Source organism: Gallinula chloropus, assembly GCF_964237585.1.
Source record: "Gallinula chloropus genome assembly, chromosome: 2".
Taxonomy (NCBI): domain Eukaryota; kingdom Metazoa; phylum Chordata; class Aves; order Gruiformes; family Rallidae; genus Gallinula; species Gallinula chloropus.
In genome coordinates this window covers 161914669-161983423 of record NC_140086.1, presented here as the reverse complement: position 1 = coordinate 161983423, position 68755 = coordinate 161914669, and the positions used below count along the sequence as shown (strand labels likewise).

Sequence of the window (68755 nt, the reverse complement as noted above, 5' to 3'; positions counted from 1 at the left end):
CCCCCCCAAGACCTTTCTCTATGGGTCAGGAGAGAATTAAAGGTAAAATAAAAGGTAAATTATAGGAAATAAAAGGGAGGTGTCTTGGGAGGGGGTGGCTGAGCATACAGGGGAAGGGAGGAGGCCTGGGGGGGGTTAATGAGGCCACACACCCTGCAGGGATGGGCTTAGAGAGGGGGGACACGGGGAGACCAGCGTGAGGAGGGGGAGAGCGGGCCCGCCTGAGGCAGCTCCCCCCTCACGGAGCTATGGAGGCGGGGGGGTGAGGGGGGCAACCCGGACGCCACAGAGCGTCGGACACCCCATCCCCGCGTCGGGACCACCCGCGCTTCCGCGGCCCGCCGAAACGGAGAGGACACCGGGAGACGGATACTCACCCCCGCCCCACCCGCGGGGCCAGACCCCTGAGCGAGCGGCGGCGGCCAAGGCGGGGGGTACCGGGGGGTGGGATGGGGTGGGGCGGGGACGGGGCACGGACCGACTCGCACAGCCGCTCCCGGAACCTCAAGACTGGGCGAGGGGAACCCGGTGGGGACGAGAAGGGGAGAGCACCGGCGCGGCGGCGCAGCCAATAGAAGTGCGCGGCGGGCGCAGGCGCGGAGCGTCGGTGCGGGAGTCGCCGTCGGGCCGCGCTGCGCTGCGGGAGGTGGGTGTGAGGGGAAGGGGGCGGGAGGGGGGTGTGGGGGGGCCCGGGCCTGTCTGTCTGTGGGGCGGGAGGCTGGGAGCTGGCCTAGGGGAGGGAGTGGGCGCCTGGCATGGAGCTTGGGGGGTTATGGGGTCGGGGATTTGGGAGCCTGGTGGGTAGGGGGAGGGTAGGTGTGAAGGGGGGGTGGGCAGAGGGGAGGGGAAGGGGATGAGGAAGGGGTAGGGGACAGGGAGGGAAAGGGACGGGGAAGGGTAGGGGATGGGGAAGTGAAGAGGAAGGACAGGGAAAAGGGAAGGGTAGGGGAAGAGTAGGTGATGGGGAAGGGAAGAGGAAGGGTAGGGGAAGGGTAGGTGATGGGGAAGGGAAGAGGAAGGGAAGGGAAAGAGGAAGGGAAGGGAAAAAGGAAGGGTAGGGGAAGGGTAGGGAAAAAGGAAGGGTGGGGGAAGGGTGGGTGATGGGGAAGGGAAGAGGAAGGGTAAGGAAAAAGGAAGGGTGGGGGAAGGGTGGGTGATGGGGAAGGGAAGAGGAAGGGTAAGGAAAAAGGAAGGGTGGGGGAAGGGTGGGTGATGGGGAAGGGAAGAGGAAGGGTAGGGAAAAAGGAAGGGTAGGGGAAGGGTGGGTGATGGGGAAGGGAAGAGGAAGGGTAGGGAAAAAGGAAGGGTGGGGGAAGGGTAGCTGATGGGGGAAGGGTAGCTGATGGGGAAAGGGAAGAGGAAGGGTAGCTGATGGGGAAAGGGAAGAGGAAGGGTAGGTGATGGGGAAAGGGAAGAGGAGGGATAGGGAAAAAAGGAAGGGTGGGGAAGGGTAGGCGATGGGGAAGGGAAGAGGAAGGGTAGGTGATGGGGAAAGGGAAGGGTGGTCGATGAGGAGGGGGTAGACAGGCCTGGCCTTGGGGAAGGTGTGGGGGTTTGAACAGGTTTGAGTTACTTCAGTTGCAGTGGATGGGGCCTACAGTGATCATCCAGCCTGACCAATTCAGGGCAGGCCATGTTAAAGGCCTTTATTGAGGGTGTTGTCCAAGTGTCCCTTGAACACTGACAGTGGGATTCAACCACCCTGTAGGTAAAGAAAGGCTTCCTCATGTCCTGGCTGTACTTGTGGTCAGAGACTCTCAGGCAAGGTCCAGATGGAAAGGAAGGCTGATGAGCTTTAACCTGGATGCTCTAGGGGCTGATGTGGGGGTCAGGGAAGAGAATTGAGGCAATCCTACACTTAAATGTGTTTGGGAGAGGTTGGTGGGACTTTGGTCTTGTGTAAAGTTGCTTTGTATCAAAAATTGAATGGGGTCAAAATGTGTTTTCCATGGAAAGATGGTGATGTGGAGAAACCCCTCAGGCTGGACTTGCTCTTTAGTTGGACTTTAGAGGTGAGGGAAGATGAATTTCTCTGTATACCAGAACAGAGAGGTTCTGTGGGTCTTTGCTGTGTCTCTTGGAGGGCCAGCCTGGACTACTCTGTGTTTTGCAGCACAATTTGGAGAAATGTAGAGTTAGAAACCTGATGGAACTGTGTGTCTTAGACCTTTAGTTAAAAACAAGGGGAGAGTCACTCCATAGCCCTTGCCAATGGTTTTATTAGGAGGGTTGTTGGGCTCACAGGGGTGTTAAACTCCTAATGTGCCAGGTGGTAGCTGCAGGAATCAACAACCAAAGGTAACAACCCTACAGAACCCTGGAGAACAGAACAGTAAACCAACACATTAGAACAGTAATCAGGAATGTTCTGTGGATAATCAGACTGGTTTGGGTTGGAAGGGACCTCAAAGCCCATTTAGTTCCAACCCCCTGCTGTGGGCAGGGACACCCTCCACTAGCCCAGGGTGTCCAAAGCCCCATCCAACTGAGCCTTGAACCCTGCCAGGGATCCAGGGGCAGCCCCAGCTTCCCTGAGCACCCTGTGCCAGGGCCTCCCCACCCTCCCAGGGAAGAATTTCTTCCTAATACCTGGAGTAAATCTATGCTTCTTCACCTTTAAAGTCATTACCCCTCATCCTGTCACTACATGTCCCTGTAAAAGCCCCTCTCCAGCTTTCAAATAGCAGGTGAGAGGAATCAGTGAGACAAGTTTCATGGGCTCTGAGGTAGTCACACTGGGAAGGGCTGATGTTTTTGTTCCTGAGCTGACAGCAGCATCTCCCAACGTATTACTCCTGGTGTAATTAGTGTGTACACTTCATTGAATGATCTCAAAGCACCTCCCAGGAGCAGGTGAGTCACTCCCTTTTAATAGAAGCAGCCAGTGAGTTATGTTCCACCTAAAGAATGTGTACAATGCTGTGGTGATGCTGCTGGCAGTGGGATCTGTGTTTCTTTGCTGTGGATCCTCATTCTTGCACTGTGCTGCTGTCAATGGTGTGCTGCACTCAGTTGGGGTGGGGATAAGTGTGTTGAAAAGACAAACTTTGCTTAAAAAAAAAGAGGTGATTTAAAGAATGTGGATAATGTGCTGATGTTGGGGAGCCTGGATTGAGAGAGAACATGGGTGTCATCTGGTCTGTAGACAAATCTGTAGGCAAGCATGTGTTCCTTTAAAAAACCATGAAGGAATTCATTGTCTCATCCTCCATTTACTGGTCTTTTTGTCTTTTGCTGCATACAGTGACTGTGGACTTCAGGTTTATAAACCTATTGATGTGTTTTGTTTGGGGTTTTGTCTTGTTTTGGTGGTTTTTTTCCCTTCCAGTCTAACCCTTTGTGATGGTCTTGGACCTCCTTGTTGTTGGGGTTTTGTGGGGGGGTTTGTTTTTTCTTCTGGGTAGCAAGAGAGGAATGGAATGTTTTATAGCATTATTTTCATTGTGTTTTACAAACTCATTAATGTTTTGGGTCTTCTTACCCATGGGACTTCTGGTCATGTTTTAGAAGGAGTAGAATGGGGATGACCTAATGCTGAACCTCAAGTGGTGGGGTCAGAATAAAGTCATGGGAGGAGGAGAGAGATCCTGACTTTTGAGTAATTGTTCCTGGAGGTAAACCAGTTGTGTGAGGGCCAGAAGACCTCTAGCTCTGCATTTCATGGCTGGGATTGTCAAAACTTTAGGAAATACCATAACATTTTGAATGACAACAGCTGAGTTATTTGGTCTTTAGCATTGAGCTCACAGTTTACATCAGAGATGAAGTTGGTGTAGTTAACAGCTGATGCCTTCCATGGTGCTGTGACCTAACAAGAGAGAAGCAAAGGCAAGGTTCTGTTCTCATAGAATCACAGAATGATTTGGGTTGGAAAAGACCTTAAAGATCATCTAGTTCCTGTTTTATAATAGGCAGAGTGTTGCCAGTAGATGAGACCAAGAAGTTTCTTTAATATCAATTTGAGGAGAGTAGAATTACAAAAGTAACAGAATAATGATGGTTTTTAGCTGCTCAAAAGTCATAATCACAGGTTAATGCCTAATATTACATCACACAATGCATGAATGTCATAGGTGAAGTACATATTTAATGATTTTCAGCTTCAAAGGATTGTGACCATTTCTTCTTTTGTTTGTTTAACTTTGGTGAATTTTCTCCTGTAGTTTAATCCAACTCCTTGAAGTCTTGTGTTAAATTACACTGTGCTGTGGAGTGTCCATAAAGATCTTCTCTGCCACTGATGGCTGTTTCCATTATCAAATAAAAGCAGGCTTGCTTATCCTTATGTACATTTATATTTCTCCAAGGTTTAAATATCTCTTGAGAAGGAATAAAGTTGTGCAGATCAGATGGGAAGGAAAATGTCATTACACTGGGGTAAAATGTCCTGGAATAATGAATAGATTCAGTTACTGAATAGGTTTTTTGCTTGGAAGTTTTGGCCTCAGGCACAGAAAGGAGCTGAGTCTCAGGCAAAGCTTTTAAGCTCTCAGGTGAGTCAAAAATCATATGACCTGAGGCATGGACACACATTATATATACATGCACACAGGTCAAGTGACTGTGCCATTTCTTCTCCTGGACTGAGAGGGCTTGACCTCTCAGCTCCAGGGTTAAATATCCATTCCCTGGTCTTTATATATATATATATATTTATATTCATTTTCTTTTGGTAACTGGCATAGTTGGATTTCTTTTCCATAGCTTCAGGTTTTGGGGTTTATTTTAACCTGATTCTTGGGATTTAAAAGAGGAAAAATACCCAGCAAAAAGAATTCTACCTACAGATGGATAGTTCTATAAAGGCAGCAGCCCCCAAAAGTCTACCTGAGGTTTCTGCATCTACAGACAGAGGTAAGGATCTTGAGATATGGTTGTGGAAGATCTTTATTCTTTTTTTTTATGGCATAGTTGTGAGGCTTCAAGACACACTAATTTCTCACAGGCTTGAAAGAAAATGCCACCCTGATGGGGAGCTGGTGGTGGTTGCATAGAGTTTGTGAGCCTTGGTGTGTGAAAATGGGCTCTGGGCTGAGATTTTGTAAAACTTCAGGAGTCATTGACTTATTTCCAATTCCTCCTTGCCTCCCTGGTGTGGCTGTGCATGGCTGAAGGTGGCTGTTGCTGTCAGCAAGGTCTGGGGGTTGTTTTTCAGATGACACTGTGTTTTGTGGTGCCTGTGCTGGCAGCAAGCATTGAGAAACCTGCATTGGGTTCCAAGTTTTCCTTGTGACCTTCCACAAGGCATATAACCTTTCAATGTCTGATTTCATCATTATTTATTTCCTATTTATAAAACAACAGCAGCAGCTTGTTGTGAGCAGCATGGTGATACTTGTGAGATCTTTCAGGAACTGGTAGAAGTAGCAAAGCCTTGCCCAGGCTGAGGAAGAGGATGTCAGATTTCTTCTGCTTTCCAGAATGTGATTTGGGAGGCTGCTGACTGATTTTATTTTATCCCACTGGGTCTGAGGGGAGCTCTTTCAGTAAACTTCACTTGCCCCTGTGATATGTTTAGGCAAGGAGGAGCTTGAGGGTGTAATACAATGGTGAGCAGACTTTAAATAAGAAACATCTTCTATTTACAAGGGGGAATGGATTAAAACTAAAGGAGGGAAGGGTTAGATGAGATCTTAGGGGGAAGTTCTGTGCAGAGAGAGTGGTGAGGGGCTGGAAGGGGCTGCCCAGAGAGGGGGTGGGTGCCCCATCCCTGGAGGTGTTCAGGGCCAGGTTGGATGGGGCCCTGGGCAACCTTGTGTAGCTCCAGGCCTGGAGGTTGGTGGCCCTGCCTGTGGCAGGGGGTTGGAGCTCTGGGACCCTTGGGGTCCCTTCCAACCCATGCCATTCTATGATTCTATTTACTTCATATCCAGGCAGGGTCACAAAGTTTAACTTGATTTGGATTTGTGGTTTGTAAATCCTGATTAGTAAAGTTAGGACATGATTTAGTTTCCATTGTCAGTGGTTTCAGCACAAACAGAACTTGTGATGATGTGTGAACTGACATAGTTGTCAGTTATAGTAGCAAAAAGTCCACTTTTATTAGGACAAAACTGTGTATTTGTTTTGGAAACATTTTCCACTTCAAGTACCTGGGCTGGGTCAGCCTGGAGAAGAGAAGGCTGTGGGGGGACCTCAGTGCAGCCTCCCCGTCCCTGAAGGGACCCCAGGAACAGGAGGGGAATCAGCTCTTGGGAAGGGCAGAGACTGGCAGGACAAGGGACTGGAGTGAAGCTGGAGGAGGGAAGGGGGAGAGGAGAGACTGGGGGGAAGTTCTGTGCAGAGAGAGTGGTGAGGGGCTGGAAGGGGCTGCCCAGAGAGGGGGTGGGTGCCCCGTCCCTGGGGGTGTTCAGGGCCAGGTTGGCTGGGGCCCTGGGCAACCTTGTGTAGCTCCAGGCCTGGAGGTTGGTGGCCCTGCCTGTGGCAGGGGGTTGGAGCTCTGGGACCCCTGGGGTCCCTCCCAACCCAGACCAGTGTATGATTCTATCCTGTAAAAGCCCCAGTTCTGCTTATGGCTCTTGTGGAATCCCACTGCTGATGTTTGGTTGGTTGAACATTGTTTTTGTTTTCCCCATTTCTTTGTGTATGAAAGAAGGAAAATAACATTTAAATAGAAAACTTAATACTTGCCTGCTCACAGAGCCCAGTGAGGCTGGAAAAAACCCCTTCCCTCAATCAGGTCTGTGGGAACTAAGGTTGCTGTATCAGAGGCACTACCTTCTGTTTCTGGAGGGGGGAGTTGAGGCCAGGGCTTTCAGCTTTCTCTCCAAACTCTGAAATTATATAGCAAACAGTGGAGAAAGTCTTGGTGATCCTGGCTCTGGGGGGGGGTGTTGGACTAGATGCTCTCTCAAGGTCCCTTCCAACTCCTGATGTTCTGTGATTCTGTGAAATAATATTTCTTAGAACTTTGTCATTGTTTTGCTGACTATACCTCTTAATTTAGATTTCTGTGGGCTTTTCTCTGCTCTCCTTGGCCCATAGTACAGCATGAAATTGTCTTTCTATGATTGTGGGTTTATTAGGCCAAAACAGATGAAGAGTTTTGATTTTTAAATTCTGGCTGCTTTATAAACACATGGTATATTATTTCCATTTGCCTCTCTCATATTGATAGTGGCATGGGAACAAGGTTAGGGAAACCAAAGTAGGGAGTTCTGTGGAACAAGTATTCCTTAGTAATACAGAAGTTTTGAATGTATTTAATCATTGGAACTCAGCACAGAGTTAGACCTCTCTGTTAAAGGGATATTAATGATGCAGCAGCTGGAAAAAGCTCTAGGAGATCTTCATTGTGTGCTACAGGGATTCCCACCAGTGCTACCTGAGAAGGGGTTATTGGCTTTTTTGTTTGCATTAGGATTCCTAGAGATTTCTTTCAGAGGAACAGATTGCACTGAAATCAAAGGTGTGATCAGTGTCAGCCCAGCTGGGGATTTGTGGTGGAGATGTGACTCCAGGTGAGCAGCAGAACACCTTGATCTATGTTAAGCTGCTAATCTGTAAACTACCTGCTAAGGTGCATCAAAGGCTCTGAGAAGGTGATGGGTGCATGAGTAATTGAGTCACCATTGCATAATGGGTGTTACCAAAGCAGTCATGGAGCATAATTGGTCTCTGGTGTTCCTGCTGAGAACACTGGAGATGTTACAGGAAACAGTCTGACCCTTGAGTACCAGAAGCCTCTTTGGAAGCCTGGAGAGATGCCACTCCAGATAGGATTTGTTTCATTTACCCTCCTGAATTTGAGGTGGTTTTGATGGAAGCAAGCCAGGCCTTGAGGCATATGCCAGCCTTTTGTTTTCTTGCTGGGATTCCAGGTGCTGGTGAGCAAGTCCTATAGGATTAATATTACGTCATCAAGCAGCATCATGGGCTTCCAGGAAGACATGGCCTGTCACAGAGGTGCAGTGAAGTCACCATTGCCTTGAACATCATTCATCATCATGCTGAGTGGACAGACTCAGTGCTGATTCTGCAGCAGCATGTCCTGCTGTCATGTACCAGCTGAGTGGTGCCTCTCCCAATACCACTGTGGCATCTCTTTCATCTTCACTCCCACTTGGGTCAGGCAGGGTTTTCCCAGCAGTGCTGCTAAGTTGTTTCCAGTTCTTCCCAGACACCTTTGATAGTAACTGAGCAACAACAAATATTTCACACTACAAATACTACAGTTTTGGGGGGTTGTTTTGGTTGTGTTTCTACAAGAAGATCTGTCATCCACTTGAGTTGTAGAAGGTGGGTCTCCTGAGACCAAGAGTGGTGGTCTGTGAGGATTTATGAAGAAGGTTTATCCATCTGTGGCTGGGTGTTTGAGCCCTTTCATGATTGTGAGTTCTGATCAGTGGCAGTTTTGGGTTCTTCTGTGGTGTTGAATACATTGGATAGACATTGTGGGTGTGTTCTTAACATACCTGGGTGCTGAGATAGCTGAGTGGAAGTGGAAGGACCAGTTGTTTTGTTGTGACTGTTGCAGATGTATATCCATGAGCTTGTGTTTTGCTATGTTCTAGATTTTGCTTGGTGTCTGTTGTTCTGTGGGAAGCTGCTTTTGAGAATGAGGTGGGGAATGGAAAGCTTTTTACATGATCTCTTTCCAGAAAAAAAGGGTTTATGGAGGATTCATAAAAGTTACCAGAAGTTTCACATGGTTATGTTTTTAGCAGGTTCCCCCCCACCCAAAAATATGAATGTCTGCATGGGAACATGTAGACTGATCTAATTATAAAGCACCTTCCCTGTCCAGAACAGTGCAGCACATATTAAATATCATGGGCTTTAATGCAATAGTCAGCTGAAGCTTGTGCTCTTGTAAACCATGTGCTGGAACATGGTGAGAATGTTATAAGAATTATAGAATGGTTTGGGTTGGAAGAGACCTTAAAATCTGTCCACTTCTAAGCCCCTGTTATGGGCAGGGACACTCTCCACCAGCCCAGGGTGCCCAAAGCCCCATCCAACCTATCCTTGAACCCTGCCAGGGATCCAGGGGGATCTGAAGCTCTTCTGTGCAGCCAGTTCCAGTGCCTCACCACCCTCATAAGGGGAGGCAGTGCTGTTAGGGAGTGGGCAATAATATTGCTAGCCCTCCTCAGAAAGGGTGAGCCTTTCTGAAGGAATTATTTGGATGGTTAGGGATGGTTTCCAAGTATTTTAACTTATCCATACATATTCCCAGCTCTATCTTGGGTGCACACCTGAAAGGTTACAGTGGAAGTACTGGAAGCTGGCTTTGTGTGGGATTATTGATAAGTGTTTGTAACAGGAGCTTTAATACACTGCTAAGGGTTCTTGCAACCTTTTTCCTCTCTTCTTCTAGTTTCTCCTTCTGGCTTTGGGAACGTTGCTGCTCTGGAAGAGAATCATAACAGCGAGCTGATGAACGAGGACATACGTATCCATAGCTGGCCTGGTTCTTACTACTTGGACACCAGCAAACAATGGGTCTCTGGCAGACTTGTGCTGACTCCTGTTGCAATCAGATTTACAGCTGACAAGACAGGGGAGCTTTTGGTCAACTTCCATCTTTCTAGTATCAGTGAGATCAAGAAGGAATCTTCAAATTTAATCTTCAGCTCCCTTACCATCTTAGAGAAGAACACCAAGCACTGGTTCAGTTCTCTACAACCCAACAGAAATGTGGTATACAACATCCTTGAGCACTTCTGGAGGGAGCAGTTGCTCTCAAGCCAAGGTGCAGGAGCAGAAGCAGCAGCTTTGCAGTCAACCAAAGGGAAGGAACTGACTGGGTTATTGACTGGATCACAGAAGCAACTGGAGGACACAGCAAAAGTGCTGCATTACCAAGGAGAGCAGTTTGATAACATCATGAGAGGACTCAACAAGATCGAAGGGGATATGGATGTAGCAGACAGGTATGGTACTGTAGCATCCTCTGAGCTAAGCAGTGGTTGTGGGATTGTGTTCTTCATGCCTGAAACTTAAGGGGCATATCCACAGGGTTCTTTAGGAAACTAAACTGTTGGCATTCAGTAAAAGTTTGTGTCTCTGGTGGTTTTTTGTGGATCTAGTTCTTGTTATAAGGTGTCTCTGTATTTCTGCCCTCCCTTCTATGTGCCATTTTTTCACCCTGGTGAAGTAGTTTGTGGATCTATAGCTGCCCTTCAAATAATATTTCAAACCATTAGGAGTTTTAGCCACAGCTGGCAGAAGTGTCCATTAATGACCTTTATGTTTTGAGAGCATAGGCAACTAATTAGGGGAAAGAGATGCAAATTAAAGTCCCCACTGAAGGACAAGATATGGAATTTGCATTTTTATGTATAAATGAAAAATACTCAAAATTGGCTTTGGCTAATTTTGCTAGTCCTGGACCAGTCTGTTTTGCTTTTCCACACCAAACACAACCACAGTTCTGCTTTTCTGATTCTTTTAGAAGGAAATCTTGAATATGGCAGGTGAGCTGCTGGCTTGGAGACAGTTTCCTAGAGTTATCAGGAGACATCTGCCAGTTAATCTTTAGTTCAGGTAGATTCTGCTCCTTTGTGTATGAAGTCAGCTCTTGGAGTGGCCTTTTGCACACCAAGTGTGTGTAGTAGAGGGCTTTATACTTGCCCTTTCCTTCAAGAGAACTTACTTCCCAGCTACACACAGCAGCAAGGAATGGTCTGTGGTGCACATGTAGTCAGGGGAATGACTGTAGAAACAGTGCTGTAAAACACCACTGCTTTTAACTGTGCATGGAATACTGCCTGCCTTTAGGTCTAGGGGGAATAAATAAGTTTTCAGGAAAAAAATGAGCAGTGTTGAGCAACACTTGACCACTGAGTTCTGTCTGTGGAGTGTGGTGATGCTAAAACCAGAGAGACAATACTAGGCTATTAGTGGTGATCTCAATCAGGCTCATAATCCAGTGTGTTCATAAAAATTAGCCACTAAGTGATGCCTTCAGACAACTGAAATAGGAGATTTGGAGCAGGACTAGTAAATGGTGTCTTAATCAGACTTTACTATTTAATGATTAGCATTCAAGGTGAATTATTCTCTGGTATTTTGTATGCTGCAGGTTGGATTTGGTAGCAGTCCAAAATAGTAAGGTTAAGAGTAGTATCAGAGTGTCTGAAGATACCTGTGAGTGCCTCTGTAGAAGCTCTGACACCTGCATGAAGAAACAAACACAATAAAGGTCAGACTAGTTGTTCTTGGAAGAAGCATCTGGGTTTTTTAGGTGGATATCATGGCTAAAAGAAAGTGTTGATTTCCCAATGATTCTGTTGATGTCCTCCATCCCCTTTAATGAAGAGCCAAGCCAACTGAAAAGCTTCAGCAGTAGCAATAAACAATGAGGAGAAAAAATAAATACCTGCTCATTGTTTTTGGAAGAGAGTTTTGTTTTGGGGTAAGATGCACTGGGAAGTATTATTTATCCTCCTGAATCTGAAGAGCTAGATGCTTTGATTTAAAAATGGGAAAATAAGGAAAGCATTGACCAAACATTAGCAGAGATTCTGTTTGATATACAGTATGAAGAGTCTGGCCAGATTGCTCACAGGCCAGGTTGCAGCCCAGAATCCATTAGCCAAACTGTATTTTAATTGCACTGTGTGTTTTGGGGAGTTCTAACAGGTTTTTTCACATGGTTTGTGCATGTCTTGTCTCAGAAAGCTGCTTCCCCCTGCTCAAAGATTTCTCTTAAGAGGTCTTCATGTCCCTAACAAGTGTAGAAAATGGTGAAGACTGATTGAAGTCCATTAAGAAACCAAATGAGGTTCAATAAAAGCAAGTGTAGTCTAGCACCTGGGAAGGAATAACTGCTGGAATCAGTACAGGCTGGGGGGGAGCTGCTGGAGAAGAGCCTCTGTGGAGAAGGACCTGGGGGTGTTGGTGGGTGACAGGGTGGCCATGAGCCAGCAGTGTGCCCTGGGGGCTGAGAGAGCCAATTGGATCCTGGGGGCATCAGGAGGAGTGTGGCCAGCAGGTCACAGGAGGGGATCTTCCCCCTCTGCTCTGCCCTGCTCAGGCCCCAGCTGGAGTGTTGTGTCCAGTGCTGGGCTCCCTGGGATCAACCAGCCAGGGATCTCCTGGAGAGAGTCCAGAGGAGGGACAGAGATGCTGAAGGGCCTGGAGCATCTCCCCTGGGAGGAAAGGCTGAGGGAGCTGGGGCTGTTCAGCCTGGAGAGAAGAAGCCTGAGAGGGGATCTGATCACTGGTTCTCAAGAGCTGAAGGGTGGGACCCAGGGGGCCATGGGCAGCCTCTGCTCAGTGTCTGTGGGGACAGGACAAGGGGCGATGGGCTCAAGTTGGAGCCCAGGGAGTTCCCCCCGATGTGGGGAAGAACTTCTTGCTGGTGAGGGTGAGGGAGCCCTGGGACAGGCTGCCCAGGGGGTGTGGAGTCTCCTTCTCTGGAGAGATTCCACACCCATCTGGACACCGACCTGTGTGCCCTGTCCTAGGGACCCTGCTTTGGCAGGGGGGTTGGACCTGATGATCTCTCAAGGTCCCTTCCAACCCCTGTGATTCTGATTCCTTGTTACATATTAATTAATTCAGACAAGTAACATAGATAAATATGCTAATGTCTATTAAGGCTCTTTGACTCTATTTCTCTCGAAACTTGAGAAGTAACTACATGGCTAATATCATGCAGGACTCTTGCATGTGCAGCAGAGCTTGGTCAGAAAGAAACATTGGTTAACAAACCTCTGCCTCTGCTAGTTCAAGGTTGTATGGGTGACACCAGTTTTATAGGGGTGGCTTTCATAAAAAGAACCAGGTGCCTTTATCTGCTTTCATATGTTTAAAATGTTACCTTTATCTTGCCTGCATGTGTGGGCTTTTTTTTTTGGATTATTAATTCTGTTCTTGTGTGTGCCTGGGTATAGACAGCTGCTTTCAGTGGAACCATGTGCAGATAAGCAGAGCTGGAGTCTGACGTAGTAACAGATGTTCAAAAGACCAAAAATAAACAGAAAAAGGCACATTCACTGGGTCCTTTTTAATAGATCACTGTAAGAGGGTGAGGTACTCTGGTTGCAAAGTTTCAGTTGTATATAAGTACCAGTCGTAGAGTTTGTTGATACAGTGGGGTGACTCCTCCGTGGAAGGCTGGAGAAGTTGGCTGGAGCCTTTGTTAGGGGCCTGTGCAGCAGAAAAATCTTTGCCTGTAAATCAGACATTGCACAGCCAGGATGTCAGCCCCCAGGGAAAGAGGGGAGGAGATGAGGGAAAGGATAAAGTGATAAAAATTAAGGCTCAAAGCTCTGCAGAAGAAGTTACCACAGTGTGAACGGGGGTTTAGACTTGGCACGTTGCAGCTGCTTCTCAGCAAGTGAAGGCACATGATTTTCTCATGGTGAATGTGATAACCTACTGCAATATGGGTTCACTTTAAGACACACACATAAGCTGCTGTTGCCCAGAAGTACCTTGTTTTAACTCCTTCCCTACACCAAAAGGACAGGAAAACATGCTTTGTGTTCTTCAGAAATGACATCGGGTCACTTGGTTCTGTTCAGTTACCACAGGGAGGTTAGAGCATGGCTTTTAATTTGGAAGATGGTGTTGTGTGCTAGCAGAACCTAGGGCTTTTTTGGTTGTTCTCTATGCTGAACTTAGGTTGAACCTCATACCTTCAGAATTCAGCCCTAAATCTATGATGCTGTGCCATTTCAAATTCTGTTAGCGTAGAACTTTATAGCATCTCCTTTGGTCTGTCATCTTTTATCCTCCTTGTTTTAAAGGAGTGTCACAGCATTTTCAGAGGTCAGCAGAGAGCTCCAGACCCATTACTCATCTTGCCTGCTATCTACATAATTATCTGCTGTTCATGCTTTACTTGGGAGTAGATTCTTGGAACGATTCATTCTGCCCCTGATGTCCATGAATTCAGTGGTTGACTTCCAAACATGACTTTTTTTTCCCCCTGCTTTTCCTAGCAGAATAATTTCTTGAAGTAGGTCTGTTTTGAAGCTGGTGCAGAACTTTATGGTGCTCAATTAGAGCTTCCTCTTGCAGATTAGACTTTGTCTGCAGCCAAATTAAACAGGATTTTAACATTGCAAAGTCTTCTGTAGACACAGCCAGAGTCTCTCGTGGAAAATAAATCATTACAAAAAGCAATCAGTGCTGGGATACATGTTCTATCAGGCAGTACCTTTCTAGAGTAAACTTTAAAAGCAAATTAAATCAAGCTGGCTTTCCAACATAGCAGTGAAGCAGTAGTACTTTGTATTGGGATCTGATAAGGCTTTTATCTCTGGGATTTAAATTAGTAAATAGCCTTTTGTAGTATTGGTAACATGGCAGGGGTTGAGTAAATACTTTATCACATGTGGTGACATGTGTGGCACACTCCTAATCACTGGGTAGTCTTTTAAGTATTTATGGGGTGAGAGGGGGAACAATTCTGATCTGGGTTAAACTTCCTTAAGGGTTTCTTTTCCTTTGGTTTAAATTTAACCTCTTTCCTCCCATTAGTTAACTGAGAATCCATTTGTGCCCCCAGAGGTGGCTTTCTTGTGACTCAGTGACTGATGGGTGGGCTTGAGAAATCTCCATTTAAGACATCCTGATGAGGCTGGTGTGGTTTGTGGGATGCTTCCATCCACCTCAGTGCTGTTCCCCAGTGGGGATTGGGTAGGGTTGTTTGACCAGGGGATGCATCCCAGAGGGTTCAGTTGCCTCTTCCTATGGCTGCCTGCAACTGGGGACAAGCAGCTTCAGCTCAGATGCAGGGTGGGAACCAGAGGCTGCTGGTGGCTGAGGGAGGAGGTGCTGGTGTTTTGGGGTGGTTTTTTCTGGGAAGAAAGCTGGTGAGGCTTAGACCCAAAGAGATCCATGATCATGATCTCTTTCTTGGGAGAGGACCCCAGAAAAGGGAGATGGGCTCTGCTGACAGAAGATAAAAAAGAAGGATCATGTCCTACATATCACTGATTCTTCTTAACAATGTGTTACAGCTTTCTTGCCTGCAGCTGATAAACTTAGATGCTTCTATCTCTGCATCTTCTTGCTTAGGTATAAGGAGCTTGATTCCCTGTGTTAGTTCTGGCTATTCAGTGGTCTTACTTGGGAGCAGCTGCTTAATTAACTGGACTTTAATGAGTCCAGTTATCTTTAAGCTAAGACACAAGTTTGCCAGCAAGAAGACCTGTCTCCTTTAGGAGCTACACCAATGTTGATGGTGAGGTGGCTGCTGGATGCCAGCAGGCATCTCTGCTGGCTTTTCAGCTTTCACCTTGCACTCTTAGTGTTTTAACTGGCTTGGGGGACTGGTGGAATTTGGGACTGGGGGCAAAGCAAAAGCTGGCATTAGACTATGGGGCTGAGGTAGAAAAAGGCTGTGGTGGTGATGGCCAAGCATGGAAACGTGAGGTAAAAGGCAGTGTTTAGCTGAGGAACAGATGGGTGTAAATTACCCTGAATAAATCCACTTGGAATTTGGGTTTCTGACATGAGAATGGTGAGATTTTTGGGACCATTTTCCAATGTGTTAGCAAATGAAGAAAAGCTGGTGGATCCTGGTGGAGCTGTGAATAGGTTTGAGGAGCGAAACAGGACCTGGCTGGATTCAGTATGAAGAAATCTTTGTGGTAATTTGCTTTGAGCTGGTTGGGTAGCACAACCCTCCTACTGGTCTTCACCCTCCTAACACCCTCTTTTTCTCTTCTAGGTTGTTGACTGAGCTTGAATCTCCTTCTTGGTGGCCCTTTAGCACCAAGCTCTGGAAGGCACCACTGGAGAGCAAGGCAAAGGAAACCGCCCCAGTTCCCGAGTCGAAGAACCAGGAAGGAATCCTAATTAGAATCCCAGTTATTATCACCCACAGAACAGACTCCAATGTCAAGCCAGGAAAACTCACCCTCTTTGCTTCTGGCCTGGAGATCAGTGACTGCAATTCTCAGGTCATACACCGGTTTGAAGCAAAGGATGTGGATGATATCAGGGTTCACACTCCCTATGAAATCAGCGTCCGTCAGCGGTTTATTGGGAAGCCTGATACCTCTTACAGGCTCTTGTCAGCAAAGATGCCAGAAGCCATCCCCATCTTGGAGATGCAGTTTAGCAAGAAGATGCAGTTTTTAGAAGGTGCCCTAGGATTTGTTGGTGCAAGGAAGTCTCCTCAGGTTGATTTGGGAACCTCCATTTGGCAAGCAGGTATGTGACAGACAAAACAATCACCTGTAAGCAGTAACCAAAAGATTCCAAGTTGTTTTCAAACTCAGAAAGTTTGAAAAGGCAAATCCTCTCCCTGCTGCCCCAGTGGTGAGACTGTGATTATGATAAAATGCAAGAAGGAATGACTAGGGGACTTAAGGCCCTCTTGACAAGGGGGAGAAGGTAGAGATGACCAAGTGTGTGGCCCTGTTTTAATCTAGTCAGGTTTACTTTCTCCCAACAACCTTAGGAAAACCTGTGACTGTAGATGCTGAAGCTGAGCATCCCTTAGGACCCTGACAGCTGGAACATGCCAAACCCTCTTTAACATTGTGCTCTCAGCTGGTGTTGTCACTAACTCCACACTGCTTTGTGAAAGGATTAGCTTAATATGAGTTTCAGCTACTGGCTTGTGTTTTAACTGCAGTGTCATTATTTTTCCAGTGGTCACCAAATCAGTGTTGTGCCACTCTGTAGGGGAGGATCATTAGAAATCCATTCTTCTCTCCTGACTTCATGCTGCAGAGTCCTCTGTCACTGCTGTTTTTCCTTTGGTAGTTTGTAGCTGGAAGCATATTTATATTAAACTGGTCCTTCAGTTTCATTGCAGAAACTTTGAAAGACATTTCCAGTTCAGCAAGTCTTTAACTAACACGTGGGATAGAAATCATGTTAATTTTATCTTAAAAATCAGAATTTTGTTCTTTGAGAAGGTCAGGTGCTTGGATTTAGGAGATGTTAGGTCTCCAGATTAGATGAAGGTGTAGTTTAATCATTTTAAGAAAACAGCAGAGACTGAAACACCTTCACAACAGTAAGAATGACATTCCTTATTGCTATTGCTTCTGTTAATTCTGGGGAGGGTTAGCTATTTGGCTTTTGTAATCCAATCCTGGATTGGATACATGTAGATCTGTTGGAGAGGGTTCAGAGGAGGCCATTAAGATGCTCAGAGGGCTGGAGCAGCTCCCCTAGGGAGAGAGGCTGAGGGAGCTGGGCTGGGTCAGCCTGGAGAAGAGAAGGCTGTGGGGGGACCTCACTGCAGCCTCCCCATCCCTGAAGGGACCCCAGGAACAGGAGGGGAATCAGCTCTTGGGAAGGGCAGAGACTGGCAGGACAAGGGGGCTGGAGTGAAGCTGGAGGAGGGAAGGGGGAGAGGAGAGACTGGGGGGAAGTTCTGTGCAGAGAGAGTGGTGAGGGGCTGGAAGGGGCTGCCCAGAGAGGGGGTGGGTGCCCCGTCCCTGGGGGTGTTCAGGGCCAGGTTGGCTGGGGCCCTGGGCAACCTTCTGTAGCTCCAGGCCTGGAGGTTGGTGTCCCTGCCTGTGGCAGGGGATTGGAGCTCTGGGACCCTTGGGGTCTCTCCCAACCCAGACCAGTCTGGGATTCTGTGATAAATCTGGAGAATTTTTGGTTGAATCCTCTATTTGATTTTATTTTTTTCCTAATAGTGACAAAAGAGCAAATTGGTGAATAGATTTTTTGCCAGTGTATTAAAAACAAGTAGAAAAACAATACAAGAAAACAATAGATGAAGTGATTCCTGTGCCCCAAGTTAAAACAGGACTTCAGCAGGGAGTATAATGTCCTCTTGTTGATGAGTCCTCAAGGGCCATAGGCTTGGAAAAGCTTGTTAATTTTTGAAGGAAGTAAGTCTTGGGCATCTGGCACTAAAATGTCAGCACAACAACTTGGAGGAAAAACAACCTGCTGGTTTCTGAAGCACTGAGTTATTCCAGCAAATTGGTGTTCAGTTCCTGATGGTCTTAAGGCTGGTTACATAAAATAATTGGTTATCCAGCCCTACTGTGCTTAATTTCCCACTGCTCTGCTCTGTTTGCATCTGAGTCAGTGAGTCAAGGATATTGCTCTCCTACCCCCACCTGCATTTGCACTGTTTAATTTGGAAGTGGCAATAAAGAAAACTGGAGGTTATGGAAATCCTGACTTCTCCAGCTCCACCAAAACCCCTTGTTTGTTCCTTCCTTCCTTCCCCAGGCACCCTGGCTGTCTGTCTCTCTGTCACAAGGTGGCAGTCACGGACTGTGTTTTAACCTCTGGGGTTTTTCCATGGCTTCTCACAGGGTGGAAATACTGATTTTTTAACCTTTTTTTCTTCACAAGGGGGGAAAAAAACTCTGTTATGCATGCCTGCCTCTGTGTACACATAAAATCTATGTGTCTATTTTCAGATAGTGCATGTTGATTCAGAGACTTGCACCAGAGGTACATCTGTCTTGGTGAACTGGCTCCAAGCTTTCTTTGCCCTCAGTGCTGCAGCTCTGATGTGAACCTTTCCACAACTGTCATAATCTCATCTGGATCCTGTCTTGTTTATACTAGTCCTGCCTTAAAGTTGTGCATATGGCACTTTTATATAAGTAAATACAAAAAAAACCAAAACCCTCATCTTTTCCCAAGAGTTTTGGCTTCATTCCACCTAGAGGAGGAATTTGTGAAGAGTTTTAGAGACACCAGATTATCTGGAAGTATTTGTAGCTGCTTTGCATGTCTTTTCTGACTGTATTTCTAAAAACTTTTGGGGGGACCAAGCCAAATGGGTGTTTAAATGTGCAGGACAGAGTAGTGAGATGTATTTTGTAGCAGAGGATTCTTCTGTGCTGGATCAAGGCAGTACTTTACTAGCCAATACCATCCTCAATAATAATAGAATCCCAGACTGGGCTGAGTTGGAAGGGACCCCAAGGGTCCCAGAGCTCCAACCCCCTGCCACAGGCAGGGCCACCAACCTCCAGGCCTGGAGCTACACAAGGTTGCCCAGGGCCCCAGCCAACCTGGCCTGGGACACCCCCAGGGACGGGGCACCCACCCCCTCTCTGGGCAGCCCCTTCCAGCCCCTCACCACTCTCTCTGCACAGAACTTCCCCCCAGTCTCTCCTCTCCCCCTTCCCTCCTCCAGCTTCACTCCAGCCCCTTGTCCTGCCAGTCTCTGCCCTTCCCAAGAGCTGATTCCCCTCCTGTTCCTGGGGTCCCTTCAGGGACAGGGAGGCTGCAGTGAGGTCCCCCCCCAGCCTTCTCTTCTCCAGGCTGACCCAGCCCAGCTCCCTCAGCCTCTTTCCCTAGGGGAGCTGCTCCAGCCCTCTAATGCACCTTTGTCATATCCCCCTCCTGTTCTTGTCCTCATCGAGTTTAATGGAGTGAAACAGATAAATACCTTGTTCTTAATGAAATAATTACCATATGGTGACACTCAGCTGACAAGAAACACAAAGAATCTTGTCTGATTATTTACTGCTGTAGGAGAGTCTGTCATTCCCTCCCTACTTTGTCCTCTGAGGGAAACCACGACAGTAATTTCCCCTCAGCAGTGTTTTTTCAGTGCCTGGTTCTTAGCCCCTCTGAACACAAGGAGCATTTGCACAGGGTAACACTAGCACAGTGAATAACTCGCTTGTCTTAAATCTTGATGGAGCCTGAGTCCAGTGACTCTCAGGCTGATAACTGAATAATTCCAGGGATTAGGAGTTTGCAGTAATTACTTGAGAAGGATTTAGGGTTTGGTACTTTTTTATTTAGCTTTTGTCTCCCTTTTCATGGGGAAGTAATGTTATCCAAGGAGGTCGGGTGTACGCTGTCAAGTTGGCCAGCCAGCTGGGCACCAGCTCTTCAACCTGGCATCTGACATAGGATCACAGAGCTGTAGGGGTTGAAAGGGACCCCCAGAGCCCATCAGGTCCAACCCCCTGCCAGAGTAGGGTCCCTAAGACAGGGTGCACAGGTCGGGGTTCAGATGGGGCTGGAATCTCTCCAGAGAAGGAGACTCCACACCCCCTGGGCAGCCTGTCCCAGGGCTCCCTCACCCTCAACAAGAAGAAGTTCTTCCCCACATTGGGGGGAACTCTCTGGGCTCCAACTTGAGCCCATCGCCCTTTGTGCTGTCCCCACAGACACTGAGCAGAGGCTGCCCATGGCCCCCTGGGTCCCACCGTTCAGCTCTTGAGACCCATTGATCAGATCCCCTCTCAGGCTTCTTTTCTCCAGTCTGAACATGCTTTCTGCCCTGCTGTACCTAAGAGCTGCTGTTGTTGCTGTGTTGTGGCTCAGGCCCTGTGCTCACAGGTGCCAGAGGTAGCGTTGTAGCTTCCTTCTTGGTACCTCTTTAAGTGGAAGAGCTTGGGAGATGTTTGAAACGCCTCTAGGAGCCAAGATGGGGTGTCTCGGGTGTTTAGCACCCATCTGCATCAGAAATAACAACCTTCCCTTGCAGCAGGGCCCTGCTGGGTGGTATCAGATGCTGCAATAAGAGCTGGTGCTTTAAATAAAGGACAGGTGGCATGGTACACATGGGATTGCATCCACACTGCTGAGCTGGGGGTGGCTGTTAGCGTCAGTGTTGCCCTTCTGTGTCAGGGGTTTGCTGACTTGACTCTTGGGCTCTGTCCCTGATCCATCACTTTTCAACTCTTTAATTAAAAAGATTAAAGGGAGAAGAAGCAGCAGGTGGGGAATCCTCATTTATCTGATTGGGAGTGTGTTTCTGCTCCTTCATTCCCTCTTCAGATGAATCCCCACAGCCCAAAAGGAACCTGTTCTCCAAATGTTGCCTGTGATAAATCAACCTCTTAGCACCTTTAGGTTACACATTGTACAAGATACAGCTCAAATCCTGTCTAGAAGAACATAGTTTAGCAAGCAAGGTTGGATTAAGCTTCCCTGAGTGTGCATGTCACCTCCCAAACTGTTACAAGGCAAAGCAAAGGTCAACCAGTTTGATACTGGCATGCTAGTCCTCCCCGTTGGTACAGGAGATGGCAGTCTGACCATGGGAATTTCTCTTGCAGCCACAGGACTCCTGGGAGGAGTGGTACAGCCTGGCTCTCCACTGGGAGGCAGAGAAGGGATGGACAACGACCAGGTTCAGCTGCAGAAGCAGGAGAAGATCTCCCAGGAAGAAGCAAATGAGCTTAAACAGGTATAAACTGAGATAACTTTGGTAAGAGTTGTTTTCACTCCTTCTCCTTCCTTAATAACATGCATTTTCATCATCAGAAACACAGGCATTTCCTTAAAATACTCTTCTCCCTAAATTTAGATGGGCATATTTGGGAAATTAAACCTGTGATTAAAACAAATACACTCATAACTTTATTTTCAACCACTTTAAACAAACCAGGGATTATCAGACAAGTCTGTTAAGTGATAGGATTGTAACCCAAGGAAGATCCTTAACCATAACCTGTTTTTTCTGTAGATTAAACAGTTTAACAATTAAATAATTTCCAGTTTTTTCTTGTTTTCCCTATGCTATCTTACCCTTTTTAGTGAGGAGTAGCAGTTCTGTTTCAGAAACATCCACAAAGCTGAATGAAGTGTTTTATAATCACACAGAGACAACTTTGAAGTTAGGAAATAAATATGCAGGCCAGCAAATTAATAAAGGGGAAATAGGTTGGAGATTTTACTAGGAATAAAACCATTTATTCAAAGTAATCCAGCCTGATATTCTTTCTCTAAATGACTCTTTAAGGAATTTCTTGCATGGCTGATGTTTGGAACTGTTAGTGAAACTACCTCTTTGTAGGAAGAGGCTGGTCTGAAACAGTGAAGTCACTGGAAAAGCAAAGCAGTATGGTTTTAGAGGTTTTTCCATTCAAATAGATTGACTGCTGATCAGAAGATGTGGTTGAAGATTAAACTTCAGTCTTGATTTTTATTCTCCCCACTAGCATATTATTCTCTTCAATATTCCATCTGTAGCTCAGTGGTAGCATCATGTGAATTTTCTGCTGGTTCTGTTGCCTCGTGGCCAAACCTGCAGCTTTCTAGCCCCATTCTTCTGTTCTGTAGTTGAGAATTAGAATCCCAGAATCACCAGGTTGGAAAAGACCTTTGAGATCATCATGTCCAACTGTTCCTGTCCTGTGCTAAACCATCTCCCCAAGTACCTCATCTCCCCTCTGTTAAACACCCCCAGGGGTGGGGACTCAGCCCCCTCCCTGGGCAGCCTGTGCCACAGCCCCACAAGTCTGCCAGGGAAGAACTTTGCCCTCCCAGCTGAGCTGACCCTGCCCTGGGGCAGCTTGAGCCCATTGCCCCTCCTCCCAGCTCCTGGCCCCTGGCTGCAGAGACCATCGCCCACCTCTCTGCACCCTCCTGGCAGGGCAGGGCAGGGCAGGGCAGGGGGGAGAAGGGCTCCCCTCAGCCTCCTCTGCTCCAGGCTCAGCATCCCCAGCTCCCTCAGCTGCTCCTCAGAGGATTTGCCCTCCAGCCCCTTCCCCAGCCTGGTTGTCCTTCTCTGGACTCACTCCAGGACCTCCATGTCCTTCTTATGGTGAGGAGCCCAGAACTGGACCCAGCACTCCAGCTGCAACCTCCCCAGTGCCCAGTCCAGGGGCACAATCCCCTCCCCAGACCTACTGGCCACACTATTTTTGACACAAGCCAGGATGCCCTTGGCCTTCCTGGCCCCCTGGGCACACTGCTGGCTCATGTTCAGCCTGCAGTCACCCAACACCCCCAGATCCTTCTCTTCCTGACAGCTCTCCAGCCAGTCTCCCCCAGCCTGTAGCACTGCAGGGGGTTGTTCTGTCCCATGTGCAGCACTCTGCACTTGGCCTTGTTAAACTTCATCCCATTGCTCTCAGCCCATCGGTCCAGTCTGTTCAGATCCCTCTGAAGAGCCTCCCTACCCTCAGGTAGAGAATACAGCAACTTCCCTTAGCTTGAGTGCATCTCAAAGTCATAAGCACTGGCTTGTGACTTAAAATCAAATAGTTTTGCAAGAAAAATCTATTTATTACAATTAACCAAAGGCAGTTGGCTCAGTGAGAGTTAAACCTCTGCAGAAGTTTAATTTCAGATATTCTAAAAGTCTCTGCTGTGCTGGGTGTTGGACTAGAAACAGTGTTAAATGGCCAGTGCTATTTAAAACTAAACAAACCACTTTTAAGATTAATTAGAGCTCCAAAGACAATTCTGGTATTTATTTATACCACACCAAGCCAAGAATTTTGAAGCCAGTTAATGGTTTAGGGTGAGTTTGTGTGGTGGTGTGGGTGGGGAGAGGATCTGAATGACAAGCTGGCAGGTTTTGAATTGGCCTTATTTTTTCCCAATAATTACTGAGCACCTGTTCCCTGAGTGTCAGGCCTCTTTAAATCATCATTCCAGTCATTAATAATTTTAAGGTACATGCTGTCATTCATATAAAACTCCTACTCCTTTTCCTTACTAGAAATCACTGCATAAACACACAGTTTTTAGACCAAAACCTTGTTTCTGCAACCAAAATAGAACCAAGATCTTCTGACTGAAATATCTGAGTTGGGCTTTTTCAAAACTAAAATTAACTTAATCACCACTTAATCATTCTGCCTTCTTCCCATCTTTTAAAGCACTTATCTCCACAATCTATCACTTTATCAAACAATAAGCATTTTCTGAAGCAGTGTTGACCTTTTGGTGGATTTTAAAGGAGAGTGTTTCTCAATTGTAGTTGTCCAAATGTCAGCAATCTATTCTTCATGCATGCATGCAGTTTGTACAGCTGTTATGTATTCAGAAGAGTTAGTTTTTCCTTCCTTAAATGTCAGCTTTACAGCATTAAAATCCTGGTTTGTAGCCAGAATGAGAGAAGCTAAATACAGTAGGAAGGGTTGTTGGTCATGAACCTCTGTTGAAGACACTTTTTTTGCTTCTCCATGGCCAGTTCTTGACAGCTCAACATCAGTTTTTTGCTGGTGCTTGATGTTATCAAAGCAGTTGGCTGTGATGGGAGAAGCAGAGGATGGGGAGTTCAGTTCATCTTCCAACAAACCTTGTGAATTGGGAATGATGCCTCTCCTCATTTTATAGCTTGGTGTCTTTCCAGCTGCTCCCAGGAGTTGTCCAAGCTCTGCTTTTCCTCATTGCTCTAAAGTGTGCAAAGCAGAAGGAAATAGCTCAGGATCTTTTGGCTCTGTTAGGAGAAAATGTGGTGAGGTTTGGAGGGAAAGTGTAAAGACCACAGAATCACAGATTGGTTGGGTTAGTGAGGACCTTAGAGATCATCTTGTTCCAACACCCTGCCATGGGCAGGGACACCTTCACAGACTAGGTTGCCCAAAGCCCCATCTAACCTGGCCTTGGACTAGATGATCTTTGGAGGACCCTTCCAACTCCTAATGTTCTGTGATTCTGTGAATTCCAGTGATTCAGTGGCATCCAGAGCTTCTCTGGGCAGCCTGTTCCAGGGCCTTACCACCCTCACAGGGCAGACTTTTTACCCCTTCCTTGTCCTATCACTACACTCCCTGATAAAGAGTCCCTCTCCATCTTTCTTGTAGGGTGCCTTTAGGTACTGGAATGTGCTCTAAGCTCTTCCCCAGGCTTGAACAAGCACAGCTCTCTTATCCTGTCCTCACAGGAGAGGTGCTCCAGCCCTCTGATCATCTTTGTGGCCTCCTCTGGACTTGCTCCATGTCCTTCTGTGGACCCCAGAGCTGTAAGCAGTACTGCAGGGGAGTTTCCCCAGAGTAGAGGTGTAGAATCTCCTCTCTTGAACTGCTGGTCACACTGGTTTTGATGCAGCCCAAGATGTGGTTGGCTCTCTGTGCTGCAGCTGTGAATTACCAGGTTCTCTTGAGCTTTACATCAATCAACACACCCAAGTCCTTCTCCTCAGGGCTGCTCTCAATAAATAAGATGTGAAAGTGAAGGAAATTCTTACTGAGGGGAGGAATTCCTACCAGTAAATTGGATTTGAAAGGTGTAGAGGTTGGGGATGTATTCAGGGGCAGCATCATGGTATGTGGAAATAGCCTCAGATTTCTCCAGAGGAGGTTCAGATTGGGTATTAGGAAGAGTTTATTTACCAAAAGGCTTTTTAAGCATTGGAACAGGGAAGTGGTGGAGTCCCCATCCCTGGAGGTATTTAAAAGCCATGTAGTTGTGGTGCTTGGGGACATGGTTTAGTGGTGGACTTGGCAGTGCTGGGTTAATGGTTGGACTCAATGATCTTAAAGGTCTTTTCCAACCTGAACAATCCTGTGACTTCAAGCACCATACAGGGTCTTTTGGGTGTTGAACCCTTGGAAGTGTGGAGGTGAAGCTCTTGAAACTACATCTGAGCAAGACATTTAGTGCTGATCTAAGGTACATCCAGGCTTTTCCTAAGATCACATTGGCCACATTCCATCATGTCAGAGTTGGGAAGCAGGGGTAAGTCTATAAATAGAGAGCAGAGCAGGGAACCAGAGGCTTTATCTCATTTCCTGCTCTGTGCCCTAAAGCTTTCAGTTGTGAACTGGATTTTAGGGTGCTCCTTGCAGAGGTGCAGCCTGCTTGCTTTGTCCTTTTTGCTCCAAATGTGTCCTCTGAGTGAGCAGTGCAGTTTAACCCTGCAGCAAGGGCTTGTCTCTCACTGATGCAGTTGCTCCTTTGTGCTGGCTCAGTTCAGCTCCCACTTTGGGGAACGAGCAGAGGGATAATGATGCTTTTGTCATCACTCTTCTGTGAATGAATTAAATGTATTTGAGGCCCTTAGGTTGATAACTAAGCTTTTTTCTTTTTTTCCTGAGCAGTTTCCTCTCTTATTAGGGCCTTTTATTCTTTGATTATCTGTAGTGCAAGCCCTTGTTTTTAAGAAAGCAAACCCTAAATCCAAACCCTGCTCCATCTCCCTTGTTACTCGTGATCTGGGTAAGTCCAGCAGGAATTTTGCAAGTTGGAGAAGCAAGAGGAATTTTGTGATGAATAACAAAGTTGTCTCCCTTCCTTTCCCCTCAAAAACAAAGTACTGGTGGAGTAATTATCATTATTATCACATTCTGTGGTACCAACATGAGGGGTTTTGCAGCAGGAATTGTTGAATTGATACTGAATTTCCTCTATTAGAACTGGAAGCCCTGAGCAGTCTGCAGTTGTGATTGTGTGCCTGAGTAAAGGACCTCACCAGGACTTCATGAAGGGATGGCTATGTTAAAAACCACAGTTTGTGGCACTGAGAGCTGTGTTCTGTGGCTGTGCTGTAGAGATGGAGGAAGAAAAGCCTTCAGTGATCCTGCAGGCTCTGGTGGAGCTGCTGCCACCTGCTTCTCTGTGTCTGACATAGTGGCACTGGGATGGGAGGGGGGTTGATAATGTTACCTTCAGGGCTGTGGTCAAGGGGGTTGGAATTCACTGAACTTGAATTTATTTTGCCAAACCAGTGCTTTCTGGCACTGTTCTTGTCAAAGAACTGTTACCTCATGTTTACTGTCTGCCATGAAGACAGAGATAGCATTTAAACAAAGCTAATTCTGTACCATGGGGAGGGGAAACACATCCCAGCACATGTCTCTTGATGTTTACTTCCTCGATGTCTTCTTGCTTCTAGATGGCTCCATTTCAGCCCTGTACTACTTTCAGTCTCTCCAGTGTTTATTTACCCTTTTATGGTGCCCTTATTTCAGGAAATCATAGCCATTAAGTCAGAGAAAAAGTGTTTTCTTGAGGAATCTTTCATTCCAAGTGCCTAAATACCAAATTTCCTCATAGGGTTGGCTTGTTCCATGGGCCTAGAGTGATCAACAGCCAACTGATCTTAACAGACACGTGTAATGACCATGCCCAGGATTTATTTTTTGGAAGGCATAATGTGGGGGAGAGTCCTGTATTTGCTTGTGTGTAACTTAAGTATTTAATGGTATCCAAATAAAAGGTGGTAGTTTAAGCCCATGGAGCTGCCTGAGTGGGTTTTATTTTCCAGACAAGGCCAGGGGTAAGTTAGAGCTAAGCCACTCTTTGAGAAAGTAAACAAAATCAGACTTTTTTATCAGTCTGAGAAGAATTAGTGGGAGAAATAAGCCACTTAGTAAACTGTGACCCTTCCCTACTGTCTGGATAGGCACTGGCTCAAAAGAGCTGATGCTTTAAAAAGGAAGGGTCTTAAAGCAATACAAATCCATACAGTTTTGCTACATTGCATACATTTCTGCATACATTGGGGGTGCTGGTGGGTGACAGGGTGGCCATGAGCCAGCAGTGTGTCCTGGGGGCTGAGAGAGCCAATGGGATCCTGGGGGGCATCAGGAGGAGTGTGGGCAGCAGGTGACAGGAGGGGATCCTCCCCCTCTGCTCTGCCCTGCTCAGGCCCCACCTGGAGTGTTGTGTCCAGTTCTGGGCTCCCTGGGATAAAAGGGACAGGGATCTCCTGGAGAGAGTCCAGAGGAGGGACAGAGATGCTGAAGTGCCTGGAGCATCTCCCCTGTGAGGAAAGGCTGAGTGAGCCTGGGCTGTTCAGCCTGGAGAGAAGAAGACTAAGGGGGGACCTTGTTCATATTTATAAATATCTGCAGTATGGGATGCAGGGGGAATGGGCAGCCCCTTTTCAGTGTCTGTGGGGACAGGACAAGGGGCAATGGCTGCAAGTTGGAGCACAGGAAGTTCCACACCAACATGTGGAAGAACTTTTCCCCAGTGAGGGTGAGGGAGCCCTGGGACAGGCTGCCCAGGGGGTGTGGAGTCTCCTTCTCTGGAGAGATTCCAGACCCATCTGGACACCGACCTGTGCAATATGAGCTGGGGAGCTGCTGTGGCAGGGGGTTTGGACCTGATGATCTCTGGAGGTCCTTTCCAACCCCTACAATTCTATGATTCTGTGGCAAGTTGCATTTGTCTCCTGAGGCATTGACAGATGGCCTTCAGTAAATTGTGTTGCAGTGGTTGAAGATGTTTCTGCTCTCTCCTGTCTCCCTGCTCATTTCCAGGTACTGCAGGAGAGGACTTGGACAGGACTCTTAATATTTTTTTGGTGCAAGATCAGTCAATCCCTGCTGTGGATTTGAGTTTGTATGAATTGGAATATTTTAGGTGTTGCCCCTCTTTCTTTCCCTCCTTCAGTATGTTCAGCACAGAGGTGAAGCACCATATTCAATCACTTCCTGCACAGTGACACTGTCCATATCCCATTTTACTTGCTGGGCACCCAGTGTGTTGAGGTGGTAGAACATACTTCACAAGCTTCAGGTAAACTGCATTGTTCTGATGGCACCTCAGGCCCCAAAACAAACTTGGGGCTCCCTTGTAAGACCTTTAGGATACAATGTCAGTTTGCACAGTGCCTGCCACTTTGTGTTTAGATCTTCAGGTGATGAAGCAACAGGGTGAAGTACTGAGCAGGTTCATGGGCTTGGAGCCCTCTCCTGTCATCTCATGTGTGTCTGTTGTGGCTGTCTCCAGTTAAGCTGGTTGCTCAGCTCTCCCTGGAGCCAAAGCAGAGAGGAAAGTGCAGCATTTAATCTGTTCCTTAAGCAGGTACATAAAATAGAGCAGATTAATCATGACCTAAACCCCACCATGTTATCTTTGTCCCCATAATCTGTACAAGAACTTGAATGGACACCTCTTCCTCCAGCAAGGCCCAAGTCTGCTGTAGTTGAACACTTAACACAGGGCAGATTTGGAGAGCAGTGACATTTCCTTCCTTGCTGTGTGGGAATATTAAGTAACTTGCCTGAAGTGGCACAGAAAATCTGTGGCAGAGCCATGGGACTAAGTCAGAATTTCCAAATTCTAATCTGGTGGGCTAAAGCTGAAGCTGTCTCAATGTGAGATTGACCAGTGCCTGAAGAAAGGGGCCTGTAAAACACCTCTGTGATAGGCTCATACCTGTTGTTTGGCTTTGTGTAACAGATAGAGTTTCATGCTGAGTTTTCATGTCTTGGTTCACCATCCAAATTACATCCTGGCACAGAAGGTGCTGCTGCTCTGAGCAGCTGACAGAACTGGAGCAGTGATAACTAGACATCTTGCCATTGCTTTGCTTTGCAAAAATAGTGACCAGCTTTGGCTGCACTTCAGATTCCAGTATCTCTTTCCAGCAAGCTCTGTGGGCGGTGCTGGAAAAGCATCTCAAGCATTTCACAGAATCACAGGGGTTGGAAGGGACCCTGAGAGATCATCGGGTTCAACCCCCCTGCCAGAGCAGGGTCCCTAGGACAGGGCGCACAGGTCGGTGTCCAGATGGATCTGGAATATCTCCAGAGAAGGAGACTCCACACCCCCTGGGCAGCCTGTCCCAGGGCTCCCTCACCCTCACCAGCAAGAAGTTCTTCCCCACATTGGTGTGGAACTCCCTGTGCTCCAACTTGAGCCCATCGCCCCTTGTCCTGTCCCCACAGACACTGAGCAGAGGCTGCCCATGGCCCCCTGGGTCCCACCCTTCAGCTCTTGAGAACCAGTGATCAGATCCCCTCTCAGTCTTCTTCTCTCCAAGCTGAACAGCCCCAGCTCCCTCAGCCTTTCCTCCCAGGGGAGATGCTCCAGGCCCTTCAGCATCTCCACACCCTTGTCTGGACTCTCTCCAGGAGATCCCTGGCTGGTTGATCCTAGGGAGCCCAGCACTGGACACAACACTCCAGGTGGGGCCTGAGCAGGGCAGAGCAGAGGGGGAGGATCCCCTCCCGTGACCTGCTGGCTACATTCCTTTTACTCCACCCCCAGGATCCCATTGTCTCTCTCAGCCCCCAGGGCACACTGCTGGCTCATGGCCACCCTGTCACCCACCAGCACCCCCAGGTCCTTCTCCACAGAGCTCCTCTCCAATGGATTCAGTAGCACTGCTTGGCTTGAAGGGTTGAAGCAGCTGCCAGACAAAGGGTTAAGGGCTTTATGAGCAGCCTCCTTTCTCTCTCAAGAGAATTAAGAGATGAAAGTGAGCCGCTTGCCTTTTCTTTCTGGGTGTGAGTAACCACATCGTCGTCCCTGCCCGCTGGGTTTCCAGGCAGAGCCTAATTGGCAGGTGAACTGAGCAGAGCCCTGTAGCCAACTGACTTTCCATTTTCCTGCTTTTAGATTTTAAAAGATTTTCTGTTCTCAACAATTGTGTCTTTTTTTTTTTTCCTCTGTGTTTTAAATGTTAAGTGTTCCCTAATGAATGCAAAGCCTAGTGGAAGTGACCTGCTTTGAAATGAGAAATAAACTGTTTTTCATGGCAAACCTGGGCCTTCTTGGCACAATTTTGATTTACACCTAAATTGGGTGCCCTTGGAGAGGTGGGCAAGGGGGAAGTGTCCTTTCTTCTTCTGGGGGAGACTGGCTGGAGAGCTGTCAGGAAGAGAAGGACCTGGGGGTGTTGGGTGACTGCAGGATGAACATGAGCCAGCAGTGTGGCCAGGGGGCCAGGAAGGCCAAGGGCATCCTGGCTTGTGTCAAAAATAGTGTGGCCAGTAGGTCTGGGGAGGGGATGGTGCCCCTGGACTGGGCACTGGTGAGGCTGCAGCTGGAGTGCTGGGTCCAGTTCTGGGCTCTTTACCATAAGAAGGACATTGAGGTTCTTGTGTGTGGCCAGAGAAGGGCAACCAGGCTGGGGAAGGGGCTGGAGGGCAAATCCTCTGAGGAGCGGCTGAGGGAGCTGGGGGTGTTGAGCCTGGAGCAGAGGAGGCTGAGGGGAGCCCTTCTTCCCCCTGCCCTGCCCTGCCCTGCCCTGCCAGGAGGTGGCAGAGAGGTGGGCGATGGGCTCTGCAGCCAGGGGCCAGGAGCTGGGAGGAGGGGCAATGGGCTCAAGCTGCCCCAGGGCAGGGTCAGCTCAGCTGGGAGGGCAAAGTTCTTCCCTGGCAGAGTTGTGGGGCTGTGGCACAGGCTGCCCAGGGAGGGGCTGAGTCCCCAGCCCTGGGGGTGTTTAAAAAAAGGGTTGATGAGGTACTTAGGGAGATGGTTTAGCACAGGATGGGAATGGTTGGACTTGATGATCTCAAAGGTCTTTTCCAACCTGGTGATTCTGGGATTCCCTTCTGCATCCTGTTGTGCCAGCTTCTGCTTTGCTGAGTAGCTCTCTTGGAGGCCAGCATTGCTTGTCACCACACTTACCTCCTGTGCTCACCTTGGAGGATTCAGAGATGGAACTGGGTGTGGATGTGACTCAGGAAAGCTGAAGTTACCATGCAGCTACAGGCACTTGGGGAGAAACCTCCAGAAAGTGGGTGCCTTGCTGCAGCAGAAGGTGGAAGTGTGAAGGGCCAGAAGGAGCCATGGTCTAGAAAGGTTTAGCAACTCCTGCTGAGCTGGAGAACAAACTTTGGGGATGCTCTTGCATAAAACTTCAGTAAACTTGCTGAGAAACCATCAGAGTGGACCATCTTTATCTGTAAGTGATGAAGCAGGTGTCTTTCACTGCCACCCTTTAGGATGTACTGAGTGAGGTCACTTCTCTCTTCAATACATTTTTCATTCTTTATACTGGAGTTTGAGTGGAGGCTGAAGCCCTGTAATCTCCTCTCAGCTGAAGATTGAAACAGGCCCTTCTTCTGGTTGCTTGGAGTGGACCAGAAGACCTTCAGTGGTCTTTTCCACTCTTAATTATACCATGACTTATGAATGGTAGGACTCATTTCTTACAGCAGTGGCTGCTTAATGTACTTAAATGTATGTTCATAGGTATAAAATACATGCAAGAGCTCAAAGGGTGAGCCACCTCTGAACTTCCCTCTTCCAAACAGTAAAATTACTTCCTCAGGGGAGGCAAGACCTTATTTCAGACCCAGGTTCTGAATCACATATGTGAGAGAAGTGATTTTTCTTTCTGGTGTGTAGCCTACGCATGTCTCCCACCTCCAGTTTGGGGAATTCAACCTCACAGTGAAAGAACCTGACCTGTCTCATTCGGGATGGAAACAGAGGGGGTGTTAGCTTGTAGTTTTGAGAAGAACAGAAGAAGGTAGATTAAGTTTGATCCATGGTTAGCTTTGTGTTTTCACTTTGGCAGCCAAATTGCAAACCCAGTTATTCACACAGACTTATTTCTAGCTGCTTGTGATTTATGGAAAGAGCTGGGAGATATTTTATGAGATAAGTCTCACTACTGTGGCAGAGGTCCAGCTTTAGTCAAAGCATTTTGTCTGCAGAAAATTCCCCTGCTGTCCCAGCTAGATATGATATTTCTCAATGCTTTTCTCAAACCATTTTTTTCCCCCTCAAACCAGTGACTTGCAGAGCTACAGATGATGGGACCGCTGTGGAATTCAGCCCCACGTGTGTGGGGCTGCTGATGTTTCACAGCAGCTTTCTGGGAGATAATTAGATATATTCTGAAAGGAAAACAGGAGTTTGCCAGTTGCTATGAAAAAAAAAAATCAATTTAAACATGTATAGGGTAGAAATATTTTCTCCTATTTTACCTAAAGCCACAGATTAATTTTGTTAGGCTGCAGTTCTGGTATCTCCACCAGATGCTCATGTACCACAGCAGTTGATGATGTGGGGTAGTGCTGGGATAATATGTTTTCTTGGAGACTTTCATAGCAGTTGCTTGCATAAGGGGCTGTTGTTAAGCAGACATTGTGAGGATGTCCTCATGGACCCTTCTGTAGATGCCTGAGGACACAAAGCATTCAGGCCAGCAGAGATGACCTCTTTATCACAGAATCATAGGGGTTGGAAGGGACCTCAGGAGATCATTGGATCCAACCCCCTGCCAAAGCAGGGTCCCTAGGACAGGGGATGGAATCTCTCCAGAGAAGGAGACTCCACACCCCCTGGGCAGCCTGTCCCAGGGCTCCCTCACCCTCACCAGCAAGAAGTTCTTCCCCACATTGGGGGGAACTCCCTGGGCTCCAACTTGAGCCCATCACCCTTTGTCCTGTCCCCACAGACACTGAGCAGAGACTGCCCATGGCCCCCTGGGTCCCACCCTTCAGCTCTTGAGAACCAGTGATCAGATCCCCTCTCAGGCTTCTTCTCTCCAGGCTGAACAGCCCCGACTCACTCAGCCTTTCCTCCCAGGGGAGATGCTCCAGGCCCTTCAGCATCTCCACTCCTCTGGACTCTCTCCAGGAGATCCCTGGCTTTTCTATCCAGAACTAGACACAACACTCCAGGTGGGGCCTGACTAGGGCAGAGCAGAGGGGGAGAATCACCTCCTTTGACTCCTTTATGGTCTGAAGGAGCTGGGTTTCCAGTCAGTGTGATGTGGTGCTTCTAAATCTCCCCCTGGTACATCCCAGGGGAGGTGGCTGAGGCTTGCCTGTCAGGCAGGTGCTTTCAGTTCATGCAAGGAGGTTTATTAAGGAAGTAGCCACAAGAGGGAAGAAAAGGCAATGAAATAACTCATGTCTTGGAACTGCTGCTAAGAGGAGACAGCGTTACAGGCTGGGGAATGAAGGTGGATTCTTCCTGTGGTGTTTGGATCTCTGCACTTGGACTTGCTTGTGTGAACTGCTGAAAACAAAATGTGCTGTAAGTCAGTGCATGGGATTGCTATGGATATCTTCTGACCTTAAGAAGGCATCAGCATGACTTTGTCCTTTTACTTTAGAGGTTCCTGCCCTGGTTGGATCAGTATCTATAGGCTTTTTCAGACAACAGGCTTGGAGCAGTTCAGGGTGTTTGCTTACAGTCCCACATATGAGGAGCAGTTTGTGTTAACTGGTTGATATGTAGTACAATGCTTGCAGCCTGGAATAGAGCTCTTGCCAGCACATCTGTTGTTTCTCACCTCAGGTACAGTGTCAGCCCCTTGGCCACCTGATGTCTGCTTGTACCACACCACTCTCTAGTCCCTTGAAAATGATTTCTTTGGTTGCCCAAGTCTCACTTTTCCCTTCCTGCTCCATCCAGTGACATGTTTCTCTTTAGTGGGTTGTAGTAAATGTTTTCTGGTTTAGAAATATCACAGAATCACAAGGATGGAAAAGACCTTTAAGATCAAGTCCAACCATTCCCATCCTGTGCTAAACCATCTCCCAAAGTACCTCATCTACCCTTTTTTTTAAACACATCCAGGGAAGGTGACTCAGCCCCCTCCCTGGGAAGCCTGTGCCACAGCCCCACAACTCTTTCAGGGAAGAACTTTTCCCTCCCATCCAATCTAAACCTGCCCTGGTGCAGGTGGTGAGAAGGTCTCCCCTCAGCCTCCTCTTCTCTAGACTAAACATCCCCAGCTCCCTCAGCTGCTCCTCATATGATTTGCCCTTCAAATATCATATCTAGCTGGAACAGCAGGGGAATTTTATGCTGACCTGGTCCCTGCCTCACCTTGCTACACCTTCAGCTGTGCAATTCCCTTCTGGCTTTTCCACTGGCTGTGCATCACCTCTTGACATGTGCAGCCTCTCAGGACAAGCTGCTGCTCTAAGATGTTGACATACCAAGCAAAAAGCTGATGTTTACACTGAGGTTTTTTACTTCTAATTCAGCTCCCCCCCCCACTCCATATAACCCTAAAATTTCAGCTTTGACTTTTCTAGACTTTAGTTCATTGTCTAGTTCATCTCAGTGCAGCTCATTGAAGCAAGATCTGTGTCTTTTTACCAGAATCCTTCTGGCAGTCTCCAACAAATGATTTGGTCAATGAGCCAATGGGATCCTGGGGGGCATCAGGAGTGTGGGCAGCAGGTGACAGGAGGGGATCCTCCCCCTCTGCTCTGCACTGGTCAGGCCCCACCTGGAGTGTTGTGTCCAGGGCTGGGCTCCCTGGGATCAACCAGCCAGGGATCTCCTGGAGAGAGTCCAGAGGAGGGACAGAGATGCTGAAGGGCCTGGAGCATCTCCCCTGGGAGGAAAGGCTGAGGGAGCTGGGGCTGTTCAGCCTGGAGAGAAGACTAAGGGGGGACCTTATTAATGTTTATAAATATCTGAAGTATGGGATGCAGGGGGAATGGGCAGCCCCTTTTCAGTGTCTGTGGGGACAGGACAAGGGGCAATGGCTGCAAGTTGGAGCACAGGGAGTTCTGCACCAACATGTGGAAGAACTCCTTCCCAGTGAGGGTGAGGGAGCCCTGGGACAGGCTGCCCAGGGGGGTTGTGGAGTCTCCATCTCTGGAGAGATTCCAGCCCCATCTGGATGTCTGTCTGTGCAGTATGAACTGGGGAGCTCCTCTGGCAGGGGGTTGGACCCGATGAGCTCTGGGTGTCCCTTCCAACCCCTGTGATTCTGGGATAACACAATGAAACGACTTGATTACCACGGGTCTGTTCCATTTCTCAAAGAACCAGCTGAAAGCTCTCAGTCTTTTCTTCTGACAGATCCTAAAGAAACTGAAGGGCCTTGCCTTGGAGACAGAAGCTGAGCTGGAGAGGCAGGATGAAGCTCTTGATTCCATCACTACCTCCGTCGACCGCGCGACGCTGAACATTGACAAGCAGAACCGCAGGATAAAGAAGCTCACGTAGCGCCCACAGGAGCCACTGGGGATGGTACAGTGAGGAAGAGGAGGGTTGGGGAGCTGTGTTCTTCAAGCCTGTTCCTTTAACAAGACACTTTGATTGCATGGGAGGCGTTGGCAATGTTGTCTGGAGTACCCCGTGCTGCTGTTGAATTCCTGAGGGGTTTGAAACTGTTTCCAGCCTTTGGATGATGTTTGAAGGCTGCTTTGGGGTTAAAAAGGCCAAGATTTTTTTTAATTGCAGGGAAACAGTGATAGTAGATTTACTACAGAAAATCTGTAAATAGGAAGGGTTGTGAGATATAACCTGAATCAACTTTTATGTGCTTGGTTTTATGTTGCTGCTTTTGAAAGTTTGAGGGGTTTGTTTTTTTACTACAATGAAGAAGTGAGAGAGGAATGAACTGCATATGAGACTACTTTAGATGATTACAGCCTATTAATTCTCTCTCTGAGTCTTTCTTTGAAATAGTTAAGAGCTGAACTAAGGGCCAGATGTCTGACTGCAAATCATTGAGGTGGTGGGGTTGGGGTTTTTTTTTTGCTAACTTAATGCTGAGGTGAGCAAATGATGGTGATAAAACCTTGTGTTCCCTGAGCAAATTGTTTTAATAGGTTTCAATCATGCTTTTAATGTATCCAGAAATTTTATAAGACTAATGAAGACTTAATGGCTGCAGCTGTCTGTTGCCATGTCCTGGGAAATCAAGAGAAGGTGAGTTAACATGCATGTATTTGTAGAGGCACCTACTTATTGAATAGATCAGGGTGGGATTTTTTTTTGCCATTTGATAAATGTTTTGCTTAAGTCACTTTTAAAAAGTAAGTGTGGAAGTTCAATACATGCTTCTGCTTTGCAAAAAGGGACTGGTGATCTTCCATGATCATCTGCATGTTTTTGTGTCTCTTATTTTTCCCCTTTAGACTGCACATGTAGTGAAGGAGTTGATTGAGTGGAGAAAGGGATTCTCTTCACAAGCAGATTTATTTGGCTCTTAGAGTTCACTTTTCTATCCCTCACTTGCACACAGTGGTTTTGTATATTTGGTAACACCCTGATGTGGGATGCAGTGTCCCCAGAGCATCCTGAACATAGCATGGTCCCTAAATACCCCATTGGATCTGGGATCCCATGCCTTTAATGGATCTTAGTGGAAGATCTCTTGTCCCTTTTCTTCTCTGTCCTTCATTTTCCAAGGATCTCCATACTGTTTCTTCCTGACTCTCTAAACAGGAACTTCATGAGTTGTGTGGAGCATCACATGGGTTTTGTATGTCTACTCCAGATTCACAGCTGAAGGGTCTGTGGTCAGAGTTGTAGACATCTGGATAACATCTGATAGACAGATGTACCATGACTACCTTGTGGCTTTTATTTAATGACATTAACTGGTGGTGAAGCATTTCAACACTTCTTGTAGACCTGTACTTCTGAAACAGAAGGGAATACTGTGAATTGTCTAAAAGGTTTTGGCTCCATCAGGGCTGTGGAGACCTTTTCCCCTCCTAATGATACTGTATCAAAGAGATTCCAGGTAATCTTATCACCTGTGGCAGAGAACTCACATTTCATCAATTCCTACAGTTTACCAGCTATTTAAATTCAAAGCAGCTGTTGGAGTTTGTCCCTTTTTTTGTTGAGTTTTTTTTATATTAAAAAATTCTTCTTGTATTGCTTTCAAATACAACACTTTTGGTGCAATATTTTTACCTAGTGAAGCTCAGAACTGTTTATTCCACTGACAGTTGATGTGACATTTTCCTGTTGCAGAGTAATTTAGCCTCCCTTTACAAGCAAGGTGCAGTAAATCACGTGGAGTATGTTGTTTTCAAGCTCTTACTCTACTTTGTTTTGTATTACTTCCTATTAGTTGTTAGTGTTGGAGTAAAGTACTTCTGCACCTCGAGTTCTTCATTTACAGTCCAAGTTGTTACTGGCATGCACTTTACCTACTTGCTGAGTATGGTGATTATATATATATATATATACACACTCTATACTGTGAAATAAATATTGTCTGGGGTTCTTTTCTTTGTTTCTGATACCCAAATCACTGTTGGTTTTCTGTGAAAGGAAGATGCATTTACCCAACTGATGATTTCTTGAATTTAGAGGTACCCTTTGCACACCTTGTGTGTTCACTGAACCCAGTGCTGCCTGGGAATGAATCTCTACACTGAAAAGACTCCAAACCAGGACTGCCAAAAGTAAATACTAATTACACACTGTTTAATTTAGCATTCTTTGTGCCATACTTTTTATTATTGTGATTTTTAGCACTGGCTGTTGCATCTGATTCAGTGTTTTGTGGTTGGTGTGAGTCCAACATGTCCATGCTAAAGCAAAACCAATTGTAATGTTGTTTGTAAGAACTGACCTGTTCTAGAGCTGTAGATTAGCTGAATTTCATGTGCCTGGAGGACTTTCAAGCTGTAATTTCTTCTTATTAAATATCTTGGAATAGTGATCTTCTCTCTTGTATTCAGTTGACTAAAGTACCAGTAGATGCTGCTCTATCCACCCCCTTCTTGTATGGTGGGACAGGATTTAATGTAGCACTTCTTGTAGGGTTGGGCTTTAAGATAGGAGCTTGGCTTTGAATTAAAAAAAACACCCCAATGATTGTTGACTGGTGGAATGGAATCAGAGAATCCCAGACTGGTCTGAGTTGGGAGGGACCCCAAGGATCACAGAGCTCCAACCCCCTGCCACAGGCAGGGCCACCAACCTCCAGGCCTGGAGCTACACAAGGTTGCCCAGGGCCCCAGCCAACCTGGCCTGGAACACCCCCAGGGACGGGGCACCCACCCCCTCTCTGGGCAGCCCCTTCCAGCCCCTCACCACTCTCTCTGCACAGAACTTCCCCCCAGTCTCTCCTCTCCCCCTTCCCTCCTCCAGCTTCACTCCAGCCCCCTTGTCCTGCCAGTCTCTGCCCTTCCCAAGAGCTGATTCCCCTCCTGTTCCTGGGGTCCCTTCAGGGACGGGGAGGCTGCACTGAGGTCCCCCCACAGCCTTCTCTTCTCCAGGCTGACCCAGCCCAGCTCCCTCAGCCTCTCTCCCTAGGGGAGCTGCTCCAGCCCTCTGAGCATCCCCGGGGCTCCTCTGACCCCTCTCCAACATCCCCACATCTCCCTTGTGTTGGGCCCCAGCTCTGGCCACAGGACTCCAGCTGGGGAGGGCAGAGCAGAGAGGGACAATCCCCTCCCTGTCCCTGCTGCCCCCCCTGTGCTGATGTGAATGTCAGCTGTCCTCAGCTCAACACTGACATGGGTGAAAGTCACCACAGTGTCCTGCAGACTTGCCCAGGAACTGCTCCAGGTCTTAGGGTGGACCAAGAATGTTACCTAGGTGAGGGTTAGAGATAGAATTGTAGGATAACTTTTGCCTTTTATATGGACAGTTTGTTTCTTTGCAGGTCATTTGTGACACTGTGAAAAGTGGGGGAGGCTTTGTCTTTAAGAGACCAGAGGAAAAAAGCTAATAAAAGAGATTTTTTAACCTGAAAAATAACAAGGTTGTGCTTAGGAAGGGTTTCTGAGCTCCTGCAAAACAGGAGGTGATTGTACTGTATCAGATGGGAGGTTTATAATCCCCTCTGTGTTCATGGCAGTGATGAGTGAGCCTGAAATGCCTGGAGCTTACATGTATTTCTGCTTGAGGGTTTGAATGTCTCCTGTGGAATCACTGGTAATAAACATGGCACTTTGCAATCCTCAGACAAGCAGTGTAAGGAGCTTTTTTTTCAGGCAATTAATTAATTTAACCAAAGCCTCATAATAGCTGTCTGTGTTTCCAAAGCCAGTGCTTTGAAACCACTGCTGTGCTCTTCACAGAAGGAAATGGAGCAAAACTGCTTGCAAGGGTTGGAGCCTGCCCCTGGGAAGAGCTTTTTTGGGAGAGAAATTGGCTGTATTTACTTTTTACTATGACAGAACATGGCAGCAGGAGCCCTTGCCTCTGCTTGGTGTGTGAGCAACGTCAAAGCTCAGCCCAAGAGAGGGGAAAAACTAATTTTGTAATGGTCCTAAGTCATAGGTTTAAGAGCTGAGCTTTGCAGAGTAAACAGCTCTTGGCTCACCTGCCACCCTGGGCTCATGTGTGAAACTCAGAGCTCTGTTCAAGGCTCCTAACAGAGCTGCTTGGGCTTGTCAGAGAATCATAGACTCACAGTCTGGTCTGGGTTGGAAGGGACACCAAGGGTCCCAGAGCTCCAACCCCCTGCCACAGGCAGGGACACCAACCTCCAGGCCTGGAGCTACACAAGGTTGCCCAGGGCCCCAGCCAACCTGGCCTGGAACACCCCCAGGGACGGGGCACCCACCCCCTCTCTGGGCAGCCCCTTCCAGCCCCTCACCACTCTCTCTGCACAGAACTTCCCCCCAGTCTCTCCTCTCCCCCTTCCCTCCTCCAGCTTCACTCCAGCCCCTTGTCCTGCCAGTCTCTGCCCTTCCCAAGAGCTGATTCCCCTCCTGTTCCTGGGGTCCCTTCAGGGACGGGGAGGCTGCACTGAGGTCTCCCCACAGCCTTCTCTTCTCCAGGCTGACCCAGCCCAGCTCCCTCAGCCTCTCTCCCTGGGGGATCTGCTCCATCCCTCTGAGCATCCCCGGGGCTCCTCTGACCCCTCTCCAACATCCCCACATCTCCCTTGTGTTGGGCCCCAGCTCTGGACACAGGACTCCAGCTGAGGAGGGCAGAGTGATGGAGCCAGTGGGAAGAGACCTGGCTTGGGCTTTGCCTGTCGTGGTCTTATCCCTGGCCAGTCAGCCTGTGCTGTCACCCTTCTGCCTTGTCAGGGGAAATACAGCCTGTGGGGACCAGCTGTGTGTGAGACAGGACATAGTGCAGGTGGAACAAGCACCCTGGATTCATGTTGCCACCTGTTTGAAGTGGGAGAAGTGTTTGCTCAATGGTTTAAAAGTCCATCCTGGCTTCTGTCAAGTGGTTTAATTTTAAACCAGCTGGTTTTAACCCTTTTGTGCTTTGGCAGCAAGGGGTTAAAGCAATTCAACACCAAAATTAAAACCCCTCAGTTCAGGATTGGGGCTTTTTTCTTCTAATTGTTTTTTTTTTCCCAAGAGTTTAATTAGATTTTGGATCCTTCAGGCTGGGGGGGGGGGGGGGAATAAGATCTGAAGTGACCCAGGCAGAGGTCTGTATCATAAGCTATTGCCTTGGAGCAAGTGGTGCACCTTGACCATACCAGCCTGATGCAGCTCCTAGTATGTAGTTAAGCCTTAAATGGTCCAGTATCCAAAAGTTGTCTGTCTGGGTGTTAGGCATGTGCCCTGCTGCTCTGAGCTTCTCCTTCTTGGCCCTGGATTTGGTGCAGCCTAAAGAAAAACCCATGGAGCTAGAGCTGCCCTGGCTTTTTCTGTGGCAGCTAAAGCTTTGAACCATAAGGATGCTCACAGGGTTGAGACAGTAGTGAGGAAGAGGGAGAGGGATGGGGCTTTCAAAAGGTTGGTGTAGAATTGGGTGAAAGCCCTGGTTTTGCTGGCTGAGAACTTATTCAGGAGCTGACAGCAAAGAAGGAACTTTGCAGGACTGGGTGGAGGGGAGGGGAATGGTGCTTGGGATTTCTGCAAGAGGAAATTTGCTGTGCTGGGTGGGAGGGGACAGCTTCAGGGAGGAGAAGGACACTGGAGGTGGAAGATCTGCTCTTAGTCTGACTGGGTTTCATTCCTGGCACTGCCACAGGCTGTCAGCCTTGTGTATCACTTGGGATTTAGTTCAGATCCTTGCAGTGTGCTCCCTTTGCATCAGCTGGAAACAAGAGTCTTTCCTATAGGTGTTTCACTTGCTGCTCTGTTACACAGAAGTATCAGTGTTTCCATCTCTTCAGTACCCTAAAAGAGCTCATCATCCTGAGTCCTAGTCTGGGTTCAAAGTGCCCATCCTTGTGTGGAGTGACTTTTGGGATTAGGGGAGCAAACTCAGCAGTTCTGAGTGCTGGGAATGAGTGTTGAACCCACTGGAACCTCTCTCCCAGTGAATTACTGGGGTGTGTCCCCATTCCACAGGTGGTGGAAACAGAGACACCCAACTTGATGGGTTTAAGGATCAGCCTGCAAGGACTAAGCCACAGGCTGGACTTAAACTCGGAAGCTTAGGGTGAGAGGCAGGACCATCTTCTAACCCTCTGTGAAGTTCCTGAGGCTTTTGATCATTGTGTAGCCTTTCTCATGGCTTGTAAAACACTGCTGAACACTGGCTCCTAGCTCAGGCAGTGAGGGTGTGTTGTGGTTATGCATCAGTGCAGAATATCTAGTGCTTTTGAGAAGCAATCACAGGATCTTAGGGGTTGGAAGGGACCTCCAGAGCTCATTGAGTCCAACCCCCCTGCCAAAGCAGGGTCCCTAGGGCAGGTCACACAGGTCGGTGTCCAGATGGAGCTGGAATCTCTCCAGAGAAGGAGACTCCACACCCCCTGGGCAGCCTGTCCCAGGGCTCCCTCACCTTCACTGGGAAGAAGTTCTTCACAGTGCCCAAGAGGCACGCTCGGTGCCATCACCCAGCCCACTGGCACCTTGTGGGATCTTCAGGAAACCAGGAACATATTGAGTGTTGAAAGGGTTGTTGGGCACTGGAACAGGCTGCCCAGGGAGGGGGTTGGGTCACCAACCCTGGCTGTGTTTAAAAGATGAGGGATATGGTTTAGTAGAAGACAGGAACGGTTGGACTCGACGATCTCAAAGGTCTTTTCCAACCTGGTGGTTCTGTGATTCTGATTCTGTGATTCTTCCACATCTTGGTGTGGAACTTTCTATGCTCCAACTTGCAGCCATTGCCCCTTGTCCTGTCCCCACAGAGCACTGAGGAGATGCTGCCCATTTCCCTGTGTCCCAAAAAGGAACATCTACTCATAAACGTTCTGTTTTCATCCATGTGGGGCATGTTTTCAGTGCAGTGCTGTTTACAACCATGAGGACACAGAGACAGGAGAGGGTAATGTTAAGTACACAGCAATGCCAAGGACTCCCTTCCATGATGACATCTCCATCCAGCCCTCCCTGTGTTACCAAGCTGCTGAACTCCAGAGGCTGGAAAAGGAATCTGTGCTTGGTGCAACAGTTTCCAGGTCTTGAATTCTCCTTTAGGTAACGAACCTCATGGGCTGCCTCCATTCTTGACCTTCTAACTCCTGCATGAGAAGCAAACCATGCTGCAGGCATGCATTGTCTTCTCTAATACACTGTATTAATGATTAATTAATTTAACACAAGGATTTGGGCTAAGAATTTGACTGGGCTTGCTGGGTATGCTGCATGGTGAGTACTGGAGGGTCTATCAGCTTGAAGTTGTCTCACAGCATTGAGGAAGTTGTGTCAACATCACTGCCTGAGGTGGTAACAGGTATAGAAATTGGTATGTACCGTGGTAAGGCCTCAAAATTAACTTATTAATTATTTAATAATTTATTAAACCACATGTTTGCTGTTATGACTGTGTGCCAAGCCTTTCCCTTTAGCTAAAGCAAGGGTGGGCTGGAAATGGTGTTTTGCAGAATGAGAGAATAGAGATATCAAAGGGCAATCAAGTGATGATGGATGCACCAAACCTCTTGGGCATCTTTTCTCCTGGCTCTGGTTTCAGAGGGCTTGCAGCTCTGACAGGTTTCACATGAAGCTGCCTAATTCTGGACGCTCTTGGCCAAGCCAATGTTTCCATCTCTCTCATCTGAGCTGTATCAGTGCCAGCCAGGAACTGAGCATCATCTTCCTGGTTAGAAAGCCCGTATCCCATCCCAAAACCACAAGGAGAACAGTTTTCTCTCTGTTCCTTGGTCATGTTAGACTGAGCAGACAAACAGGAGGGGAACCAGCTTTTTAAAAGGGCAGATAATGGCAGGACAAGGGTGATGGATTGAAGCTGAAGGAGGGAAGGGTTAGATTAGATATTAGGGGGAAGTTCTTTACAGAGAGAGTGGTGAGGGGCTGGAAGGGGCTGCCCAGAGAGGTGGTGGATGCCCCAACCCTGGAGGTGTTCAAGGCCAGGTTGGCTGGGGCCCTGGGCAGCCTTGTGTAGCTCCAGGCTGGAGGTTGGTGGCCCTGCCTGTGGCAGGGGTGTTGGAGCTGATGATTTCTTGAGGTCCCTTCCAACCCCTATGATTCTGTGACTCACATCCTCCTGTAAGTACACAGACGTATTTCTTTAATGCATTCATAAAAATACAGAAATTAAAGCTGCTTGAATGAAAGCACAGCACAGGTTGGCTCCCAACACAGACTATTTGAGAAGCAATCTTTAGCAAGAACAGACTTTTTAAAAATTATTAGGAGCAGGGGACTTCTCCACCATCCAACTGTAAAGATTTTTTTAGGCTGTAGGAGTTACTGTGGACTCAAATCTGACAATTTTTATCACAAACACTGTGCAATTTAATTTCTCCCTTCGCATCCCAGCTCCCAAAGTTTGATCATTAAATGGAAATCTGATGGTTTAATCCATTTAATCAAGTAGTGAGCTCCTGGAGAGCAGACCTGCTGAGAAGGACCTGGGTGTCATGGGGATGAGACACTTCACATGAGGCAGCAGAGGCTCCTGCAGCTGGGAAGGGTGATGGGATCCTGGGCTCCATCAGCAGAGGGGTGGCAGCAGGGACAGGGAGGGGGTTGTCCCTCTCTGCTCTGCCCTCCCCAGCTGGAGTCCTGTGTCCAGAGCTGGGGCCCAACACAAGGAAGATGTGGGGCTGTTGGAGAGGAGTCAGAGGAGCCCCGGGGATGCTCAGAGGGCTGGAGCAGCTCCCCTAGGGAGAGAGGCTGAGGGAGCTGGGCTGGGTCAGCCTGGAGAAGAGAAGGCTGTGGGGGGACCTCAGTGCAGCCTCCCCGTCCCTGAAGGGACCCCAGGAACAGGAGGGGAATCAGCTCTTGGGAAGGGCAGAGACTGGCAGGACAAGGGGCTGGAGTGAAGCTGGAGGAGGGAAGGGGGAGAGGAGAGACTGGGGGGAAGTTCTGTGCAGAGAGAGTGGTGAGGGGCTGGAAGGGGCTGCCCAGAGAGGGGGTGGGTGCCCCGTCCCTGGGGGTGTTCCAGGCCAGCTTGGCTGGGGCCCTTGGCAACCTTGTGTAGCTCCAGGCCTGGAGGTTGGTGTCCCTGCCTGTGGCAGGGGGTTGGAGCTCTGGGATCCTTGGGGTCCCTCCCAACCCAGACCAGTCTATGATTCTATGACTTGGAGAAAACACCTCTTTTAAATCTTAGATGGCTTTCTGCCTGCCTGCCCCTGGGGTTGGCTTTCATCCTTGCTCTTCAGGGTCAGCCTGTGGCAGGAGGAGTTGTACTTGCCCCTGTCCTTCAGTGATTAAAATCTCCCTGCTGAGGAGGACACCAGAAATGTTAGGACTGGGCTACAGGTGGGCACTTGAGTGCCAAGTTTCCCCAGTGGAACATCTCAGCAGTGAAATACAGCTTCAGCATTAAAGTCAAAAGCATGAAGTGGGACAGGTGAGCTTGGAGCAGGTTTCTGCTGCTCAGCAATCCCTCTCCATTCCGCGCGACACTTCATCAGCCACTTGAGTCCCAACGTGCTTTAAGCTTCCCCTAAATCTTAAGCACATGTTGAAGTGTTTTGCTGACTAAGGGTGAGATTTAATAACAATGCCTGGGTTTTATTCAGTGCTGTCCATAAATGCCACAGCGTGGGGTTTCTAGAGCAGGGAAATGGTGGGTTGGGCCTGTCCGAAAGGCCAGGCCCAGGGGGTGGTGCTCATGAGCAGCACAAAGTCTAGTTGGGGACCAGTAATTAGGAGGGGTCAATATTAGGTCTAGTCTTGTTTAACATCTTCATTAATGGTTCAGATGATGGGGAAGAGTGTAGCCTCAGCAAGTTTGCAGGTGACAGCAAACTGAGAGGAGTGTCTGGTTCTCCAGGGGGTTGTGTTGCCATACAGAGGAACCTCAACAGCCGGGAGAAATGGGCTGGCAGGAACCTCATGAATTTCAGCTAGGAGAAGAGTGAAGTCCTGACCCTAGAGAGGAACAACCCCAGGCACCAGGACATAGAATCATGGAATGGTTTGGGTTGGAAGGGACCTCAAAGATCATCGAGTCCCACCCCCTGCCTTGGGCAGGGACACCTCTCACTAGACCAGGCTGCTCAAGGCCTCATCCAACCCGGCCTTGAACACCTCCAGGAAAGGGGCACCCACCACTTCCCTGGGCACCCCTCACCACCCTCGTAGTGAGGGGTGACACCCAGCTTGGTAGAAAAGGATGTGGGGGTCCTGGTAGAGATGCCAAAGAAGGTGAATGATATCCTGGGCTGTGTAAGGCCAAGTGCTCCCAACCCAGACCAGTCTGGGATTCTATAAACCCTCTCCTTTCACTGTCTCCATCACCCAGCAGAAGCAGGCATTGGAACCTGACCTAGGTGCTGCATTGGGTGCTTGACATCTGCATAAGAGACAGTCCCAGTTTAGGAATTAAATAGCAAAACCAAGGACAGGAACAACTAACAGGGCACATGAAAGAAATTACCAGGTGATGCAGCGTTGCTGTGCAGAGGGGCTCATCCTGCAGAGCTGTGCTGTGCCTGAGCACATCCTGCAGCAAGCTGAGACACCTGGATTTGCCTGCTTGCTTGATTTTTTTGCCTTCTAAAGGGTTTCTGAAGAACTTCAGAGATACAGGCTGTGTTCCCAGCTTTCCTGAGCAGTGGGTACAAGTCCTGCATTGAGTGCCTCAGTTTCCCTGCAGTTCTCATATTGTTGACCTGCAGAAATTGCTTTAAGGCTCATGGTTATCAAGTGACACTATAGGATCTGGATAGTAGAATTTATTGTTATATCTATGTTCTTAGCTTGCTGGTGCTACTCAAAGACTGTTCATCTCTCATGTTGATGAAGGGATTGAATGCTCCCTCAGTAAATTTGCAGATGACACTAAACTGGGAGGAAGTGTTGGTCTACATGAGGGTAGGGAGGCTCTTCAGAGGGATCTGAACAGACTGGACCCATGGGCTGAGACCAATGGGATGAAGTTTAACAAGGCCAAGTGCAGAGTGCTGCACATGGGACAGAACAACCCCCTGCAGCGCTACAGGCTGGGGGAGACTGGCTGGAGAGCTGTCAGGCAGAGAAGGACCTGGGGGTGTTGGCTGAACATGAGCCAGCAGTGTGCCCAGGTGGCCAGGAAGGCCAAGGGCATCCTGGCTTGTGTCAGAAACAGTGTGGCCAGTACATCTGGGGAGGTGATTGTGCCCCTGGACTGGGCACTGGGGAGGCTGCAGCTGGAGTGCTGGGTCCAGTTCTGGGCTCCTCACCATAAGAAGGACCTGGATGTCCTGGAGCGAGTCCAGAGAAGGGCAACCAGGCTGGAGAAGGGGCTGGAGGGCAAATCATATAGGAGCAGCTGAGGGAGCTGGGGATGTTTTGCCTGGAGAAGGGGAGGCTGAGGGGAGACCTTCTCACCACCTACAACTACCTGAAGGGAGGTTGTAGAGAGGTGGGTGATGGTCTCTTTAGCCAGGGGACAGGAGATAGGACAAGGGCAAATGGCCTCAAACTGTGACAGGGCAGGGACAGATTAGATGTTAGGAAAAACATTTTTCCTGAAAGAGTTGTCAGGGCTGTAACGGGCTGCCCAGCAAGGGGGTTGAGTCACCTTCCCTGGATGTGTTTAAAAACAAGGTAGATGAGGTACCTAGGGAGATGGTTTAGCAGAGGATGGGAATGGTTGGACTTGATGATCTTAAAGGTCTTTTCCAAGCCTGTAATTCTGTGATTCTCTCCTATCAAGCTTTTCTCTTCCAGTAGTGGCCACAATTCCCCTGCAAGTGGTATTTTTTTAGCCTGCTTTGCTATATCTGTAGAAATCCAAACTGTTGCAGGTTCTGCTCAGGAAATGAAAGTACTCCATCAGTCTTCACCCTAGCTGGGAAATGCAAGGAGGTCAGCTGGACCAGCACCCCCCAGGTGCCTGCTTGGTGCTGGCTGAGGGCAGGGTCTGAAATAGCATCCACGGTGGAAAGCCACTTAATGAGGTTTGCAGTGGCCTTTAGATGGGTGGCTGGAGTGTTTGGCAGAAAACTAAGGGGGTTTTGACTTTCTGCCTGTGGCAGGTGGAAAGAATTTGGCCTCAGACTTTAGTAACAGATGCCATTCTCCCTCCTGATTTTCCCTGCATGCTCAGGAAGGTGTTTTCAGCTCATGTTTGGTATGTTGTCCCCTTGGGATTCCAGTAACTTTTACTATAATAGGATTTTAATTTTAGCTTCTAATATGAAATTATGCTGGTCTCCAAGGTCCATGAGAAAAGAATTTCCAGCCCAGCTTTCTTCCATGGCTTCCTAGCTGTGAGCTGCAGCTGGGCAGGATGGGGGATCTATGGGAGGCCAAGTGCAAAACTTGTGGAGCCAGAGGTTAAAAAAAAAGACCAAAAGGTGAAATTCATGGCTGATGGTGCTTTGGTGTGACTTTCTGACACCTCTGTCTCCAGAGAGACTAATTCCTGCTCTCAGGAAAAGCCTTCACTCTTTCTGCAAGCCTGAGGGAGCCTTACTGTGCCAGGTTCTGGGGAGAGGGGAATGGTCCTTGGCATCTCAAAGGGCCATGGATTATACCTGTGTTCATCCCACCTGGCTGTAGACACGTGTTTGAGATATCTACATGATAGCTGTGGTCACCTTAGGGTTACTGCATAGTCAGTGGATAGGGATTTGCAGCTCCAGAGGGCAATTCAGCCTGCCTTGCAGAGGGGGAAGACATGCTCCCTGGTTGCAACTGTCTCTCCTCATTGACTACAGAAGAGCAGAGGGTGCCTAGAGACCTAAACCTAGACCTTAAGTGAGGTAATCAGACTGTGAGCATCATCTGCAAGATCTAAATCTTGATCTGCAGGATCTAAACCTTGCAGAATCAGGCTTTTGAAGCAAAGCAGAGCAGCTCAGCATCACTGAAGAAAGCCTAGATGATGGCAGTGTCCTCCAAGGGATCCAGATCTAGTCAAAGTTCAGTGCAATCAGCGTTTCAAAGAGTTGGCCACAGAGTCAAAAGGGAGCTCAGAATTTCAAGGAATTAATATGTCAGGATGATGTAATACACTCAGACTAATTCCCAGCTATTATTGAAAATGCAATATACATTTACACTCACTTTTCAATTTCTCACTCTTATTAAAAAAAATAAAAACCTCAGGTTTATTGAAATATTCAAACCACATCAAATGGGCTGAAGCTCATTGTTACTGTTGTTTATGCTGGCCAAAAAAAAAATCACTGCTGATGCCTTGAATGAATCCAGCAGAGCTGCAAAGGGCTGTGTACACTCTGATCAAAATAAAGACTGTAATAAAGCAAGTCACTGAGGGAGTGATGGAGAGCTCAGTAAGGCATGAAAACAGCCTGTTCAGTTGCTTCAGTGTGAGTGATACCCAACTAGTCACAGAATCACAGGATCACAGGGGTTGGAAGGGACCCCCAGAGCCTATGGGGTCCAACCCTCTGCCAAAGCAGCTCCCTAGGACAGGGGCTGGAATCTCTCCAGAGAAGGAGACTCCACACTCCCTGGGCAGCCTGTCCCAGGGCTCCCTCACCCTCACTGGGAAGAAGTTCTTCCACATATTGGTACAGAACTCCCTGTGCTCCAACTTGAGGCTCCTTGTCCTGTCCCCACAGACCACTGAGAAGAGGCTGCCCATTTCCCCATGTCCCACACTTGAGATATTTATAAACATTATTAAGATCCCCTTTTAGCTTTTCAAGGCTGAACAGCCCCAGCTCACTCAGCCTGTTCTCACAGGGGGGATGCTCCAGTCCTTTAATCACCTCCGTAGCCTCCTCTGGACTCAATCCTGTATCTTGATTTTTTTCTCTCCTGACAGTCACCTACATGACCTGAAATTATAATGTACAACATTTGTTATGAGAGGTTTTTTTTTTTCAAATAATAATAAAAAAATAAATCCTGAAGGATTTTCCAAAAATATTGGCTGGCATTGAGGTTTTAGGACTCTTTTCAAAGGCTTCATTCACCCAAAGCTGATGCCTTCAACGGTGATGAAACACAACTCTCTATTTCTTGCAGTATTTTAAGCAGCTTTTTTTTCATAGAGCTGGTTGGTTGAGGGTTTTATGGTAAGGAAAATAGATATCATCTAGCAATGACTTTCAGGCTGGGGAATTTTAAATAAACCCCAGTCATTCAGAAAACATGTCCTGTTGTCTCATAGTCCCTAATTTCAAAGGTCCTAGATATGCAGGTTCCAGGCCAAAATTGTACTGCATTTCTCCTGGCTCTGCTTTTTTAAGTGACTGAGAGGGAAAAGCAATGTGCCCCCTGATTATGCTGCTTCATGAACACCTGCAGGGCTGTAGACTTGTTTGCTCCTGTCTTCCAGACATTGCTGAGCACTGAAGTTCTTCAAACATCATCTCCCAGGTCCCAGACTCATCGTGTTCCAGACAGGAAAACCCAATGACATATTTTTCCAGGTTCTTCCAGGTAACCTGGACTAACTGGATTTATTGCATGTATTAAGATCTGCCTCCTCACCTCTCATTTCATTATTTCATTTACAAAGCAAGAAGGGATACCCTCTCCCCCCTCCCCATAGCATTCTTTGAACGCTGCTCCTATCAGCCACAGATCTCTGTGGCTGTGTTTGACCTGCATTCTTTATGCATCCCATGAATTTTGATGTGTTTGAAATAACTTGGCTTGATGTGAGCTGGAACATGCAGCTGAACCAGAATGTTTCAATCATCCTGTGGTTTGGAGCTGGCTGGTTTAATGCTATAACTGAGGGTGCAATATGGAATCCATTGAAAAGCCTGTAATAATGTTGGAGCTAAACAGATGAGAATACCATTATTTTTGTCTGAATGACCAAAAAAAAGCCCCAAAACCCTAAAAAAAAAATAAAAATCTAACCTAGTTCAGCTTGAATCAAGGAGATACCACTCCCAGAATAATCTGAAGTCCAGTTCAGCCAGGGTGGTGGATGTGTTGGAGAAGGGTAACCTGAATAAAATGCCTTGGCAGATGGCACCAAGAGATCTTGTGCTCCAAGTGCCCTTCAGTAGATATGAGGAGGGGTAAAGAAAGGAGCCTGGTCCAAAAGGGGCCAACAGGCATAAGGGCAAACAATGAAGCATGTTTTGCATCGTGCTTAAGTTATTCCAGGATTTGAGCTTCTTCCCTTTGTGTTCTCCTGTCCCCCATCCTCCACCTTATTTCTCCTTTTGCTTCTTCAAACATCCTGTTTGTCCCACCTGAAGCCACAAAATGTACTTGGGCCGTTGTTTTGCTGTGCCAGTGCTGGTCCCCTCTGCCCCCCACATCTGCTTATCTCCATCCCAGCTGGCATGTGTCTTTGGGCAATGTTTCCAGGAAGGTTGAAAGTATTTGTAGTCCTGCCTGTTTCATCTCACACTTAATCTGGCAATGGAGGGAATGGCCTGCTCTCTCCTCCCTCTGGCCCCAGCCACGTGTTCCCTCTCTCTCCCTTGTGCTGGACCTACTAATTGGACTTTGGAGAGGTGAATGCGATTGATGAGCTGAGCTGATGTCAACCTCCTCAGTTTCCTGTCCAACCTGCCAGTTACTCTGATTTACCACCTGCTTGGACAATTGCCAGAGTATCAAAATGTAGGGTATGGAAACCACATAGCTGGAGAAGGAGAAGGGGGGTCACTGCTCACAGGAGCAATTTACACCAGATTCAGTGTAACATCAGCCCACATCCCATGCTGCAGCCATGAGGATGGGAAATGTGTATCAGCTGGCTGAAGCTGTGATGGAGCAAGGTATCTTGACAGCATAGAGCTCATCATGAGTGGAAAGTCAGACCAGTTTGGATAAGCTTATGGTCCCAGTTCCTACCAATGAATTCCCCTTAGCCAGACCCCAGTGATACAACACTGACCCAGGTTAGTAGATACCTGGGTTAAGTATTTCCTAACCCAAGGCACTGCATGTGTTACACTAGTGATGAGCTGGGACCTGTGGCTTCCTCTGCCTCTTGGCCCTTAGGTCATTACTCTGCCAACTGCAAAGGGTCAGGCAGCATGAAAAATGAGCCAGCACACAGTTGTCCCACCCAAATGGTTTTGATCCAGGCCAGTTCAGTTCTGTTGGCTTGATGCTTTGTGTGTCATGGGGTTGCAGAGGCATAGACTCACAAGGGAGCTGCCTTGCACCATCAAACTCAGAGTATTAGCCTGTGTTTTGCTGGGGGCTGCAGCAAGAGGAGACCCACCATGTGGCTCAACAGTTCAGAGCTTCACATTGTGACAGTGCTTTGGTTCTTTTTCAGAAGCTTATACATTTTTATACATCACCTTGCACATAGACTCATTCCATGGAAGGAGTCTCCATGCTCTGCAGTTAGGATAGCCGCTTCCTAACCCACCCAGGACAATATAACCAACCTAAATCCCACCCTCAGCAGTCTATCTCAAGGACATTGTGGTACCAAGCTGTGGGCTGAACGGGTTCTTTCAGAGCTGGGAGCATTTTGTGTTCAGCTTCCATAGTGCTTGCTGATGCCAAAGCCTTTCTGTCAGGTTTGGGATTGCCTGGACTAGGAAATGGCTTCTGAAGCCCTTGGGAAAGATGATAGTTATAAGTAGCCATCACTTTACCCAACAACAACCTGCTGATGCTCCTGAACTGCAGCATAATCCTTGTTTCTGGAGATCCAGTGAGAGTGGGAGGCTGTTACCTGGGCAAAAAGCAATGCACTCAACTGGCCCATGCACAGAAATTGCAATGTTTCTGGGAAGCATTGTCTTTGCTGTCCATGAGGTGTCCAGCAATCCCTGTCTTGGAAGCATGTCCTGATGTCTAAGATGCACCTTTCGTTCTGTGCAGTGAGCTGGTTTTAGTTTTTGCTTAAAAAGTACTGCTGTTCAAGAAAATAGATGATTTTACATAGAATCATAGGATCACAGACTGGTCTGGGTTGGAAAGGACCCCAAGGATCATAGAGTTCCAACCCCCTGCCACAGGCAGGGCCACCAACCTCCAGACCTGGATCTACACAAGGTTGCCCATAGACTGCCAATGCTATTCATCAGGATGGTGCTAGTTAGAGACCTGTGCTCAGATTTTCTGGCTGAATTCCTTCTATGATTGAAATTAATGTAGAACTGAGTAGGCCACAAGTGGTATTTTATTAAAACTGCTGAAAGAAATGAATATTTTTTATTTTTTTACAACTTTTTTCTTAGAAAAGTCTGTAGTATTTTTCTTTCCCAGAAGCAACTCTCTTATTGCTGCATCAGAAGTCTAATGTTGTCTCTCTTGTATTATTTCCTTCCAGAGTAAAAGAGAAAAGGCAGTGCTTTGGATGGAAACAAAGGATTTTTTTCCTGTTTTATTTTGTCATTCAAAAAGTAAAACAATCAACAAATAAGATTTAACTTTAAATATCTTCTCACAAAAAGCTTTAATGCTGTAGCTGTAGAAAATATTTTTCTGAGAAATGATCTATACAAATTTTTGATGCTCCTAACTGTAAATTAGTCACCCCCCCAAAGCCCCATACTTTACCATCTCAAATATTTTTGTCCAAATAAAATAATGGATTGTAGCACCTCAAACCATCATTTAATTTATGGGTGGAGACCTGACTGAACAATGGATGCAGTGTCTCATCTCTGGGTGAAATCCATCTGTTCTCCAATACACAATGACCTGGAAATGAGTTAAGGAGCACATTATCCTCATCACTTAATTTTATTTGTAATTTTGTTTTGGTTTGTTCTGGTATTTTTTGGTTTTTGGGCTTTTGTTGTTGTTGTTGTGTAAATTTAGTTCTCTAACTCCAAGGTGTTTTCTCTGAGGCTTATACTATGATAGAGTTATTTCTCACCATTAACTACACAGACCCCCAAGTAACTATTTCTGACTTTGAAGATCCATCCCAACTTCTGTCTAATTGAGGCATAACTGACTTGTTTCTGTTCTGCCTCCTATGTGGGCATCAGAAGAAAAAAGCCAGAGAAGAACTTTTTATGAGGGTGTGTAGTGATAGGATCAGGGGCAATGGCATTAAGCTGAAGGAGGGGAAATTTAGACATTAGGAAGAAATTCTTCCCTATGAGGGAGGTGAGGCTCTGGCACAGGGTGCCCAGAGAAGCTGGGGCTGCCCCTGGATCCCTGGCAGGGTTCAAGGCCGGGTTGGATGGGGCTTTGGGCACTCTGGGCTGGTGGGGGGTGTCCTTTTCCATGGCAGGGGATTGGAACTGGTTAGGCTTTGAGGTCCCTTTCAACCCAAACCATTCTGTGATTGGATGTTTCTATGAAATCCATAAATAGACTGAGTGGTGCCCATACAGGACCTTGCACAAAAGGACATCTGAAATCCATGTCTGTGCTTCCAGTCTGGTCTGCCTGCCTGCTTGCCTGCTCATCCATCCATCCATCCATCCATCCATCCATCCATCCATCCATCCATCCATCCATCCATCCACCCACCAACCTACCTATCTCTCAGCTCCCTACCTGATCTGGCCACATCCATACACAACTTTCACCTGCCTTTTCTTTTTTCTTTCTAAAAGTCATTTCAACAAGGTATTTCTTTGTAAGTTTGAATAGAAATTATTCTTTCCCCCCCCCCCTACATGTTTAAAAAGAGGTGAAAAAACCCCAGTGGTCAAAGCCAAAGAGAGGAGGGGGGGGAAATTACCCTGTTTTCAATGGGTGTTTATTAGCTCAGGTTCTCTCCACCATTTGTTTTTATGGCAAGGTGAAAAATGATGCATTTCAGAAGCTTTGTGCCTTTTCTACTGCCCCCCACCCCCACCTTTCAGCCTGCTGCCCCCCTCTACTTAAGACTCAGTTCCCTAATGGCTCTCCAAAATAATAACCCGTGGGCATTTGCTGTAATAAAGTACAATGACTTTGTTCCAAATGAGTCCAACTGCAAAGAGAGGAGCCAAAACCAACTCAAAATGAGATTTTTCTCACTCTGTGAATTTGCTATACTTGGAACTGGCAAATAATAAATTGAACAGCATGTGGAAAAACCCACAGCCCTGAGGATATGGGAGAATGGCTGGCATTGGGTGGGGCTGTAGGACCTCTACTCTCTGGGTTACAGAACCCTCCTGGCTCCCAGCCCCAATCTGTTTTGTCTCCTTTGGGGTTGCATTTTGCAAGCTTGGCTCACCCCAAGAAGTGTTTACCCACCCCAGAGTGGGGGAAAGGCTTTGGAGAGGAGATGTAGAGGCTAAGCAAGAGAAGAAGATATGTGAGTCTTGAATCAGGGGGTCTCTAGGCTCCCTCTATAAGCCATGAGCAAAGGCAGGATGTTAGAGAGGGCATGACCTGAACTGGAGTGTCCCCTGAGGAGATCAAGTCGCTCTGGGCATTACTTCTACATACATTAGGCCAACTGGGATACTGAATTGCCTTCTGGCCAGAAATGAACCTTTCAAAGCCATCAGGAAGTGGGAAATCTAGGATTCCCTTGTGGTATTTTTGACATGTCAGAGCAGATGGCTTAATCTGGTGTGGGGTTCACCTGCTCCATGTTGGCTGTCTACAAAGTTAAATGTCTACAGCCAAACAAGACAAACTGGGCAGTGCCAGAGGGTGATTCATCTCATCTAAAAGCAGGTTTCAGAGGCATAGAGCATGATTTGTCCACTGGGAGAGTAAGTGTCTCTGTATGAGGTTCAGGGAAGGCCTGTGCTGTTAATGAGGCTGGCCACCAAATCCAAAGATAACTGAACCTGGGTGAGATGGATCCCACCAGTGATATCCCATCTGTGGTCTGAACTGCAGAATGCCCAGGGATGGCTCTGTTCTGGGTGTCAAAGCAGGAACTCACCAGTCCACATAAAAAGGGAGGGTCTCTGGCAGTAGCTTGTTGGGGAAGGAGTTAGTCCTCAAGCAGAGCTTTCATCAGGGTCTCAGAAGTCTGAGAAGTAGTCTGAGAGAAGTTGGGCAGACTAATTCCTATCTATTTCCTCAAGTACTGTTGGGGTGGCTTCTATCTGTTGAGAGGCCACCACTGTCTTAGAGCAAGTGCAGTCTGACATCATAAGCACAGGAAAAGATAGATCATCTTCCTCACTAGACATCCCAAGCACATGGAAGATGTCATCTTCCTCACTTTGTAATAGGGAACTGAGGCAGAAAAACCCCATGAAGAGACCAGGACTGATGTGCCAACTCCACACTGGACTTCTAATCCTCACAGAAATCAATTGGGATTAGGTATCCCAATAGTCATGAGTGGTTTGGACACCTTCAACAATTAAAAGCAGTGAAATCAAATAGGTTGCCTAAGCCTTCATGAGGACAGGCAGTAACTCAGACCCAGGGATGAAGCTGGGTTGGCTGTGAGCACATTTTATCCCCTGAATTCATTGCTCACAAACACAAAATCCACTCTCTTTTGCATGGGTGGGGAGCTGAGGGGAGAAAATAAAGGCTGTTACCTGGTCTTGGGTGTTTATATGCTGAGACCATCACTACTGTCAGCCCAAACTTGAGCGACCAACACAAAGTCAGGATAGAGATGTAGTGTGAAGCAGCTGAAAAGACCAAGTCACACCAACATTTCAGGGTTTAAAAACTTCTGGAAAAAAAAAAAAGGTGGATCTCTGCCCATATACTTTATGAGGAAGTGATGTCAGGTGGTGTGGAAAACAGCCCAGGCTAACCCAGCTCACCTGTGCTGGCTGCTTGGGGAGGTTGACCTGGCCAGAACCAGGATATTATCCACCAGTTTTTCCACACCATCTACATCATGCCCAGATGTTGCATTTTCAGAGTATCTGGGAGGTTCATAACATCATTTATCTATTATTCTGCCATGGACTGATGGTCTTTTCCTGCAGATGATCTGTTCTTTGCTCTCTCCTCCTCTTTGCCTTGTACCACTGCAGACACTGGACTGACAGGCAATTTTAGGTAGCCACACTCCTCATCCATCATTTGTCCCTGTGATTGTCTCAGGGATGAACAAGTAGGATTCTTACAGACTGTTTCTGCCACTTGTTGCCCTCTGGAAATAAAATTGAGATTCCCAGACCTGTGGACATGCCTGATGTACCTCAGCTGGGATCCCCAGCCTCTTGAAAAATCTAATGATTTTTCACACTTTCAGTTCTTATTAATGAATAATTACATTATTAATGAAGTCGTGGTCAAAAAAAAAGTAAAGAAAGGCTTTTTATAAGCAAGATAACAGCACATTTTTCACTATAGAGTTGTGACCAGCACCCAGTACAGCCAGATCAGAATCCATCATGTAGCAGCAGTGATCACCTTGAGCTGTAAGAAACTTAGAAGAACAAGGGGAAAAATTCAGCATATCCTTGTTCAGCCTTGCCCCCCTTTTTATCATTGAACTACATAAAGGAATTTAGGCAATGAGAAATTGTTTGATCTGATCAGCAAGAATTACATCAGATCCAGTGCAGAAGGTGTAATACGGTGTCAAGAACCACCTGGTGTCAGTCAGGACTGGACAATGTTTATCTAAAGAACAATGTTCCCACTATAAAGTGTATTTTCTTCAAAAATGCTTTGGAATAGTGCAATTTTGGTGTTTCTTTGGTATTTTCTATTGGGAAAAATGGAAAGAAATATAGGTTTTTGAAACATTCTTGACTTAAAGCTGTCAAATAATGACATTTCAGCTAAAATCTTAATTAGATGGGGAAAGGTTTCTTTGATTTGTATTATGAAGCAAATTTTGTTTTCAAAAAACCAGAAGCATTAATTATTCTTCCCTCTTTCCAAAATGCCCCCTTGTTTTTATCCAGTTTGCCATACAGGAGCTAAAGCTTTTCTCAGAATGTTTTTTTTTCCCAGTTTTCAATAGATGTTTTGTGTTTTCTTTCTCAGATTAGGAAAAATAGTCAAAATGTTGCAATTTCCAACCAAGTCCTACTACTCAGTGTCTACCCTGTTGTTATTTGAGGATCTAATCCAGAAGTACTCTGCCCAGGCACTCACTAGAGATTACAAGTGCCCAAAAGACTGCATCCCACTCTGGGCTCAAATGTCCAAACCTTTAGCATCTCAACTCACTGATGCACAAAGGATGTGCTCATCTGAATTGAGCCAGAGTGGTTTGACAAGGAGACAGGCAGGGATCAGACTAACTGAGCACTCCTAAATCTGCTTCAGTGCAAAGTTACTTGACTTCATTCAAGCTGCCAGGCATGGTGGTTTTTCAACAATAACCCTCACTGGAAGGTTAGGTTTAGACTATCCCCTAAATCCTTACATAGCTCTAGCCTGAAATCCCACATACTCTTTTGTCTGATGAAGAATTGTCCTTATTTTCATGGGAGCAATGCATTAAAACAGCTGGGTTAAAAACTGGCTGGATGTCCAGGCACAAAGGGTGGTGGTAAATGGAACAAAATCCAGCTGGAGGATGGTTACAAGTGGTGTCCCCCAGGGCTCAGTGCTGGGTCCAGCTCTGTTCAACGTCTTTATCAATGACCTGGATGAAGGGATTGAATGTTCCCTCAGTCAGTCTGCAGAAGACACTAAACTGGAAGAAATAGTGTGGCCAGTAGGTCTGGGGAGGTGATTGTGCCCCTGCACAGGGCATTGGTGAGGCTGCACCTTGAGTGCTGGGTCCAGTTCTGGGCTCCTCACCCCAAGAAGGACATTGAGGTCCTGGAATGAATCCAGAGAAGGGCAACCAGGCTGGGGAAGGGGCTGGAGGGCAAATCCTCTGAGGAGCAGCTGAGGGAGCTGGGGATGTTTAGCCTGGAGAAGAGGAGGCTGAGGGGAGACCTTATCACCACCTACAGCTACCTGAAGGGAGGTTGTAGAGAGATGGGCGATGGCCTGTTCAGCCAGGGGACAGGAGGTGGGACAAGGGGAAATGGCCTCAAGCTGCCCCAGGACAGGGTCAGATTAGATATGAGAAAAAGATTTTTCACTGAAAGAGTTGTCAGGGCTGGCACAGGCTGCCCAGGGAGGGGGGATGAGTCCCCACCCCTGGGTGTGTTTAAAAAAAGGGTAGATGAGGTACTTTAGGGAGATGGTTTAGCACAGGATGGGAATGGTTGGACTCAATGATCTTAAAGGTCTTTTCCAACCTTGTGATTCTGTGATTCTGTTATCATTGCTCTTGAAATCACAGAATCAGAGAATCTGAGGGGTTGGAAGGGACCTCAAGAGATCATCAGGTCCAACCCCCAATCAGCTCCCCAGATCAGAGAGCATTTATCACAGGGAACAGACTTTTATTGCTCAACAAAAGTAAATCTTCCCACCAAACACAGAAACTGTGCTTGTCCACAGTGAAAATATCTAATCCAACCAATGGGATATATTTCATAAAGCCTCCTGAGCCAAACCCATCCTGCTCATATAACTCCACCACTCCGAAGCTCTGTACCCCACAAAATTACCCTATTAAAAATGTCCATTTGCAGAAGCAACTTGGGAGGTTTAGGCCCTTTTTGATTGTAAACACCTGCTAATATTTTTAGTAGTTTTCCTTCCATTAATATTCCTTTTCCTTCTCTTCTCTCCTTCTGTCTCTTAAAATATTTTTATTCTTTTCTGGCAGCCTCAAAATGGTGATAGAAAAAATAAACACCAAGAAAGTGAGAGAACCTTGGGTAGGCTGTGGAAGATGTTAAAAGCTGCAAAGTAGTCATTAGCTGTGTGTAAGAATTTTATTGGTCCTATATAACTCTGATAGGCTTCTGAAGTCTTACCCACTGGAACCCCAGCTATTAACAAGAGCTTTCCTGCATGGGTAACTAAGAACTTTCCAAAGCTAAAGTTGTTCTGAAAAGAAAGAGTCTGATATGATGTTCTCAGGAGGCAATCCCATGAACACCACTAAACTGGAGGGATCTTGTGTAGATCCTGGTCTGGGGGTTGGTGGCCCTGCCTGTGGCAGGGGGGCTGGAGCTCTGTGATCCTTGGGTTCCCTTTCAACCCAGAACAGTCTGTGATTCTACCTTATCTATACCTGAAATCATCCAAACACTCAGTGAAAAGGCAACAGCATGGCTACAGAGCCCTGGGACAGGCTGCCCAGGGGGTTGGTGGAGTCTCCATCCCTGGAGGTATTCCAGACCCATCTGGACACCTATCTGTGCAGTATGAGCTGGGGAGCTGCTTTGCCAGGGGGGTTGGACCTCATGATCTCTCAGGGTCCCTTCCAACCCCTATGATTCTGTGATTCTATGATCCTACAGCATGGTGATGTCAGCTTGTGCATCTTCTGAAGCACAGCAGAGGGGTCTACAGGAGGTAGAGTTCCATGCTGCAGAGGATCTACCCCAGGATGCACTCGAACTCCTCAGCTCTTCAATGAGTTGAACTCTCTCTCTCCCAGCGGATATTTAAACATAACACAAAGTGAAATAGTTTTTATAAGGGAGAACCCACGCTCAGCAGATAAGATGTGTTCCTTGGTAGCAAAATAACAGGGATTTAGATCAGGCAAAGGAGTTTTCCACAGCCAAAGCAAATATTTCAAACGCCCAGCTGTAAGAGGCTTCATGCTGGCAGTCTCTCTTTTAGAGCTGGACACCCAGGGCTCCATTCAGCTTCTTATGCATCTGGATTAGGGTTAATTTTAGGAGCTGTGGGGCTGTAGCTGTTCTTCCAGGAGGTGATCACAGACTCCCATAGGTTCTGTTCCACATCTGCATGCCCTGTGTCAAGCTCTCAGGTACCCCAGGCTATCACAAGAGCCCTAGACATTTAGCATGAGTGACCACACTGATCTTTAATACAGCGAATGGAGTCCACAGTGTGGTCCATTTGTCTAAATACAGACACACAGGGCCACATAAAGCACCAAAGGTTATCTCAGATACCCACACAAGTTGTATAGTAGAACCACACTCCTGTCTAGATGCAGTGGAAGAGCTAGTGGAATATCCTGAAGCACCTCAAGTAGGCACCTGTGTTCAGACAACTGAGCTGATCTATACCACGTTGGCTGAGCAGCTCTTCTGTGGTCCTTAGATCTTTTAAAAATCTCTGCAACTGTAGCCCCATGGCTGTACTATCAGTATTGTGAAGGAACTCCTTTAGGCCCCAGCAAAGATGGACCAATGTCCATGAAGATGCCCTTTTTAAATTTCAGCTTTTTGAAAACTAGAACAAAAGCACTAGAACTAAAATGAGCACCTCAGCCAGCACACAACAGGACTGGGATAACTGGCTTGCAGAGGTTTTCCTTGCCCCATAGAAAAAAAACAATCTACATAAGGAAGGTAGAACCAGTAAACCCATTTTATAAACAAGGATGAAAAAAACCAAGAGTTTTGGGTGTTTGTGTGTCTGCATGATCTGGAATGAGGCAGTATTAATAGTAAGTGATATCAGTTGTCCAATACCCAGCAAAAAAACCCCCAAAAACCTCTAACTGAGCAAAATTTCCTAATCACCACATTCCCATTCCAGCATTTTAATCATGAGGCCATCTTTCCTTTTGTCCTTGTCTAATCCTGACAGATTTATACCAGTGTATATTTAGCAACAGGAGTAAATCACGCTGGTACAAAAGGGAGAATGCATTTTTGGTAATTCCTGTGGCTATAAGTTCACTCCTAGGGGAAAATATTTGATTCTGAAGTGAGGCAGCTAACATGGTTTTATTTAGGTCATCTTTGTTAGTAGGACCCTCATTATTCTGTAGCACGCTATGTTAATGTGAGTGATCGATTTTAGACCTTAGACATGGCAGCTCTCCTTCCCCCTCCCCCTGTATAAACAGTTCCATTTCCAGACATGCAAGGATGCCAAGTTCACTCCCTTCTGTAGACAGCTGGACTTGCCAATCTTGCTGTCATTGCCTTTTCTGGTCCCAAAGGTCATGATTTTCAAATAGGGGTGGGAGAACTGATTTGGATGATGAAGGAGCCAATCCACCTCGTCACTCTGGCTTGGAATCATCCAGATGGGAGATTTCTGGAAGTGTAGAAGTGCCTGGGTCATCTGTCTGCCAATTCTTACCTGTCAATGAGACCCTCTAAAGTTCAGTCTGTAGTAAGAGAGATGGTCAACCTTGCACAGAGTCAAGCTTGGGTTGAAGCACCAGCTTCAGGTTCTTCACCTCTTGGTCTACCTCTGCCTTAAGAGGTGGATTTCATCAAGTTCCCTGATGGTGTAAGGAAGATGAGGGAGCACGTCTCTCTGTTCCCCTGAAATGGGAGCTGAAGGCCAACCTGGTATCTGAGGGCATCTCCAGTGGTTCTACAAACCTATGCTTTCCCAGCTGAATTTTACCATGGATCTCTACCTTATCTGGGCTGGGAATTGAGACTCACAACACACACTGATGCCTGCATGGAGGCATCTGCATTTACATACTGTGTTCTGTGAGCTGCATCCCAGTCCTTCTAACAGCATCTCATGGAACAGGTGGAGGCTGAGTTGTCTTCTTCTGCAGCTTTTTCTTGAGAGGGTTTCTTTAGGGGTGGCATCATTTTAAAAGCAGTGCAGGAAATGCTGGGGTTTGCAGGATGTTTCTTTCCAGAAACACTTAGAAAATCTTCTGCAGGAACCACCTCACACTAGAGTAGAACAAAAGAGCTACTTAATGCAGCACAGAGACAGTGCTGCCCTCAGACAAGGAATGACACTGGCTGGCATTTCACAGGTTCACAGAGTTGTAGTGGTTGGAAGGGACCTCCAGAGATCATCAAGTCCAACCCCCTGCCAAAGCAGGGTCCCTAGGACAGGGCTCACAGGTTGGTGTCCAGATGGGTCTTGAATCTCTCCAGAGAAGGAGACTCCACACCCCACTAGGCAGCCTGGAAAGTAGGTAAAGGCTGTTTGGATGATGCAGGCTGCTGCTGGGGACAGACCCTTGGATCTTCAAGCCAAGCTGTGTAAACCATAATTACTAGGACCTTTGCAACCTGTAGTAGCACATGCCCATCTCTTCCTAAAGATGTCCACTCTTCCCTTTGCATCATTGTCTTTCAGCTCAGCAGTGGGACCTGGCACTGACTGCCAACTTGTTTGTTTTCTGTGGCTTGGTACTTATCAGCTGGAAAAGGGACCAGTTCATTCTTGATGCTCAAAATTCCTGTGGCATCTCCCACTCAAGAAGCCCACAGACCTGGGACTCTTCAGCTTCAGCACTGAGTAACAATATGTGCATTTAGGCTGTCAGGGGTGATGTCTTCAGAAGATGTGGAAAACCTCACTTTGCTGACATGAATAGCAGAAGCCCATCAGGAAACTAATGCCCATCACCCTGCACTTGAAATGCAGGCTGGAGAGCCGAGCACTGTGAGCTCTGCTGCTCCCAGAAGGAAATGGAGATGAAGAAAAGAGGAACTGAGGAGTGTTTGATTCTTTCCCTTATCTCTCTGTTCTCACTTTCTCTTATCTCCAGGCCCTGTTTGTTTTTCCCAGGTGCAGGCAGGTAGCTCCTCCAGGTTGTCGTTTTTCCCACTGGGCTCTCCAGTCATGAATGGAAAATGCAAGCACTCTGGTGAACTCACTGGCAAAAAGGAAGTGATGAGGGGAGCTTATCTCAATTTTCCAAAAGCTTTTCCAACAGCCCTTATTAGACTTGAGTGATGTGATTAATTGAAGACTTCATCCGGCTCTCAGGGATGCTTTTATTTGGTTTTAGAGGTCCAGAAGGAGTTCTCATCTCCCCAGCTGGGTCAACACCCAGGGTCATGAGCAGGGCAGTGGCAAGGCAAGAGCAAGTTTTGACTTTTTTGCTCAAGTTCAAAATGTTGGTGGTGACAACCCCCCATGATCATAGGAAGGAGATCAGCTACCATCAGAACTGCCTCAAGGGACACAGCTGCACTGGAGAGGTTCCTGCAATTAGGAAGAAATATTCCAGGTAATCCAGCACTTAACTCTTCTTAATACTTTGGCATAATTTGGTCACTTCAACCAATCTCTATGAATTCTCAACCAGAAGGTCATCATTTGATTAATTTGACTGATTTTCTCAGCAACCTTTTTCATCCAGATGAAACTTCTAGTTGACGAACTCCAAAGCCCCAGAAGAAATGACAGTGAAATTTAAATTGTTCTCCCTTCCTCCCTGCCATCCTTCCTTCCCAGGGTTTTCACTGTCATGATCCTTACATCACTGTTTTCATTTTCTTTTTCTTACTGGAATCTCACCAGTCCCTGGGGGAGGTTGGTCGGAGCTGTGCTGGCTCACCTGGACACTCACTGTATAAAAAGCAAGGTGTTCATGCTGAAGGAGCTAAAGGGATCTTTTCAGCTTCCTGGGATGTGACCAAAAGCAAGCCCTGGGGATCTGAAATGCTGTTCCTGGGAGGATGAGATATGCATTGGGAGTGGCAATCTGAGTGGATGTAGTAAGGTGTCTTTTGGGGCAGAGTGGAGAGGGCACTCGACCAGGAGGTGCTACAATGGGACTGAGGCAAGCTGCAGAGAGAAATACTACCTCTAGTAAAATCAAAAGGAGTTGTAGAAAGCCTAGCACCCCTGGAAGAGAAACCTTCATCACTGCCTCTCCCCTGCAACGGCTGGTGATGCAAAGCCAGCAGTGTCTGTGCCAGAACTACCCTCCTTCTGCACACACACAGGCTGAGCTGAAGTGCCATGTCCTTGCCCTGGCAATTACTTGCTCTGTTCTCCTCACTGGATTAATTTGGTGCTCCAAAGGCAAGTGCTTTCCCCTTGAGCTCCAGTGTTCCTCCTTCCCTCAGGACAGACAGCAGGACTGGGCAGGGTGAAGAACCAGATCAGCACTGCCAGCAAGGGGCAGTGGGTGTGCAGCATAGAAAGGTGATACAGGGGTGGTTCAGCTGTCCTTTTTGGGGGGACAGACACCTTTAAGAGTAAAGGTACAGGCCCTCTGCTCTGTGCTCACTCTGCTCCTTGTGCAGAGACAGGATAAGTGCAATGGGCTTTTTAGTGGCTTGGTTTAGGGCTCCTTGAAGTGATGCCAGGTGGGAAGGGGGTCTTGAAGCCCTGTTGTTCCTGTTTCCCTGCATTTCTGCCTAGCTGGGTTTTCTATGGGCATAATATGCTCTTGAAATCTCACTGCTTGAGGCATGGTGAGCTGTTCTCAGGTTCTCAGTCATCCAACAAGCCATTTCCACATGGCATAATACCAGCCTGGTGGAAAGGGGTTAAAGGACCCCCTGTTTCAAGAACAATGTTTGCTTCCTCTCCCACACACAACCTTCCAAGGACCATCTCTTAATTTGATGGACTTTGTTGTTAAAATTAGAAGAGAAATAGCTTTCATTAAAGAGGGTAAGTAGTAGAGTTTTGGCAGCATTGACTCTTCAGGCTGAAGTCTGATGAAGACCTGGGTGTTATGAAGTGTGAGATAAGGCAGCCTTGATAGAGAAAAACACTGTGATGGGGTCAGTCAAGTCTAATCTCAGGTAGTGAATGGTGGGAGACTCTGTTAGAAGGACAGCAGGACTGGGCAGGGTGAAGAACCAGAAGAAGGAGGGAGGATTGCTGGAGCAGGGAGACAGTGCAGCTTACTTCCAGGCACCTTTGCTATAGTAAAGTTGAGAAAAAGAAACATCTCTACCTCTTTTGAAATTGTCTGACTGTAAAAGCATGGACTGCTGGATTAGCAGAATAAAGGGGCAAGAGATCATCTGGCACTGAGTCCTATGACACCTCATCCTTTCCATCCTCATGCCCAAGCAGGAGAGCCACATCCATATGGCTTGTTAGGATCACCTCCTGGCTCAGGGTGACATGTCCTGGCTAAGGGTAATATGTCTTTGGAAGAGTGTTGGCTGGTATGGGCAGAAGAGACACACTTTGTGGGAGAACTGAAATACAAAGGGAAAAAGTCCTGCTCCAGGTCAGAGAGCAAAGGACTGAACAGAGTTGTTGAGCTGCAGGTCTTGAGTTTGAGACTGAATGGGATTCTCCTTTCTCTCTGTTAAGAAAACAGCAGCACGATTGCCTTAAACTCTGCTAAGAACTTCAATAGCAAATTTGAGGTTCTTTTAGTTACTTTCTGGTTTTGGAGCTTTTAGAATTTGTGCTTTCAAGCTTTCTCCATGACCATTAGGACTAGGGCACCTCTCCTTTTTTCAACAGGAGCTGGGAATGCCACATCATGGTATGATTGCACTCAATAAATCCAGCACTGGGAGCATCCGAGGCTCAGCCCATCCTGGATGCAATGCATTAAGCTGAGAGAGCCACAGAGTGCTATCCTGGTCACTCTTTGAGGACAAAGGACTAAGTCTCAGGTGCTGTTTACACTCTGACCCTCTTTGGGACCCAGGAAGCTCTATATTCAAACACAGAACAGGAGGAAAAACCAGCCAATTCCCAGCTTCTCCAGTGCCAGGGAGTTTGGCACTAAGCAGCTTTTTGCTGCATGGTGTCTGGCAGTGCTGGGTCTTATTTTCAACAAGCCCCGTTAAAGGATTACAAGAGCCTAGTTAAAATAATGCCCTTCCAGCTTATTCATTACTGGAAAGAAAACAAGAATAAACAGAAAGGGTTCTATCATCCACACTGTTATTGCTTGTAGTGCTTTGAAAGGAGAAAAAAAAAGAGCAAAATTGGCAAGTATTAGAGAAATATATAAACACACACACACTTGTCTGCAAATATAAAGTGAGTTTTTGTTTCATTTCTCATTTATAGCGCTCTCAAAATCAACAGCTCCCCCCGCTACTTAATCTAATTACTCCTGATGTTGTGCCATTGCATTAAAAGTTTTACCTCTGAGAAATAATCAATTATAAAAAAGAAAAAAAAAAAAAGGAAAGGAAAGGAAAGGAAGAAATTCCAAAAGGGACTTTCTATATTTACCCTTTTAATAGACTTTATTAAAGCTGCATTGTAAAGCCCAGGAGTTTCACATCAGCCGGAACAAAAACAACAACAACTAAAAAGTTAAATGCTGTTTGCCACAAATGGTCACGTTTTCCAAATAAAAAAAGCCTGGCATGGAAGGCTGGATGGCTCAGTGGAGAGCTAATGGGGTAAGGCTTGTGTCAATAATACTGTGGCCAGTAGGTCTAGGGAAGTGATTGTGCCCCTGGACTGGGCACTGGTGAGGCTGCACCTGAAGTGCTGGGTCCAGTTCTGGGCTCCTCACCATCAGAAGGACATTGAGGTCCTGGAGTGAGTCCAGAGAAGGGCAACCAGGCTGGGGAAGGGGCTGGAGGGCAAATCCTCTGAGGAGCAGCTGAGGGAGCTGGGCATGTTTTGTCTGGAGAAGAGGAGGCTGAGGGGAGACATTATCACCACCTACAACTACCTGAAGGGAGGAGGGAGACGAGAGGTGGGCGATGGTCTCTTCAGCCAGGGGACAGGAGATGGGACAAGGGGAAATGGCCTCAAGTTGCACCAGGGCAGGTTTAGATTAGGTATTAGAAATTTTTTTTTACTGAAAGAGTTGTAAGGGCTGGAACAGGCTGCCCAGGGAGGGGGCTGAGTCACCATCCCTGGATGTGTTTTAACAAATGGGTAGATGAGGTACTTAGGGAGATGGTTCAGCATAGGTTGGGAACGATTGGACTTGATGATCTTAAAGGTTTTTTCCAACCTTGTCATTCTGTGAGTCTGTGAGTCTGTGATTCTGTGAAGGAGCCTTTCTTCTTAAGGCTGCCAAGATGAACCTTATCCATGCTAGGACAGCAGTGAACGCAGAAGGTCCCAATCCTGCTGTTCACAGACCTCAGTCTCCCCTGCCTTTCAGCAGGTAAGGCACACTCTGTCCCTTCTGAGGATGGAGAAATCAAGGACCTCAAGTGAATGGGGACTGAGCAGGGTTCTTTGGGGAGCCACTCTGGCACAGCAGCTCAGAAGACTCTGGGCACCCTGATTACTTGAGCTTTGTTCCATTGCCAGATCCCTTAATCTCCAGAGCATAGGTAGCACCATGCCAGATTGCATATCTGGTTCACATCAAGGGTAATGTATCTGGTGCTCTGGGTCACTTAACAGTGAAAGGCCCCCATGGTGCCATGTGTTGAGGGCACGAGCAGTGGTGGGTTTGGTGGAAGTACCATGCTGAGCAGCAGTGAGGTGGGATCCTGGTTGATGATTTATCAGTAGCAGATGTAGTTCCATGGCATTTCATTTACCAGGTTGGTTGCTGGAATAGGTTTCCCTCCCCAAACACGTCTGACCATAGGAAAGGCCACACTGGGGCAGCCCAAAGACCCACCTTGACTAGAACATCAACTGATTCCTTGTAGGGAGGGATGTAACAACAGGGCAAATGCGAGGTGCCCAGCTAGCAGATGCCATGATTTCCAGTAATTCACAGCTGAAGGAAATATCCTTGTTTAAAATCCATAGATAATTCTTCTTTTTAAATCATGTTGGCTATAGGCATCCACATATTCTTGTGACATGGAGTTTCAAAGTTTGCTCAAGTACTGGACTTAGAATCATAGAATCATTTTGGTTGGAAAAGACCTTTAAGATCCTTGAGTCCAACCATTAACATAAGACTGCCAAACCCACCACTAAACCATGTCCTGGGCACCACATCTACGTAACTTTTAAATATCTCCAGGGATGGCAAATCCACCACTTCCCTGTGCAGCCTGTTCCAAAGCTTGACAACCCTTTCAATGAAGACATTTTTTCTAGTATCTAATCTAAACCTCCTCTGGCACAACTTGAGGCCATTTCCCCTTGTTACTAGGAAGAAGAGACTAACACCCACCTGGCTACAACCTCCTTTCAGGTAGTTTTAGAGAGTGATCTGGTCTCAGTCTCCTTTTCTCCAGGATTAACAGCTCCAGTTCCCTCATCTGCTTATTGAACTTGTGGTCCAGACCCTTCACCACTTTGTTGGATGTGCTCCAGCACTTTAATCTCCTTCTTGTAGTAGAGAGGCCCAAAAATGAACACAGGATTCAAGGTGCTACCTCACCAGTGCCCAGTACAGGGGGACAGTTGCTGCCCTGGTCCTGCTGGCCATGCTACACAAGCCAGGATGCCATTGGCCTTCTTGGCTGCCTGGGCACACTGCCAGCTCGTGTTCAGCCATCTGTTGACCAACAGCTTGAGGTCCTTTTCCACTGGGCATCTTTCCAGTCATTCTTCCCCAAGCCTGTAATGTTGCCTGGGGTCGTTGTGGTCCAAGTGAAGGACCCTGCACTGAGCCTTGTTGAACCTCAAATTGTCCTCAGCCCATTGATCCAGCCTGTCCAAATCCCTCTGTAGAACCTTCCTACCCTCAAGGAGATTAACACTCCCACCCAACTTGGTGTTGTCTGTGAACTTCCTGAGGGTGCACTCTGTCCCCTTGTCTACTGATAAAGCTATTAAAGAGAACTGGCCCCAATACTGAGCCCTGAGGAACACTGTTTGTGACCTGCTGCCAGCTGGATTTCACTCCATTCACCAGCCACCGTTTTACAGTGAGGTGCCCACCCACCCAAGTCAATTAAACACATTAATTCACAAAGGGACAACAGAAAGCCTTTGTGAATTAATGTGTTTATGGAAGGTGATGGCCAGGAAATCTTATTCTAATGATTGTTCAGTAGCCTGTGCACAACTCAAGCCTGCTCCTCTGCCTTGAACTCAATAAGGCCAAGTTGGATGGGGCTTTGGGCAATCTGGGCTTGTGAAGGGTGTCCCTGCCCATGGCAGGGGGGTTGGAACTTGATGATCTATAAGGTCCCTTCCAACCCAAACCATTCTATGATTCTACGATTCTA

The 68755-nt window shown here is 47.2% G+C and overlaps 1 protein-coding gene across 1 annotated transcript; it reads left to right on the top strand.

Moving 5' to 3' along the window:
* Positions 1 to 9363: 9363 nt before the first annotated feature.
* SNAP47 (synaptosome associated protein 47) lies at positions 9364 to 35583 on the top strand. Its single transcript, XM_084260232.1, has 4 exons — positions 9364 to 9875; positions 15632 to 16116; positions 20916 to 21046; positions 35053 to 35583. The coding sequence occupies exons 1-4, from the start codon at positions 9379 to 9381 to the stop codon at positions 35197 to 35199; spliced, it is 1260 nt and encodes a 419-aa protein (XP_084116358.1). The 5' UTR covers positions 9364 to 9378; the 3' UTR covers positions 35200 to 35583.
* Positions 35584 to 68755: the final 33172 nt, after the last annotated feature.

Bases quoted from the DNA above. Each gene is read 5' to 3' on its own strand.
- SNAP47 (XM_084260232.1), top strand. From the start codon at position 9,379: ATGAACGAGGACATACGTATCCATAGCTGGCCTGGTTCTTACTACTTG. The intron at 16,117-20,915 runs GTATGTGACAGA...TTTCTCTTGCAG, and splicing joins AACCTCCATTTGGCAAGCAG to CCACAGGACTCCTGGGAGGA. The intron at 21,047-35,052 runs GTATAAACTGAG...TTCTTCTGACAG, and splicing joins AAGCAAATGAGCTTAAACAG to ATCCTAAAGAAACTGAAGGG.